The sequence below is a fragment of the Dama dama genome, chromosome 21 (genome assembly GCF_033118175.1).
Source record: "Dama dama isolate Ldn47 chromosome 21, ASM3311817v1, whole genome shotgun sequence".
NCBI lineage: Eukaryota > Metazoa > Chordata > Mammalia > Artiodactyla > Cervidae > Dama > Dama dama.
In genome coordinates, this window is record NC_083701.1 from 72,414,233 (window position 1) to 72,486,321 (window position 72,089).

The 72,089-nt window shown below is 37.1% G+C and overlaps 1 pseudogene; it reads left to right on the forward strand.

Annotated features, from left to right (window-relative positions):
- The first annotated feature begins 37,658 nt into the window (after positions 1-37,658).
- On the forward strand, positions 37,659-41,633 carry LOC133042376 (nucleolar RNA helicase 2-like; annotated as a pseudogene).
- Positions 41,634-72,089: the final 30,456 nt, after the last annotated feature.

The following is a 72,089-nucleotide window of genomic DNA, read 5'->3' on the forward strand; positions in this document are numbered from 1 at the left end:
GCAGATGGTGACTGCAACCATGAAATTAAAAGACACTTGTTCCTTGGAAGAAAAGCTATGACCAACCTAAACAACATATTAAAAAGCAGAGACATTACTTTGCCAACAAAGCTCCATCTAATCAAGGCTATGGTTTTTCCACTGGGCATGTATGGATGTGAGAGTTGGGCTATAAAGAAAGCTGAGCGCCAAAGAATTGATGCTTTTGAATTGTGGTGTTGGAGAAGACTCTTGAGAGTCCCTTGGACTGCAAAGAGATCCAACCAGTCCATCCTAAAGGAGATTAGTCCTGGGTGTTCTTTGGAAGGACTGATGCTGAAGCTGAAACTCCAATACTTCGACCTCCTGATGTGAAGGGCTGACTCATTTGAAAAGACCTTGATGCTGGGAAAGATTGAGGGCAAGAGGAGAAGGGGACAACAGAGGATGAGATGGTTGGATGGCATCACTGACTCAATGGACATGAGTTTGAGCAAACTCAGGGAGATGGTGAAGGATAGGAAGCCTGGCGTGCTGTAGTCCATGGGGTCGCAAAGAGTCGGACATGACTGAGCGACTGACCAACAACAGCCAAAGCAATCTTGAGCAAACAAAATGGAGCTGGAGGAATCAGGCTCCCTTACTTCGGACAATACTACAAAGCTACAGTAATGAAAATAATTACTACTGGCACAAAAATTGACACTTGATCAATGAAACAGGAGAGCAAGTCCAGAGATAACGCAAGCACCTATGGTCAACTAATCTATGATGGGGGAGGCAAGAATATATAATGGAGATGAGCAGTCTCTCAATTAATGGTGTTAGGAAAAATGGACAATTACAGGTTAAAGAATGAAGTTACAACATTCCCTAATACCTTGCAAAAAAATAAACTTGAAATGGACTAAAGACCTAAATGTTAAGACTGGGTAGTATGAACATCTTAGAGGAAAGCACAGATGGATTTATGCCTTGCTGACATGAATTGCAGCAGTATCTTTTTGGATCCACCACCTAGAGTAATGAAAATAAAAACAAAAATAAACAAACAGGATCTAATTAAGCTTAAAAGCTTTTGCACAGCAAAGAGAACTAGAAACAAAATGAAAAGACATCACACAGAATTGAAAATTATATTTGCAAACAAAGCAACTAACAATGAATTAATCTCCAAAATATACAACAGCTAATGCAGCTCAATATTAAAAAAGCAAACAAATCAATAAAAAAAATAAGCAGATGATATAACTAGACATTTGTCCAAAGAAGACATACAGATGGCTAAAAAGCACCTGAAAATGTACTCAACAGCACTAATTAGCGAAATGCAAATCAAAACTAAGATGAGGTGTCAGCTCACACCACTCAGAATGGCATTCATCAACAATCTACAAGCAATGAATGATGGAAAAGTTGTGGACAAAAGGAAACCATCCTACACTGTTGCTGGGAATGTAAATGGGTACAACCACTGTGAGGACAATAAAGAGGTTCCTTAAAAAACTCAATATAGAATTACCATTTCACCTAGCAATCAGACTCCTGGGCATATACCTGGAGAAAGCTCTAATTTGAAAAAAATGCATGCACCATAATGTTCATTGCAGTGCTATTTACAATAACCAAGACATTTAGAAGCAACCTAAATGTCCAACCTAAATGTCCATTGACATAGGAATGGATGAATAAATGTGGTACATATATAGAATGGAATATTACTCAGCCATGAAGGAGAACAAAACAATGCCATTTGTAGCAACATGTTATGTTAAAAGGATGTAATCATTATTTAAGAGGACATAACATGTCCAAGGAACTCTCAAGAGTCTTCTCCAACACCACAGTTCAAAAGCATCAATTCTTCGGCACTCAGCTTTCTTCACCGTCCAACTCTCACATCCATACACGACCACTGGAAAAATCATAGCCTTGACTAGACGGACCTTTGTTGGCAAAGTAATATCTCTGCTTTTTAATATGCTGTCTAGGTTGGTCATAACTTTCCTTCCAAGGAGTAAGTGTCTTTTCATTTCATAGCTTTAATCACCATCTGCAGTGATTTTGGAGCCCCCAAAAATAAAGTCTGACACTGTTTCCACTGTTTCCCCATCTATTTGCCATGAAGTGATGGGACCAGATGCCATGATCTTAGTTTGCTGAATGTTGAGCTTTAAGTTAACTTTTTCACTCACCTCCTTCACTTTCATCAAGAGACTTTTTAGTTCCTCTTCACTTTCTGCCATAAGGGTGGTGGTGTCTGCATATCTGAGGTTATTGATATTTCTCCTGGCAATCTTGATTCCAGCTTGTGCTTCTTCCAGCCCAGCATTTCTAATGATGTACTCTGCATATAAGTTAAATAAGCAGGGTGACAATATACAGCCTTGATGTACTCCTTTTCCTATTTGGAATACTTTGGCCACCTCATGCGAAGAGCTGACTCATTGGAGAAAACCCTAATGCTGGGAAGGATTGGGGGCAGGAGGAGAAGGGAATGACAAAGGATAAGATGGCTGGATGGCATCACCGACTCGATAGACACGGGTTTTGATAGGCTCCAGAAGTTGGTGATGGACAGGGAGAACGGGTCTGTTGTGATTTATGGGGTTGCAAAGAGCGGACACGACTGAGCAACTGAACTGAACTGAACTGAACCATTTTGTTAGAGGATGTTTAGCTTTATAAGTAAATTCCCAATTTGGGAATTGCAACATGGATGGATCTACAAACGGTCATACTGAGTTCACTAAGTCAGACAGAGAAAGACAAAGAAATGATATTGCTTATGCATGGAATCTTAAAAAAAAATGGCACAAATGAATTTATAAAAAAAAAAAAATAGAGTCATAGAGGGAGAAAACAAATCCTGGTTGCCAGAGGCAGAAGAGGGGATAAACTGGGAGACTGGGATTGACATCATCACACTTCTATATGTAAAATAGACAACTAATAAGTACCTTCTGTATGGTACAGGGAACAATCTACTCAATACTCTGTAATGACCTATATGGAAAAATAACCTAAAAGAGAGTGGATATATGTATATGCATAGCTGATTCACTTTGCTGTACCCTTGAAACTAATACAACATTATAAACTATACTCCAATAAAATTTTTAAAAATAAACGTTGAACAGATATGTCATTTTATCATTACATTTTATATTAAATTAGAAAATTTAAGTCACTTAAGCCTTAAAAAAGTAATTCTTAAAAAAATCCCCCTGTGAGATTTTAAGCTATGAAAAATAAAAGTACAAAACGACCTATTAAAAATTTCTGAGTGAAGAATTGGATTTCCCCAATCTATGGCCTTGTTAACCCACATGTGAACAGGGATGAATGAGAAATAAACTAGTTCTTAATAAAACTATAATCCTGTCATAGAAAAACTCAACATCTGATTGGATAGAGATAGTCATTTAGAGAAGAACTAACACCTATTCTGCTCAAACTTTTCCAGAAAATTGCAGAGGAAGCAAAGCTCCTGAACTCATCCTATGAGGCTACTATCACCCTGATACCATACCAGACAAAGATACCACCAAAAAAAGATAATTATAGGCCAATATACTTGATGAACATAGATACAAAAATCTTCAACAAATTTCTAGCAAACAGAATCCAAAAACACAGTCACAGGCTCATATACCACAGTCAAGTGGGATTTATCCCCAGAATGCAAAGATTCTTCAATACACGTGCATCAATCAATGTGATACTCCATATCAACAAATTGAAACATAAAAACCATATGATCATATAGATGCTGAGAAAGCACTTGACAAGTATGACACCTATTTATGGTAAAAAAACAAAACAAAACCAAAAACCCTCCAGAAAGTAGGCAAAGGAGGAACCTAATTCATCATAATAAAGGCCATATATAACAAACCTACAGCAAACGTTATTTTCAACAGCGAAAAATTGTAAGTATTTCCTAAGATCAGGAACAAGACATGGGTGCCCACTGTCACCACTGTTATTCAATATAACTTTGGAAGTCCTAGTCAAGGCAGTCAGAGAAGAAAAAGAAATAAAAGGAATCCAGATCAGTAAAGAAGTAAAACTCTCACTGTTTGAAGATGACATGATACTATACATGCATGCATGGTCACTTCAGTCATGTCTGACTCTGTGCAACCCTATGGACTGCAGCCTGCAAGGTTCCTCTGTCCATGGGATTCCAGGAAAGAATACTGGAGTGAGTTGCCATGCCCTTGTCCAGGAGATCTTCTTGACCCAGGGATCAAACCTGTGTCTTTTACATCCATCTGCATTGGCCAGTGGGTTCTTTACCTCTAGCACCACCCGGGAAGCCCATATACATAGAAAATCCTAAAGATTCCACCAGAAAATTGCTAGAACTGATCACTGAATATAGTCAAGTTGCAGGATATACATTTAATACACATAAATCCCTTGTATTCCTAATCACTAACAGTGAAAAATCAGAAAGAGAAGTTAAGGAAACAATCCTACTCACCACTGCAGAAAAAAGAAGAAAATACCTATGAATAAACCTAAATAAATTTACCTAAATAAATAAAAGACCTGGATGCAGCTATAAAATGCTGATGAAAGAAGTCAAAGATGACACAGATGGAGAGATATACTATATTGTTGGATTAGAAAAATCAATCTTGTGGAAATGACTATACTACCCAAAGTAATCTACAGATTCAGAGCAACCTCTATCAAACTACCAATGGCAATTTTCACAGAACAAAAAAATTCCACAATTTGTATGGAAACACAAGAGACCCTGAAAGCAGAGCTGAAGGAATCAACTTTCCTGACTTCAGGCTATACTGCAAAGCTATAGTCCTCAAGACAGTATGGTACAGGCACAAAACCAGAAATATAGACCAATGGAATAACACAGAAAGCCCAGAGATAAACCCACACACCAATACGCACCTAATCTCTGACAAAGGAGGTGAGAATACTCAACGGAGAAAAGACAGCCTCTTCAATAAACTGTGCTGGGAAAACTGAACAACTACATGCAAAAGAAGGAAATTAGAACACTTTCTATCCCTGCACACAAAAATGAACTCAAAATGAATTGAAGACTTAAATGTAAGGCAAGAAACTATAAAACTCTTGGAGGAAAACATAAGCAGTACCCTCTTTGACATACAGCACAGCTAGATCCTCTTTGACCCACCTATTAGAGTAATAGAAATAAAAACAAAAATAAACAAAATGTACTTAATTAAACTTGAAAACTTTTTACAGACCAAAGGAAATAATTAACAAAATTAAAAGACAAACCTCAGAATGGGAGAAAATAACAGCAAATGAAGCAATTGACAAAGGATTAATCTCCAGAATATGCAAGCAGCTCCTACAGCTGAACATCAGGAAAACAAACAGTCCAATTAAAAAAATAGAAACCCTAAACAGATACTTTCCCCAAGAAGACATACAGATGATTAATAAACACTTGAAAAGATGCTCAACAGTGCTCATTATCAGAGAAATGAATGCAAATCAAAACTACAATGAAGTTATCACCTTACGCCAGTCAGAATGGCCATCCTCAAAAAGTCTACAAACAATAATTGCCGGAGAGACTGTGGAGAAAAGGGAACTCCCTTCCACTGTTGGAGGGAATGTAAACTGATACAGCCACTATGGAGAACCCTATGGATATTCCTTTTTAAGGAAAACTATGATATGACCCCACAATCCCACTACATGATTCCATTCTAAATTTAAGAGCAGTGAAAACTCATCTATGGTGATTGAAGTTATAGGATAATGGGCACATCTGTGGGAAGAGTGATATTGTCTGGGAAGAGAAATGAAGGAAACTTAGAAATGTTAAGTTTTCTTTATCTTGACCTGTAATATGTACACAATTCACATAGCTATACACTTCACATTTTACATATATATTACATCTCAAAAATTGAAAATATGAAAACAATTAGGACAAGATGGCCATGGCCAGGCAAAAGATGTTTGGATCCACATGTGAGAAGTATTAATAAAAATAATAAAAAAAAAATCAGAAATTACTATATTGGAAAATATTTTGAAACTAGTATCAATAATAGTTGTTAATGGATGTAATTTAAAGAGTGAAAGACATCAGTAAAAGATGGTAATGGTGCTTTTTTTAACTTTAGAATTGATAGATGATAGTCAAATTATTCAAATTGGAGCGGTTTGGAGTAGAAAGTTTCAGGAAAGGAATAACTTAAATTTTACATGTCTATTAAACCCTCAACTGGAAATATGAAACATTCTGTAGATTAGAGGTGATGTCAGGGATGGTGATGTAAATTTGATGACTTCAACTCATAGACTGAAAAGCCATGGGATAGATGAACAGCATATATTAGAGAGATGAAGTTAATAATATAATAAATCTATATTTATAGATGAGCTGATCAATAAAAAAGATATGGAAGAGTAGTTACAGATAAAAATTTTGAAATTAGAGTCTGAGTTCAAGCTATCTCCCATACACACTATCTGTGTGATATGAGAAAATTCCCTATTTTCATTGTTTTCATTCCTCACCTGCAAAACTTCTTAGGTAATAGAATCTAGGAAGTAAATACAGGGTTAAAGTAGATATAGGGTTAAAGGAGATATATATTGTCCATTTTACATTGTAAATTTTCAATACTGGCTAGTTATAATCTTTTTAAATCACCAAAAGTAATTACAGTCAGTTGACAGAAGAAAAAATATTGCTAAGTAAAATGAAAAGCTGTTAGCTCTCACTTGCAAATAAAATAAAAGGGAAGGGAACAAATAAAGCAAAAATGATATATTATTTTTTTACCCATCACATTAGTAAAAAAATTTGTTGACAGCAATTTTATTAATATTTACCAAAGACTGTTTGCAACCAAGATAGCCCTTCAAAAGATAAATGGAAAAACAAACCATGCTACATACATCCATGCTGCATAATGGGATGTTATTCAGTGATAAAATGAATGAGTTATCAAGCCACAAAAGACATAGAGTAACCTTAACTGCATATTGCTTAGTTAAGAAGTCAGGCCTAAAAGACCGTTTAAGTGTATAATTCCAACTATATGACATTCTAGAAAATAAAAACTACAGAAATACTAAAAAGACAAGAGGTTTCCAGAAGTTCGAAGGGAGGGTAAAGAGATGACCAACCTAGACAGCATATTAAAAAGCAGAGACATCACTTTGCCAACAAAGGTTCATCTAGTCAAAGCTATGATTTTTTCCAGTGGTCAGGCATGGATGTGACAGCTGGACCATAAAGAAATCTGAGACCTGAAAAGTTGATGCTTTTGAACTGTGGTGTTGGAGAAGACTCTTGAGAGTCCTTTGGACTGCAAGGAGATCAAACCAGTCCATCCTAAAGGAAATCAGTCCAGAATATTCATTGGAAGGACTGATGCTGTAGCTGAAACTCCAATATTTTGGCCACCTGATGTGAAGAACTGACTCACTGGAAAAGACCCTGATGCTCAGCAAGATTGAAGGCAGGAGGAGAAGGGGACGACAGAAGATGAGATGGTTGGATGGCATCACCAACTCAATGGGCATGAGTGTGAGTAAACTCTGGGAGTTGGTGATGGACAAGGAGGCCTGGTGTGCTGCAATCCATGGGGTCTCAAAGAGTCAGACACGACTGAGTGATTGAACTGAACTGAAAGAGATTAATAGGTGGAGCCCAGGGTATTTTTATGATAGTAAAACTATTCTGTCTACTTCAGTGGTGAACATATGAATGTATTAAAACTCATAGAACTGTACAACATAAAGGATCCTAATGTAAATTATAGATTTTAGGTAATGATAATAATTCAATATTAGTTCATCAGATTTAACAAATATTCTACACTAATGCCAGATGTTATGGAGAAACTGTGAGCAGAGGAGAGAAGTGGTACATGGGAACTCTCTGTACTTTCTGCTCAATTCCATGTATACATAAAACTGCTCTAAAAATAAAGTCTACTGATTTTTTAAAGTAAGCCTTTTAAGGTCATAGAAGCCAGAACAATGTGAAGCAGATTATTCTCCAGTTGAGTGATGTTTAAATCAGACAAATCCATAGTGTCCATGAAGAAGGTAAACCTTCTCTGCAAGTTACAAGCAGAATCAAGTTCAGGACCTTTTGACTAAGATGGTGCAGTGTAAGACCTAAAATCAAGGCCCAATATTATGTGTTGCCTTGATATCTGATGAAACCAGGAGGGCCTTAAATGGTCTACTGACAGATTCCCCTCCCCACTCTGCCACCACGAACAAAGTCCCCATCCAAAGGACGCTTGTTACCAAGGAGACTATGCAGAGTGCCTGACTATCCCTGTGTGACAAGTTCTAGTTCCCTGCTGATCTGCAGAATTATTCCAACAGCTTAATTCCATCCTTCCATGGAAACCACGAGTCACCTCATCCTCTTGATATTACAAAGCCTGTCTCTTACGCTCCCTGGCTGTTCACTCGGTTACTAAATGCAGTCCCAGTGCGGTCGGCGTGGCATGCAGGGTCCTCTCCCTTGCACTGTGAGTGTATGTGATTACTTTAATTCTATCAGTCACATCTGCCCAGTGCTGAGTGTCGTGTGTCCAACCATCCTCCTAACCCTGGAGTAGGAGTCCCTCTCTCACCAATGGGATGGATAGAAGAGGTTAAAACAGATCTTGTCTATGAGGAAAACAGTAGGGAGGAGGGACTAGAAATCCCAATGGCCTCCAAGTACTCAAGATTCCCCCCCCAGGAATTGAAGAGGCAGGGGGCATTCATCTGAGTTCTCTAAGCATTTTAAGATTACTAAGGCATACTCTGAAGACCCACCAGCTGGTCTAGCTAGACAGGGGTGGCTGCAATTGAAACACAAGTTAAAGAAATTCCTGCAACTGCTGCATTCATTGGTGTTTCTCTAGTGTGCACTCTCCAGTGTATGATTTATGGCATATGGATTCATGGTTAAATTATTTTCTACATTCACCATATTTATAAGCATTTTACCTAGTGTGTATTCTCTGGTGCTGAGCAAGTATCTATTGTAATTGAAGGCTCTCGGTTACTCATTGCACTTGTAAAGCTTTTGTCCAGTGTGAAAGGCCTCCTTCCCCCTTGCTACTCGTGTGTGGCTCCCCTTGCCACAAGTGAGGCATAGGTCTATGTTTGAGAAGACCTAAGCTGGTTGGGAAAGCCTTATCACCCTCCTCAAGTGTGAACAAGATCTATGGAATGTAGACTCTAAAGTTCTTCAAGATTGAGACCCTCTCCTTCTTAAAGTTTTCTCTCCACTATGTAGCTTCTGTGTTGAAGACTGCATTGAACTGGAAGCCTCTCCCACGTACCCAATACACTGGGTCTAGATGCACAGTTAATTGGAAAATATCTTTCAAGACAAGGCTACCCATTGCACTGAAGTTGGCTGTCATCTGGGCACAGGTAACTGCCTTGGGAGTTCCACCCATAACATTCCACATACAAAACTCTGCTCAGAATGTGCCTCTTCCGCCTTCATTCAATACCCAAAACTAAAGGTCAGGACCCCTCAAGACTTCCTTGCTGTAATTGGAATCATGCACTCTTTGTAGGAACTGTCACAGACTGGGTGACTTAAGCTACAGAAATTTATTTGCTCCCCATTCTTGGGGTTGGAAGTCCAAGATCAAGGTGCTGGCAGCTCAGCTTTCTCCTGAGGCCTCTCTCCTTGGGTTGCAGGTGGCCGCCTACTTGCTGTGTATGCAGATGGGGCTTCTCTGTGTACGTGTAATCCATGTGTCTCTTCTTCTTTTAAGAACAACAGGTTGAACTAGAGCCTCACCTTTATGACCTTGTTTAAACTTATGCCTCTTTATGAGCTTTATCTCCAAATACAGAGCAGAGTAGAGCTTCAACATATGATTTTTGTGTTCAGTCCATGTGGACAATTCAGTCCCTAACAGGCACCAAGAGCTCTCCCCGCTGCCCTGGTCCAATCTCTTCTGGAACCTGGAAGGGACAAGTCTTCTGCACGCCCCCCTGAAGTCATGTATAAGGTCATAGGAATCAAAAAGCAGGAAAAATAATCACTGGTATACAGTTGCTTTTTAATGATAGAATTTGGTTAGAAGTGGGAAGGGGAAAAAGTGATCTCATACACAGTTGTGAAGAATATGAAATTTTAATTCTCTTATAAAGGTCCACTTCATAAGATGTAGCAAAATTTTAGAATTCTGCATACTTTTGGAATCAAAATAATATTATTTTTAGGTATTTATTTAAAAAAAAACACTGGACATTCATAGATATTAGTTGAATTTCTTTTACTGCTTTTCTGTACATAATGTGTAATTTTATAGACAAGCTGTGTATGGGAATCCATTTGATAAGCAAATTGATATCAGTTTCATATATCCCATTCTGGCATATCATCACTTGCAATTTGTCAATATGATAACTTCAGGGGGAAATGTGTATAACACTAGGAAGTGTTGTAATATGCTCCAAGATGTCTTCACATAAAGTAAAGCATTTTAGAGAAGAAAAATGTGTGTGCAGTGGAACGTCCATAAAGAAGAACATTTTTTTATGCAGATGCATTGGTGAGTATTAGCTGCTCAGTTGTGTCTGACTGTTTGCAACCCCATGGACTGTAGCCCACCAGGCTACTCTGTCCTTAGAATTCTCCAGGCAAGAATACTGGAGTGGGTTGCTGTCTCCTTCTCCAAGTGCATTGGTAATTATGGCCTTTTTGAGTCTGAAGATCAACAAGTCAATTACTTTTAAAACAGACCTCCATTGTTTTAGAAAAATTATCAAGTTACTTGCCAAAAAGTAATATAATTGCTCACCTAATTTAGGAAAAACAGCTTCAAGTGGAGTGAGTCACAAACTGTAATACAAGTGGGTTTACCTTCTATGTCTTAAAGATTTAGAGGATCTAAACTCCTAAATATTTAGATGTTGCATTGCTTTTTCTCCTCAAGTTTTTATTTGATACAGAATGACACAAAATTTCAGAAAATATATTGAAAACTATTAGAATAGCTTTGTCTATGCCAAAAAAGAGGGGCGGGGGTGTAGAAAGAAGGCATCCTGACAGTGAGGGTGGGGGTTTCCCCTGAAGGAACTGACCGTTCCCACAGCTCCTTCCTGCTGTGGAGAAAATGAGTGGTGGTTTTTTTTTTCTTTTTCTTTTTCTTCTTTTTTTAATAGGAAGAGAAAAAACTCTATTTTCTAGGGCCAAAAGGTTGAGAGTCTTTGTGGTGAATGTGTCCAAAGGCTTTTCTTAGCAACGCGTGGGAGGAAGAACTGGTTCTCTGACACATGAAAGTGATTAGGAAACTTGTAGTGGCCCTCTGTTAAGGTCAAGGTACTTTGAGTTCAAAGAGTTACCACTGCTTTGGCCAATGGAGTGTCTGCCTCTTCCTGATAATTAAGGCCAATTACTCCCACGAGGATGAAGTCTCCTTTCCTTCCCTGCTGTCCAGTGGTGTGCTGGGAAATGTTGAAGAGACAACTTTGAGGGCAGGACTGTGAAGCTTAGATTTGTAATGCATGCAACTTCCACCTTGCCTAATTTCAAGCTACTAATGCAAAATTACACGTTGAGAAGGAAGGCACACAATTGACCCCGGAAGCCAGGATGAGCCTACGGGTCTCCTCACAGGAGAAGCCGGAAATGACAGAGCAGCAACTGTAGCTTAACACTCAATGGGGACAACTCTGTGCTCCATCGTAGCTGTGTTTCCTGAGAACTATGATTTCTGCACCCACAGGATTGAATTTACAGGGACAAATTCTGGGAGGATGGTAGGCTGGGCTTCTCCTACTTCTAATCCCTGGTTCCTGAGCCTATACACTCTAATTTGGGACACAGCACTGGATGAAGTTTATTGATTTAAGATATATATGTCATACTGGAAGATGCTCCCCTATTCCTGCAGGATCTTATCTTTAAGTCTGTACTTTAAAGGTTTTGTCAAAAGGTTATTCCATTGATTTATCCTGCTGTCAGTTTATTTGATAGAATCAGTATATACCTTGTTCAAATGCCCACTGCTTCATCTCCTTTGCCATAAATTGGTGTTGAAGAGAGCCTTAATATTCCTCTCAGCTGGACTAAGTTTTAGATAGACTTCAAACCCTAGTGGCTCAGATGGTAAGGAATCCACCTGCAATGTGGGAGACGTGGGTTTGATCCCTGGGTTGGGAAGATTTCCTGGAGAAGGGAAAGGCTACCCATTCCAGTATTCTGGCCTGGAGAATTCCATGGACAGAGGAGCCTGGTGGGCTACATGGGGTCGCCAAGAGTTGGACATGACTGAGCGACTTTTACTTTACTTCACTTCCAGACCCTAGTCTCCCTTTTTTTAGAGAATTTACTTTAGAACACTTATAACCTGTCCCTTTGACATTTATATTTTCTGACAGCCTCTTACCAATTTTACAACCCCAGAAAGTCATTTTCAAATACTCGGAGCCATTCCTTTGAAGTGTATAGGACCCCTATCTCCCAGATTCTGTGGGAAGGAAGAATCCTAACTTCTATGCATGCCAGTTAGCAAACACGGATGACTAATCAGAGAAAATCTTTTGTGAATTCAGGAATAACTCAATGTGTTCAACATATCCCATTGATCAATCTAAATGCTCTGCCCCATTAATGCCCTCCAATACTTTCCCACTAACTCATCCCAACACTTAAAATCCCTTCTGTCTTCTGTTTTGACAGAGGATTAAGGCCAAGTTCTCCTCATTGCAATATCCTTGATTATTTCTTTCTTGACTTTGACTGAAAGAAAAGTCAAAGACTTTGAAAGACTTTGACTAAAGTCTTTCTTGACTCTTTAACTTTGTTCAGTTCAATTGCTGCTATTGCAGGGAGTCTCTTTGTTCTAGGTGATAGTTTCTGAAATGTGGAGGTGGCCCTAATACTTTAAACTTTTATATATTGGGACTAGCTGAGGCCCTAGACACAGGAAAGAGAGACAATACATGCACTAAGGTAAACCCTTTCTCCTTCCAGGATAGAGTGAATTGGATGTAAGTCAGTTTACCACCAGTAGTCTGGCACTGACCTTAAGTGTTGATACTGTAGTTGGGTTCCGGCTTTTGTCTCTGTGATGAGCACATTAGCTGTTGAGCAGTTGTGGGACTTATCTCGGCTTTACGGCTATTGACTCCATACTTTGCCTTTGTCACAGCCGTCATAGTTACATAAATGCATTTGGATAGTACTGGGGAAGCTGATAGCAAAGCATGTTGAGTTCAGCTGGTTGAGTCATTTTGTCTATGTAGTGGTTTAATGTCCCTTAGTGATCGGTGCACTCTAGTGGGCATTAACATATGATACTAAGACCCTTGTACTTGGTTCTCCTTCAGATAGATACATTTACAGATATTCCTTCCACCAATTTTTCCTCTAGGTATCTGACTCACCAACAAAGCCCTTTTCCAGGGCTAATGACTCTGTATTACTTCTTACTCCAGGATACTCCTCTTTCCATACAAAACAGATAACTAGGGGCAGTGACACACTCTCTCTCTCTCTCTCTCTCTCTATATATATATATATAAACTACATATACATATTTCATAAATTCTCTGAAGATTTTGAGATCATTTAATTCCTTGTTTCTCAACCACAATACAACACTTTGCATATATATATAGAAAGAGATAGATAGGTAGATATAGAGAAAAAGAGAGAAAGATTTATTCTGAGGTATTGATTCCTGTAATTGTGATGACTGGTAGGTCCAAAATCCACAGAACAGGCAAAAAGTCAAGTCACAGTCTTGAGTCTGAAATCCAGAGGTGAAGCCTGCAGTCTGGGAAATTAGATAGGATTTCTACATTACAATTTTGAGGCAGAAACTTTTTTCTCTGAAACACCTGTTTTTTCTCTTAAGGGCTTCAACTCTTTGGATGAGTCACATACACATTATGGAAAATGCCCTTTTCTTAAAGGCAATTATTTTAAATGTAAAATAGTTTCATAGCAACATCTAGAATAGTGTTTAACCAAACAACTTGGCACCAGAGCATAGCCAAGTTGATACATAAGATTAACCATCATAGTATTTATCTCTTTATAGTGAAAGAAAGGATTCTATTCATTTTTAAAGCTTTTATACTTTTAATTTTTGTGTTTTCCAGAGTTTCTAAAATGTACATGCAATAACTTCTAATTTTAAAAGCTCAATAAGCATTGTTTTTAAAATATGGATGTATGCATCATCTTAAATATCTTAAAGCAGAAGGAAATATGTAGAAATGAATGAAATATCAAAATTTGTAGAAAACAAGGAAACTGAGAATCAACCAATTTTAAATAGAAACAGTATTTTAATGAATACCAGAAACCAAGCTTATTCCCACGATTTTCAGTAGTAAATCATGTGTGATGTGATGTTCTTCGAGTTGTTGTCTGGCATTATGAGCAGTATTTCTGTTGAAAGACTGATAAAAATTATATTGTGTACTCAACAGAAAGCAGTGTAATGAAGCAGATTATTATTAGACCTTTTCTATAATAATGGAGCTATAATCTGCTCCATTTTTCATCCATTCTAAAATGATGTGCTAGTTTTCTCCAAAAATGAGTTGTTAAAAAATCAGAAACAGATTAAAGTCTGGGAAGCTCTCATCCCCACCAACTCATTTCCCATTGGTTTTATTTTGGAGAAATTTAGCCCATGAAGGGTGTGTCAAAGTGTTTCATGGAAGAACTCTGAGATTCTATGAGGTCATTATTTTATTGCCATTTTCAGAGTCATAAAAATATGGCTTATAATAAAAGGAAATCTTGTAAGAATGACAGCTTTTAAATATCTCATAACTATCAGCTTCAGTACAAGCTTTACTATCATCTTCAGAGCATATGCAACATTTAGTTCGACGTGTTAGAGTGTTCTTTTAGCCACTTGCCCAACTAATAAATTTTTTTTTTTTTATTATTAGTTGGAGGCCAATCACTTCACAACATTTCAGTGGGTTTTGTCATACATTGATATGAATCAGCCAAGGATTTACACATATTCCCCATCCCGATCCCCGCTCCCACCTCCCTCTCCACCCGATTCCTCAAATTTTTATGCTCTTCTTCCACTCTGTTATAATCCTTTCAGGTAGATTTGTTTGTTCTTTGGAGTATAGTCTTCATGTCTTTGGATAACACTCAGTTTTAACAGCTGGATCCTCTTTTTAACAATGAATGACAAATTCCTTACATGTAACAGCAGTTGTCCTGAAAAGGAATGTTCCAGAGATCTTTCCATATTCTCTTCTTTGTCTTTTTTTCCCCCAGTTTTCTTAGGCAATATGGTTTCTGGGATAGATCAAGTGAAAAAATTAATTTTAAAGAGCCAGATCTTACTTCCTCAAAGAAGAATGGAGGCACTGATGAATTAAATGAAAAAACTTTCTTTGAAATGTTTTTTAAGACAATTTAGCTGAAAACAAGCTGATCTCTTGAACTTGATGAACTTATACTCAAAGTTCCCTGTATTGCCTTACCATTAAATTGAAAATGTTGGCTATTTATACCTTCTTAAAATCACAATTTTGGGATATCTATTTTTGATGTGAAAAATCACTTTGCTGATCTTATTTAGTGAAAAAAAAAAAAAAAAAAAAGTGAAGTCTCTCAGTTGTGTCCAACCCTTTGCGACCCCATGGACTGTAGCCTACCAGGCTCCTCTGTCCATGGGATTTTCCAAGCAAGAATGCTGGAGTAGGTTGCCATTTCCTGGAGATGAAGATCATCTCCAGAAGATCTTCCTGACCCAGGGATTGAACCCCGGTCTCCCGCATTGTAGTCAGATGCTTTACTCTCTGAGCCACCAGGAAAGTCTCTTATTTATGCATATATATAATGTATATATACGTACTCTTCCTTCATTTGTCTGTTCTGGGGCAGGCTAGTTAAAACTGTAGGCTCTTAAAATGCAGAAACCATGATGTAAAAAAATCTTTCCAGTGTCACAGTGGTCCTGCAGAATTGTTAATAATTCTAGAAGTCTAGGATCTAATGATGAAAATCAAATATAAATTAGCTGGAACTACAATAAGGCCTCTGGAATTAGAAAACTTATCACTTTAAACCAGTACACACAGTTTTTATCTTCAGTATATACAAAGGCAATTGGGTATTACAAGAAGGTTTACAGTGTTTATATATTGCAACCACCATTTTATGTTATATTAGACTTCATAAAGTCTGACTATTTTGAGATCATTTAATTCCTTGGTTCTCAACAACAGTACAAAACTTTGTGTGTGTGTCACAATAAATTTGTAGTTCTCAAAAAATTTACTTTCCTATGCACTAGATTAGATTCAAAATTATCATTGTAACAGTGATATTATCACATATTATGCCAAATGCAAGCAGAAAAGAACAAAATACAATGACAGGTAGCATTTCAGGAATTTCATTTAACCTTCTACAAAGTGTATTTTAAAAAAAATGTTGAGGCAGGGAGAATTACCTGTTGAATGTGTTATAGTTAGGCAAGAGGTGGGGTCAAGATAGCAGAGTAGAAGCTCAAACTGTAAAGAGTCTGCCTGCAATGCAGGAGTTCTGTGATCAATCCCCGGATTGGGAAGATCCCCAAAAGAAGGCAATGGCAACCCACTTCAGTATTCTTGCCTGGAGGAGTCCTTGGTGGGCTACAGTTCATGGGATTTCAAAGGGTCAGACACGACTGAGTGACTTATACAACTAATACCCTGAACTCACCTCCATCCATGCACACAACAAAACTACAACTACATATAGAACAGCTCGCTCCAAGAATGACATGAAGACCAGAAGAATTAATCTACAATAAAACATAAAGAAAGAACCAGAAGGAGTCTGGGAGGACCGGAGGACAAGCAATTTAGTTGGCACCCACGCATTTAGTGGGAGACTCAGAAGAGAAACAGGATACCACAGGCTCAGGAATCATCTCTGGAGAATAAAGTTTAAAACCTACATTGGGAACCCCAGCCCTGGGATTCAGGATTGGGAAGATGAGCCCCGTTGTCTGGTTTGGAAGTCAGTGGGACTTACTGAAGAGCCGTAGGAAATGGAGACTTTCCTCTTAAAGAGCACTTGCATAGACTTGCTTGTTCGGAGGCCCAGCACAGAAAGGAAGACTGAAAACTGCCTGGGGCTCTTGCTGTCCTACCAATACTGCCCTCACATGGCCCGCAGCCTGCCCCAGCTTCTGACTCCAGCTTCTCCAGCTCCAGACCTCCACCTTGCCAGGGTAGCAACTGCCATTGCAATAGAAAGAACCCAAGGCTTACACAAGGCTCCTTTTTCAGACCCTCTAGCTCTGGTCCTGTCTCTGGTTGAGTCAGTGACTCAACCACACCAGGGAAAAGCTGGACTGTGACTCTAGGCCCTCGGGCTCCGGACTCACACCCACAACCAAAGTGGCAACCCCCACTGAGCCAGGGAGAGGCCACACTTCATTTTGACTACAAAGGAGCACTCTGGATCAGAGCTCCATCCCCTCCAGCATTAATCCCAGTCTCGACCAAGGCAGTGACCTCCATGGCACCCGGGGAGAAGCCTCAGGTCACACCAGCTTTGGATCTAGTCCTTCCAGCTCCAGCCCTGCCGCCTGCCAAGGCACTGGTCCCCACTGCCCCTAAGGAGAAGATATGGTCCATGCTTGCTTCAGGAACAGCTCTCCAGTCAAAGTCACCGGGCACACACAAACTGCATGGGGATGCTCTCAGAGAAAGACAAATCTTCTAGACTGAAATAGGTTACTGTTTCACCTAATTTCATAGAGACAGAGAAAGTCAGACAAAAAGAGGAGACTGAGGAATGTGTTCCAAATGACAGAAAAAAAAAAAAAAAAAGAGATAAAACTCCAAAAAAAGAAACAGAAATAAGAAATTTACCTGATAAATAAATTTTTAAAAATGCTCATAAAATGCTAACTGAACTAAGGGAAAACAATAAAGGAACACAATAAGAGATTCAACAAAGAACTAGAAAATATAAAAAAGAATCAATCGGAGCTGAATAATACAATAACTAAAATGACTCAATGAATTTAACAGCAGATTAGATGATACAGAAGAATGTATAAGAGACTTAGAATAGTGGAAATTATCTAATCAGAATAATAAAATTTTAAGAAGTTAGAATAGTTTAAAGGACCTCTGAGACAATGTCAAGTGTGCTAACTTCTGGCTCATAGGGATCTCATGAAGAAAAGAGAGACAGTAAGGGGCAAAAGATATATCTGAAGAAATAATGGTTGAAATTTTTCCTAACCTGAGGGAAATATATGGAAATATATGGAAACACAAAGTGTTCAAAGCAAGATAAACCCAAAGAGACTGACACCAAGACATATCATTATTAAAAAGACAAAAGTTAAAAGATAAAAAGACAGTTTTAAATGTCCCAAAATAAAAACAAAGAATCACATCCAAGGGAAACTCCAAAAGTTTATCAGCTGATTTTTCAGCAGAAACTTTGCAAGCCAGATGGAGTGGCATGATATATTTAAAGTGCTGAGAGGAAAGGAAAAAAACCCAAACAAACAAATAAAAAAAAAACCTAGAACCAAGTATATTCTACTTAACCAGATTAGTATTCAGAATAGGAGTCATAGGGTTTCCCACACAAGAAAAAACTAAAAGAGCTTATCACCATTAAACTGACATTACAAGAAATGTTAAAGTGTCATCTTTAAGAAAAAAAAAATAAGACTATAAAAAGAAATAATAAAATATGTAAAAGTAAAAATGTTCACTGTTTAAAGTAAATACGCAATAAAGACGGTGGATCAACCAGTTAAACTAGTACAAAGATTAAAAGATAAAAGAGACAAAAAAAATCAACTTTAACTACAGTAAAGAGTTAAGGGATAAACATAAAGCTATAAAATGTGAGGATATATAAAATGTGTTGGAGGGAGAGTAAAAACTGTAGAACTTCAAGAACGTGCTTGAACTTAAATGACTATCAGTTTAAAACAAGTAGATATAATAGGTTGATATCAATAAACTTTATGGAAACCAAAAACCAAAACTCTAGTAGATGCATAGAAAGAAAGACAGAAAAGAATAAAACATAATGTTAAGGAAAATCACCAACCACAGGGGAAACGATAAAAGAAGTAGACAGAAATAGAAAAGAACTTTAAAAACAATTAGAAAACAAGCAACAAAATGGGAACAGTACATACCTTTCAATTATTTTAAAATTTAATACCTTTTGAATATACTTTAGGTATAAATGGGCTAAATTCTCCAATCAAAAGATGGTCCAATGAAAATATGGTTAAAGGAATTTAAAAAATATAAATATAATATATATAAATATATAAATAGTATATATCATATTATTATAACATAATATAATATATTAAAATAATATAATAATATATAATATGTGATATATTATATGATATATAATATATAAGATATATATTATATATTATATATTTTATATAGTTTTATATATTTTAATATATCTTTAATATATATGATGGTATATATTATTAATGTATTTAATAATATATACAAAATATACATATATAATATATATTCTACATGATTATAATATATGTTTTAATATATATTATATAATATGCATCATAATATATATTATGATATATATTATATAAATCATACATATAATATATAATAACATATGTAATATTTACATAATATATAATACTAAATAAATTAGATAATTTGTATAACACATGTATTATATAATATAATATATAATATAATATATAATATAATATATATATCATATATATAATATAATCATATATATATATATATATCCTCTAGAGGATATATATATATATATATACTCTAACCCTAACCCTAACCCTATCATATATATCATATATATATAGATTGTATATATGTATCATATATAATATACATCTAGAATATATATAATAAATATATATTAAATTTACATATTATATATTATAATTCAGTATAATCATAATATACAACTATAATCACAATATAATTCATATTAATAATTCATAATTATTATTCATAATTATAATGTATAATCTAATACAATTATCATTACATTATAAAAAAAAGAAGATAAAGACCACTCATTTTCTCCACAGCAGGAAGGAGCTGTGGTAATGGTCAGTTCCTTCAGGGGGAACCCCCACCCTCACAATCAGGATGTCTTTCTCCCCAATCCCTCATTTTTGGCATAGACAAAGCTATTTAACAGTTGTATATTTCCAGAAACCTTGTGTCATTCTGTAGCAAATAAAAGCTTGTGGAGATAAACAGTGCAACATCTAAATATTTAGGAGTGTAGATCCTCTAATTCTTTTTTCATAATTATGTTAAATTTTTATGTATATATATATAACATAATATAACATAATATAAAGTTTTTAATTTTAATGAATTCCATCATACCAATTCTTTCATGTAATACATCTTTGGTGTTGTATCTATAGAAAACTCACCATGCCTTCAGAAATCTATAGTTTTGCATTTTATTTTTAGTTCTGTACTCTATTTTGAGTTATCTTTTGTGAAAGGATATGAGGTCTGTGTTTAGATTCCTATTTTTTATATGTGTATGTCCAGTTATTCTACACCATTTGTTGAGAGACTGTCTATACTCCATTGAATGGTCTTTGCTCCCTTGCAAAGCATCAGTTAACCATATACATGGGTCAGTTTCTGGGATCCCTACCTTTCATTGATCTTTTTGTCTGTTCTTCCACCAAACTACAGTCTTTATTACTGTAGCTTTACAGTAACTCTTAAGTGTTATCATTCTTCTGACTGTGCTCTTAATCTTAAATATTACATTGATTATTCCAGGTCTTCCAACTCAATGCTATTTCTTTGAAACACAATGTAGCAAAAAATCCCCTTCACTACCTAAAATGCAGCTCTTAGATGTCATTAAAAATATAATGGATGCTCTCCTATTTTAAGTGGAGATCCAAATTGTATCTGTATTTGGTGGGGTCCTGTATGCTAATTAGAAAATTTCTTTTCTTTAAACACACCATTCATTATTAACATTTCTAGCTTCATTACTGAGAAAGGCAGATTTTTGCAGTAGTGAATGAAATGGCAATAGGATTAACATGTTAGCTTTTATTTTGTAAGTCAAATCCTGAAATTCCTAGGTCTGATGAGAAGTAGGACCTTGCATATATATTTGAGGACAGAAATCGATTTCATATGCCTAGGATATAAATGATCAACTTTGAATGAAAAGAACTTCAAGTGAAGTCTTCAAAAGTTGTAATTTAAAGAGCATTTTTAGCTTCCTAATTACCTTACTGAACCTTTAACTTCCTTCTTAAGTAAAGATACTTTCACGTTACAAATGGCTTTCATTAGGAGGCATGTCTTTTTTTTTTTTTTTTTGGTCTGTAGTTGGGAAAAAACAGTATTCTGAGTAAACTGGCAGGAAAGAGAATATAGAAAATTATTCTACTGATGGATGAGTCAAGACATTGGTTTTATGTAGCTGATTTACCTACATACTTGAAAACTGTACAGAAACCTTTAATAATCTGTTTAACTTGTCATTAATTACTGAAATTCCACTTTTGCTCATCTGTGTTTTTTCTAGTTCATAATCTCTACATTCCAGTGTCTTCTTTCTTCTGGCTTACTGCTAATTTTAACTTTTCATATGTTCTTATATTCTTAAAGAAAAAAAAAAATTTCAATTTGACGTATGTTTCCATGACAAGTCCCTTACACTAAAGAATAAACAAGAGTGTTAAGAAACACGATTGCTAGTGTAAAATTGATGTGATACTAGGTATCTCTTTAGATCAAACAAAAATTGCCCAAATAGACTTACTAGAATATGGTAGGACAAAGAAGATTTAAAAAGATATTTGGGGATTGTGAGGCACTTGAGAGAAGGGTTCAATTCAGTTCAGTCACTCAGTCATGTCCGACTCTTTGCTACCCCATGAACCACAGCACGCCAGGCCTCCCTGTCCATCACCAACTCCCAGAGCTTACTCAAACTCATGTCCATTGAGTTGGTGATGCCATTCAACCATCTCATCCTCTGTTGTCCCCTTCTCCTCCCGCCTTCAATCTTTCCCATCATCAGGGTATTTTTTAATGAATCAGTTCTTCACATCACGTGGCCAAAATATTGGAGTTTCAGCTTCAGCATCAGTCCTAATATTCAAGACTGATTTCCTTTAGGATGAACTGGTTGGATCTCTTTGCAGTCCAAGAGACTCTCAAGAGTCTCTTCCAACACCACAGTTCAAAAGCATCAATTCTTTGGCTTTATAGTCCAACTCTCACATCCATACATGACTACTGGAAAAAACATAGCCTTGACTAGATGGACCTTTGTTGGCAAAGTAATGTCTCTGCTTTTTAATATGCTGTGTAGGTTGGTCATAACTTTCCTTCCAAGGAGTCAGCACCTTTTAAATTCATGGCTGCAGCCACCATCTGCAGTGATTTTGGAGCCCCCAAAATAAAGTCTGCCACTATTTCCACTGTTGGCCCATCTATTTGCCATGAAGTGATGGGACCAGATGCCATGATCTTAGTTTTCTGAATGTTGAGCTTTAAGCCAACTTTTTCACTCTCCTCTTTCACTTTCATCAAGAGGCTCTTTAGTTCTTCTTCACTTTCTGCCATGAGGGTGGTGTCATCTGCATATCTGAGGTTATTGATATTTCTCCCGGCAATCTTGACTACAGCTTGTGCTTCTTCCAGCCCAGCATTTCTCATGATGTACTCTGCATATAAGTTAAATAAGCAGGGTGACAATATACAGCCTTGACGTACTCCTTTTCCTCTTTGGAACCAGTCTGTTGTTCCATGTCTGGGTCTAACTATTGCTTCCTAACCTGCATATAGATTTCTTATGAGGCAGGTCAGGTGGCCTGGTATGCCCATCTCTTTCAGAATTTTCCACAGTTTGTTATGATCCACACAATCAAAGGCTTTGGCATAGTCAATAAAGCAGAAATGGATGTTTTTCTGGAGCTCTCTTGCTTTTTTGATGATCCAGCAGATGTTGGCAATTTGATCTCTGGTTCCTCTGCCTTTTCTAAAACCAACTTGAACATCTGGAAGTTCTCGGTTCACATATTGCTGAATCCTGACTTGGAGAATTTTGAGCATTACTTTGCTAGTGTGTGAGATGAGTAGAACTGTGCAGTAGTTGGAGCATTCTTTGGCATTGCATTTCTTTGGGATTGGAATGAAAACTGACCTTTCCCCATCCTGTGGCCACTGCTGAGTTTTCCAAATTTGCTGGCATATTGATTGTAGCACTTTCAGAGCATCATCTTTTAGGCTTTGGAATAGCTCAACTGGAGTTCTGTCACCTCCACTAGCTTTGTTCATTGTGATGCTTCCTAAGGCCCATTTGACTTCACATTCCAGGATGTCTGGCTCTAGGTGAGTGATCACACCATCATGAGTATCTGGGTCATGAAGATCTTTTTTGTATAGTTCTTCTGTGTATTCTTACCAACTCTCCTTAATATCTTCTGCTTCTGTTAAGTCCATACCATTTCTGTCCTTTATTGAGCCCATCTTTGCATGAAATGTTCTCTTGGTATCTCTAATTTTCCTGAAGAGATCTCTAGTCTTTCCCCTTCTATTGTTTTCCTCTATTTCTTTGCACTGATCACTGACAGAAGGGCATTATCAGAATTTTGAATGTAGGCAGCTTCTTCCATGAACACTCCAGCCGTGATCATTCTCTACCTGTCTTTAGTTCTCTCTGCCCTCGCGTGCATATACGATTGGTGTAAAATCCCTGTCGTTAGTCAATGCTCTCCTGACATTGGTAATTATCAGCCCGCTTGCTTTAATTAATGTATCTGTTATTGCTCCGTGGGCGCTCCCAACCCTTTGGTGGCTCATGTTTCACAGCAGCAGCTCCTGGTGGATTGTAACGGTCTTCCATCAGTATGATCGCTCTACTTGTCAAGCAAAATGATCTTTCCTGGGTCACATTCTGTGTTCTAATTTCATCAACAAATATATGCTAATTAAAATATGTCCTGCCTTCTTAAAGCATTTCAAAAATTTCCCTCCCTCATTAAAAATTTAAAATTCATACAAACTTTGCTGAGACTGCCTAATTTGGGTCTCAGCCTCCTCTCTAAATTTATCTTGTACTGCTCATTCCTTCATCACTTTATTGAGATGTAACTGACATAAAATAAATGCATGGATTTAAAACTTTAAATTTGATAGGCTTTATGTGTTTATACACGTTTGGGACTATCAATATCATTAAGATAATAAACATCTATCACTTTCTAAAGTTTTTTTTAACGTTCTTTGGCAATTCCTCTCTCTATGGGAAAACAAGATCAGCTATCCCTACAGGTTAGTTTGTACATTCTAAAGTTTTATAAAAGTGCAATAATATAGTGTATAATATTTTTATCTAACTTCTTTAGCATATTTATTTTGATATCCACCCATCCAAGTTGTATATCAATAGCTCATTTTTTTTTATCATTGCTGAGTAGAATTCCATTGCATAAATATACGGTAATTTATCTGTGTACCTATTGAGAAACAATTTTGCTGATCCCAGCTTTTGTCTATTTCAAATAAAATTGCTATTAATATTTGTGCACAAGACTTTATATAGACTTATCTTTCTTCTTGGGAAAATACATAGACGAGAAATAATGGGGGTATGCTTAGCATGTTAACCTGCCAAACTGTTTTCCAGACTGGTTATATAATTTTGGATCTGTACCAGCTGTGTGTGAGAGTTCAATTTTCTTTACAATCTCGCCAACACTTTACATAGTTGGTGTTTCAAATTTAGACACTGTAATAGTTACATAGCAATATCTTATGGTTTTCTTTCCTTTTTATTTTCCTTTCCTTTACATTCATGGTGTTAAGCACTTTTTTATGCGCTTGTTTGAAATCCAATATTCTTTGACACTGTGTCTGCTCAAACTTTGGGTCATTTTTTAGGTTTTGTTTTCATCATTTTTGTTTGATTTTGAATGTTCTCTACTTAATCTGAATACAATTCTTTATTATATCTATGCTTTGCAAAGTTTTTTCCCAGTTGTGTTCATTCTCCTGTGAGTGTCTTTCAAAGATAAGATGTTTCTAACTTTAATGAAGTCTAGGTTATTTTTCTTGTATAGGTTTTGTTTTCAATGTCATATCTAAGAATTCTTCACCTAATCGAAGGTCACAAACTTTTTTTCATGCTTTCTTCTGAAAGTTTCATTATTTTAGCTTTTATGCTTCTGTGCTCAGTCAACATCTGATTTTTTGAGACCCTTTGAACTGTAGCTCATCAGGCTCCTCTGTCCATGGGATTCTCCAGACAAGAAGACTGGAGTGGGTTGTCATTTCCTCCTCCAGGGGATCTTCCCCACCCAGGGATGGAACCCATGTCTCCTGTGTCTCCTGCATTGCAGGAAGACTCTTTACCTGCTAAGCCTTTGGGAAAGCCATCAGGTTTTTATGCTTAGGCATATAATCAGTTTTAAGTTAATTTGTGTATCTGGTGCAAGATATTAGTCAAAATTTACCTTTTCCATATGGAATTCAATTATTTTAGTATAGTATACTGAAAGGCTTTCTTTATCTACAGAATTGCTTTTTATTTTGTCAAAACCCATTTGTCTATATACATGTGAACATATTTTGGACACCATACTTAATTTCATTGATCTATTTCTCTATCTTGATGCAAAATATTGTGCTATAGTGTTACTTTAATTATGTTTTATCTTAAAATCATTTAGTATTAGCTCTCAGACTTTGTTCTTTCTCAAAGTTTTTTTTTTTTTTTCTTTTACTTTAGGTCCTTTGAATTTTACTGTGAATTTTAGAATCAAGCTTGGAAATTGCTAGAGAAAAATTGCTGTCATTTTAAACAGTTTTATTGAGTAAAAATTTGCACACCATAAAGTTCATACTTTTTGTATGTGTGATTGAAATATTTTAAATAAATATATACAGTTGGGGAACCATCAAAATTCAGTTTTAGAATATGTTCATCACTTCCAAAATATTCCTCTTATCCATATGCAGTCCATCACTAATCCATCCCTGAAAAACACTATTTGTCTGTTTTTCTGTTTTTCTAGGTTTGCCTTTTCTGGATGTTTCATATACATGTAATCATGCAATGCATGGCATAGATCAAACTTCATTTACTTAGCATGTTTCTTAAGTTCTTTCATGTTGTAGCATGTATCAGTATTTCCTTCCTTTTTATGGGTTAATTATGTTAATTCAATGGATAATCAGATTCAGTTTATCCAATAACATGTTGATGAACACTAGGATCGTTTCCAATTTTTGGCATCTGTGAATGTTACTGTTATAAGCGTTTGCAAGCAAGTCTTTGTGAACGCGTGCTTTAATATCTTAGGAACATACCTAGGAGTGGACTTGGGTGTTACACTAAGTATGTGTTTAACCTTTGAAAAGTAGGTTTTATTTTTAGAGCAGTTTCCGGTTCACAGAAAAATTGACCAAAAAGTATAGTGAATGATAGAATGAATCCCTTATCCTCACAAGTGTACACTACCAATATTCCTTACTACAATGGTACATTTGTTACAATCAATGAACCTATGTTGACACATCATTGTCACCCAAAGCTCATAGTTTATATTGGGTTCCTCTAAGTGCTGTGCATTCTGGGTTGTGAGGGATGCATAATGACATGCATTTACCATTGTAGAAACATAAAGAACATATAAACATCCCAGTGCCCTAAAAATTTCCCCATCTGACCGTTTTCTCTTCTTCTCTCCAATCTCTGGCAAACACTGATCGGAAGATCAATCTCCATGATTATCATCTTTCAGAATTTATATAGTTGGAATCACACAGTATCCATTTTTGGGTCTTCTTTCATTTCGTTATATGCAGATAAATGTTCTGATATCTTTTCATAACTTGATAAATTATTTTATTTTATCACCAAATATTTGTGTCTGCATGTAACACAGTGTGTTAAATCATTTACCTACTAAAGAACATCTTTATTGCTTCCAAGCTTTGGCACTTATAATTAGAGCTTCTACAAACACCTGCATGCAGAACATTTTGTGGACGTAATAAGTTTTCAGTCTGTTTGGATAAATACCAAGGACTGTGGTTGCTAGATTGTATGCTAAAATGTGTTTAATTTTGTATAAAACTACCAAACTGTCTTGCAAAGTGGCTGTACCATTTTTCATTGCCATCAGCAATGAATGAGTTTCTTTTACTCCACACATTTAGCAGGATTTGGTGTTTCTGTGTTCCAGCTTTATAATGATAACTCACTGTTTTAATTTCCAACTCACTAATAACAGATCATGTGGAATATCCTTTCATATGCTTAAATGCCTTTTGGTAAGTTGTCTGCTTAGGATTGTGACCATTTTTAATCTATTTTTATTCAGTCTGATTTCACAGGGTTGCACTGGAGGAGAGTTTTACCTCAGGAAGAACTGTATCTTAAATCTCAGACTGAATTTACATAATATTTAGATGACACTTTATATGAATTTATACAGGAATGTGTTAAGACTTCGCTTTTGCTGTGGGGATAGAATGAATATGAGAGGACATGTATTTGGTGGGGGAGGGGAGGGATGGAATAGCGTGGATTGCCTTAAGTCTCTCAAAATGCATATCTTAAAGCCCTAAGACCCAAGGTACTATTATTTGCAGGTGAGGCCTTTAGGAGATAATTAAAGTTAAATTGGGTCGTGAAGTGGGCTCCTATGATAAGATTAGTGCCCTTATAAGGGACACCAGACGCTTACTGTCTTTCTTGCCCTCCATGAGCACACCCTCAGGAATCCCGTGTGTGTATATAGCAAGCTGACGCCAGTCTACAAGTCCGGAAAGGAGTGCACGTAAGAACACAAACCCATTGGTTCCTTTGATCTCAAACTTCTAACCTCCAGAATTATGAGAAAGGGAGACAGTGGAAACAGTGTCAGACTTTATTTTTTGGGGCTCCAAAATCACTGCAGATGGTGACTGCAGCCATGAAATTAAAAGACGCTTACTCCTTAGAAGGAAAGTTATAACCAACCTAGACAGCATATTAAAAAGCAGAGACATTACTTTGTCAACAAAGGTCCATCTGGTCAAGGCTGTGGTTTTTCCAGTGGTCATGTATGGATGTGAGAGTTGGACTGTGAAGAAAGCTGAGCACAGAGAAATTGATGCTTTTGAACTGTGGTGTTGGAGAAGACTCTTGAGAGTCCCTTGGACTGCAAGGAGATCCCACCAGTCCATCCTAGAGGAGATCAGTCCTGGGTGTTCATTGGAAGGACTGATGCTGAAGCTGAAACTCCAATACCTTGGCCACCTCATGCGAAGAGTTGACTCATTGGAAAAGACCCTGATGCTCGGGGGGATTGGGGGCAGGAGGAGAAGGGGACAACAGAGGATGAGATGGCTGGATGGCATCACTGACTCTTTGGAGTTGGTGATGGACAGGGAGGCCCGGCGTGCTGCGATTCATGCGGTCGCCAAGAGTCGAACACGACTGAGCGACTGAACTGAACTGAAACTTCTTTTGCTTAAGCCATCTATTGCATGGCACTTTGTTTTGGCTGCCCAAGCTGAGGCACCATCCATTTGTGAGGCATTATCTTCCCGTAATCAAAGAAAAGACAGGTTGATTAAGATCACAGTCCACAATCGTTCTGCTTCTGTTTGCGTTAATGAAGACCCTCTTGGTTTCTACAGGTGAAATTTCAATGCAAAAAAACAAAAACAAACAAAATAAAAACACACACAAACAAACCAAAAACACGTTAATGAAGTAGAAGGATCTTTTAATGCAATATAAGAATTTGTTTAGATAATTGAGAAGTCTAAGGGAAGGCTGAATCTTGAGGTTAAGAATATTCTTAGAATTCCATCTCAGATCTGTATGACTCTCATGACCTCTACTTGGAGATGGTTTTCCTCTATGTAAAAGCCAGATGGCTACAGGACAAGTCTTATTTCCAGATTTCCTGTTGTGACACAGTATCTATCATCCTTGCTGCCTTCCTTACCCTCCCCTAGTTCACAAGCAAGGGGTCTGAGAACTATATTTTCCGGAGCTTCCTGTTAGCAGAATTTCCTGTTAGGTTTTAACAAGTAGCACATTTTCAGGATGTTCGAAAATCCTAAGAGAAGGAGAAGCCATTATTCTCCAGCTTGTAGGCAGGTGTGTGGGCAGAGAGAGTTTACACACGTGGGTTTTGCCATTACCTTCCCCACATCCTGTTATAATGGAATCTCCCACATTGTTTCTGCAGCATCTGAAATGACTGAAACGATTTCCTGTAAATCCTGCACTTCTGATTTTCTCAAAATCTAACAATGGTCTCTCATGTTTACTTTCCAGTCCTTCAAAAGCTGTGTAAAAGCCTCTAATAACCTGTATTGGAATCTTTACTGCTTGAAATGCCTAAGAAAGCTTCTGTTTTCCTATCAGAATACTGATGGATGCAATAAGCATGGTGCATCCCTTACAGCTGTTGTTCTGAAAGAACAGAAAAATGGGATCACTTTGCAATATCCGTTCTCAATATTTCCAGGTAAACATCATTTTTTTTTTCGTTAGAGTATTTACCCACATCTGAAGAAAAAAAAAATGACTGTGTTTAAACTCAGCCTTAGGAAGTACTCCCATAATTACAGCATGGATTGGTCCCCTTGTCTATCACAAGGGTTCCAAACAATGGAAAACTGGAAGTTTTTGGAAGAAAGGAATAAAAATTATGTTAGAAAAGACATCTACAACAGAAGAACTATGCTAGTAAGTATTTTTTTTTCTTTTTTTACTGTTTGTAAAAAGTGGAATAAATTGCATTGTCCAATGGAGGTATATTTACTTGTTGGAGACATATTTCAAAGCTTTATTAGCATTTATCTTTAACAAAGAGCAGTCATGTTCAGTTTAACTCACTGAATTATATCTGTCTATCAATTTGCTGAGAGATTAATGAAGGAGAGAAACAGCTTATGAGTTAGAAATAAGAACTCATCTTTCTAACAGTTAATTGCTTTTTTACCTTAGCAACTAATCAAAAAAAATTTCAATCACTTATGTAATTATATATAAAAATGATGTACATAGTACAAACATAATATTTTCTCATGTGTTCCTTTGATAAATTTTGATTCTTAAGGCCATTTTTAAATATGGTAAATTACAAGAAAATTAGAAATAATAGAATACCATATGTGCCACACTTTTGTCATTTTATATTATAGAATAGTTTAGATATATAAAATATATAGACATTGTGGGTAAACATAAGGAAATGTTGTATAGACACACAAACAACTGATATAAATGATAGAAGATTGGGTGTCCCTCTTCTGTTACTATTACTATTACAAAGGAGCTACCCCAAATTGGCAGATAGTTCTGCTTAGAGACATTTAGCAGGTCCTAAAATTCTTTCCTGTTTTTGTCTCCACCATGTTTGAAGCTGGACCAATGGCATGTGCTGGTTGGAGCCCACTGTAAAAGAAAGGAGATATGGATCATGGGTAAGCATACCTTCTCTGTTAATGGTTTGACCTGGAAATCATTTTATTGACTATTGACTTTAGTCTCACAGCTACAGCTTACTGCTTGGAATTTGGCAGTTGTAGTCTCCATATAATCCTGGCGAAATTTTACTCTGTGAAGGAAAAGATTAGATTTTTGTGGAAACTAGCTGCATCCAACACAGATATTAATTTGATAAACACTTTGGAACCAGTCAGAAAATTAAAGCCCCTCTCTATACTTCTCTTTAACTCTTAACATTTGCTTTCCTCTTCCTCACTCTACTGAACTTGAATTTCTTTATACTTTTACTACATATGATTATATTTATAAATGATACATAGGCCAGCTTTTCCTGTACTTACACCTTATATTGAGTGTCACACATTGTGTTCTCATCTATAATTTGCTTTATTTCTCAAACTTAAGTTTGGAGAACACTTACATAGTCACATATAGCTCTTATTCAAACATATTTATTGCTTTATAAGATGCTGTTGTCTCAAATATCCATTTGTTTAAGTATTTTGTCACTTAAAAATGTTATCATGAGTATTCTTTTATGATTCCTCATCACATATGAAGAGTTTTTCTAGGACCTACGCACAACTGTGTATGTATATGTGTGTTTGTAAGTGTGTGACTATGAGTGTGTGTACATGTAAATTCTAGGCTGTAAGGTCTAAACACATTCAACCTAACTAAGTACATGTCTTATCTGAAATTGTTCGGTGCAGGTGTATTTGAGAATTTAACTTTTTATTTTTGACATTAGAAAGATAATTTGATACATATATTATAGTTTATACCATAGTATTAGGGAGATGTTGGACAATTAATAATACACATGTAGGCACACATGCACACAGAAGCACAGACAAGTATGTCTTAACATACGTATTTTCTAAGAAGATAGACCTTTTCTCTAAAATTCTTTTTCTTTCTAAGCTTTTACAAGAATTACCTCTATTATCAACATTTATACAAGCAGTCTTCAAGACAGTCTAGACTTTTATATTATGTATCTCAAAACTCTTCCAGCCTCTACTCATTACACAGTTTCATAGTCACTTATACATTTTTAGGTATTTGTTTCAGCATCTGAAATGGCCATCATCTTATACAGGTATCAATCATTTTGGTTTAAAGGCCCACTCTATTCCAATATGAAATCATATCAATTATTTAGTTATGTATTCAACAATGCTATTGACCAATAAGATCCTATTCTGAGATGCTAAGGGTTAGGGCTTTAACATCTCTTTAAAGAAGAATGATGTTTAACTACTAATAATATGTAACAGTGAGCTTGTATCCAGATTATATAAAGAATATATGCAATACAATAATAAAAGATAAATATCCCAATTAAAAATGGGTGAAGAACAAATGTTTCTTCAAAGGTGATGAAAATGGACAATAAAAGTGTAAAAATATATGCAGCATCATTAGTTAATATCAAAATGCAAATCAAAACCACAGTAAGCTATGACTACATAACCTATTAGAATGGCCACAATAATAAAAAGTAATACATTTAGGTTGGGCTGTGGAAAGCTCTGACCTTGGTGGTGGAAACAAAAAATTATGTTTCTTTGGCAAATATAGTTGAAGTTCCTCAAAATGTAAGCAGAATTACCACAGGACCAGAAATTTCATCCTTAGGTGTATACAGCCAAGAGAAAAAAGTGATATATCTTTATACAAACACCTGAACAATGTTCATAGCAAAATTATTAATAACACCAAGAGGTAATCCAAATTTCCACCAACTGATGATTGGATAAATAAAATGAACGTCCATACAATGGAGTATTATTTATCATGAGAAGAAATGAAATTTCAAAACATGCTACAACATGGACTGTCCTTAAAAACGTTATGCTAAGTGAAGCGTTATGATAAGCTATTCATAAAACATCACATATTTTATGATTTTGCTTATATAAAATATCCAGAATAGACCATCCTTAAGAGAAAGTAGATAAGTGGGGCTTGGAATTGACATGTGGATGAGAATGAGGAGCAACCACCCATCATTTTAAGGTGATGAAAATGTTCTAAAATTATGAGGTAGTGATGGCTGTGGTACAATTTGCAAACATTCAAAATTACTGAACTATGTGGCTTATATGGGTGACTTTTACGGGACATTAATCATACTGAAATAAAGAGGTGAAGGAATTGAGTACAAAAAAATAAATGTATTATTTAACTCTTAGTAAAGACCCTGATGCTGGGAAAGATTGAAGGTGGGAGAAGAAGGGGACAACAGAGGATGAGATGGTTGGATGGCATCACCAACTCAATGGACATGAGTTTGAGGAAGCTCTGGGAGATGGTGATGGACAGGGAGGCCTGGCGTGCTGCAGTCCATGGGGTCACAAAGAGTCAGATAGAACTGAGGGACTGAACTGAACTGAGAGATTATCAATACACATTTTAAAAGCATTTAAGTTACAAATGTAGGATAAAACGCCACAATTGTTTGGCTCTAATGAAGTATTTTTGTTAATTGCAGTATAGTTGATTAACAATGTTGCATACATTAGTTTCTGGTGTATAGCACAATGAATCAGATATCCATATTTATACAATTATATATATGTATATATAATGTATATATGTGTGTGTATATGTATATATGTATATGTGTATGTATATACACATGTATATATGTGTATATATATGTATATACATATATGTATATATGTATGTGTGTATATATGTATATGTGTGTATATGTATATATGCATATGTATATATGTGTATATATACATATGTATATGTGTGTATATATACATATGTATATGTATATATGTGTATATATGTATATATACATATACATATTTTTCCACTATGGTTAGCAGAATACGGATCATAGTTCTTGGAGCTATACAGTAGGACTTTGTTGTTTATTTTATATATAGTAGTTTGTATTTGCTAATCTTATTCTTTCCCCACCCCATTTCCCTTTCGGTAACCATGTATATTTTTCATGTCTGTGACTCCGTTTCTGTTTTGTAAATAAGTTTGTTTGTGTTGTGTTTTAGATTCCACATATAAATGATGTCATATAGTAGATGTCTTTGTCTGACTTACTTCACTTAGCATGATAATCTCTTGGTTCACTCATGGCATTATCTTATTATTTTTTGTCTGAGTAGTATTCCATTGTGTACAGGTACCACATCTTTATACATCCATCTGCCAGTAGACATTGAGGTTGCTTCCATACCTTTGCTATTGTAAATAGTGCCACTATGATCATTAGAGTGCATGTATCTTTTTGAATTATAGCTTCCTCCGGATATATGTCCAAGAGTGAGATTGCTAGATCACATGGCAACTCTATTAAAAGTTTTATAAGGAAACTTCATACAGTTTTCCACAGTGGCTGCACCAATTTACATCCCCACCATGTTGGACGGTTCCCTTTTCTCCACACCCTCTCCAGTATTTGCTATTTGTGGAATTTTTAAAGATGGCCATCCTAACTAGTGTGAGACAGTACCACATTGTGGTTTTGATTAGCATTTTTCTAATAACTAGCAATGTTGTGCATCTTTTCATATGACATCTCTATGTCTTCTTTGGAAAATATGTCTATTTAGGTCTGCCCATGTTTTGACTGGATTGAGTTTTTCTGATATTAGAGTTGCATTGGCTTTTAGCATATTTTGGAAATTAAGTCCTTTGTCAATTGTATTGCTTATAGATACTTTTTTCTATTCCATAAGCTGTCATTTCATTTTGTTTATGGTTTTCTTTGCTGTGAAAAAGCCTTTAAGTGTAAATAAGTCCCACTTGTCAATTTTTGCTTTTATTTCTATCGCCTTAGGAGACTGACCTAAGGAAACATTGGCATGATTTGGGTCAACAAATGTTTTCTTATGCTCCCTTATGGTGTCATGTCTTTCTTTCTTTTTTTTTAATTTTAAGCCATTTTGAGTTTGTGTTGTGTATGGCATGAGCACGTGTTCTAACTTCACTGATTTTCAGCACCACTTACTGAAGAGACTGGTTTTCTTCTACTGTTTTAAGATATTCTTGCCTCCTTTGTCAAAGATTAATTGACTGTAGGCGTGTGGGTTTATTTCTGGGCTCTGTTTTCTGTTCCATTGATTGAGATGTCTCATTGATCCAGATCTGTCTTTATGCTAAAGCCATGATGTTTTGATTACTGTAGCTTTACAGTATTGTCTGAAGTCTAGGGTGGTTATATATCAGATTTTTTTTCTATTTTTTTCAGGGTTATTTTGGCAATTCAAGGCTTTTATGGTTCCATATAAATTTTAAGATTTACTTTACTAGTTTTGTGAAAAATGTCTTGGGTATTATGATAGATCACATGAAATCTGTATATTGCTTTGGGTAGTATTGCTGCTATAACAATATTAATTTTATAATCCAAGAGTATGGGATATCTTTTAATTTCTCTGAATCATCTTCAGTTTTCTGTACCAGTGTTTTATAGTTCTCAGCATAGAAGTCTTTCTCCTCCTTGGTCAGCTTTATCATTATTTACCTAAATTTTTAAAAAAAGGTTTTTTTCCATTTATTTTTATTAGTTGGAGGCTAATTACTTTACAATATTGTAGTGGTTTTTGCCATACATTGACATGAATCAGCCATGGATTTATGTTATTTTATATTGGACTATAGTTTTTGTGTTAATAAAATGTTGTGTTAGTTTTAGGTGTTCAGCAAAGTGATTCAGTGATACATATACATGTATCAAGTTCTTTCCCCATTTAAGTAATTAGATTTTTTAACTGTGATTTTTAAATGGATATCTTTTTTACTCTCCTTTTCTGATATTTCCTTGTTAGTGTAAATAGATGCAAGTGATTTCTGTATGCTAGCCTTCTATCCTGCTACTTTGCTTCCGTTTTTTTAATCAGTTCTAGTAGTTTTCTGAGGAATTTTTAGGGTCTGAACTTAATATCTACAGGCTTAGCAAATTTTAAATCTGCAATAAAGTGTCAATAACTATAAGTAGTATGCTGCAGAATAGATCTTTGGAATTTATTTATCTGGCATAACTGAAACTCTGTGCCATTTAACCACTGTCTCTTCATTTCCTCCTCTTATCAGACCCTGGTAACCACCATTCTACTCTCTTCTTCCAGAAGTTTGACTTTTTTAAGTTCCATATATAACTGACATGATACAATTTTTATTTTTCTGTCTTATTTCACTTAGCATATGTCCTCCAGCTTCATCCAAGTTGTCACAAATCACAGAATTTTCTATTTTTTAAGGCTGAGTAATATTCCATTGTGTGTATGTCTTTGTGTGTGTGTGTGTGTGTGTAACATTTTCTTTATCCACTTATTCACTGATGAATATTAGATTGTTTCCATATGTTGGCGATTGTGGATAGTCCTGGAATGAATATGACAGTGCAGGTATCCTGATTTCAATTTCTTTGGATAAATGCCCAGAAGTGGGCTTGCTGAATCACATGGTAGTTCTGTTTTTCAGTATTTTGGGAAATCTCCATATGTTTTTCATAAAGCCTGCACCAGTTACATTCCCACCAATAGTGTACCAGGGCTCCTTATTTTTCAACACGTGGTTGCCAAACACTTGGTATCTTTTGTTTGATAATAATCATTCTCATAGTTATAAAGCAATAGGTCCTGTGGATTTGATTTGCATTTTCCTGATGATTAATGATATTAAGCACATTTTAATGTACCTGTTAACCTCTTCTTTTGAGAAATATCTATTCAGGACCTCTTTCCATTTTTTTTTTAAATTGGATTATTTGTTTATTTGCTATTTTGATATTGGAGTCCCTTATATATTTTAGATAAAATCAGTTGTTAGACATGTGGTTTACAGATATATTCTCCCATTCTGTACATTGTCTTATCATTTTGCTGATTGTTGCCTTTATGATGCAAAAGATTTTTAGTTTTTTTCTTTAATCCCATTTGTTAATTTTTACTTTTGTTGCAGGTGCGTTTGTGTGTCACATCCAAAAAGTCATTGCCAAGAACAGTGTCATGGAGCCCTTTCCTCATATTCCCCACCCGCCCCCTCCCAGGAATTTTGTGGTGTCAGATGTTAGATTTAGGTTTTAATCTGATTTTGGTTGGTTTATGTATCCAATTTCATTCTTCTGCATGCAATTTTTTCCAACAATCTATTGAAGAGATTATCCTTTCCTTTCATTGTATTGTATTTTTGAGACCCTATTAGAAGATTAGCTGACCATAGTTATTGGGCTTCTATCTAGGTCTTCTATTTTGTCCCATTGGCTTATGTGCCTTTTTTTATGAAATATACTTTTCAAAAAAAATTAGTTTGTAACATAATTCAAAATCTGCAAGTATGGTGCTTCTAGCTTTGTTCTTGTTCAAGATCCCTTTATATATTCAGAGCTTTTTGTGATTCCATATAAATTTTAGGATTATTTTTTCTATTTAAGTGAAAAGTGCCTTTGGAATTTTATAGGAAATTCATTGAATCTGTAGATTGCTTTGAGTAGTATGGAAATTTTTGCAATACTAATTACTCAGTCTATGAGCAAGAAATATCTTTCCATTTATTTTTGTCTTCTTAAATTTTTTCATCAAGGTTTTATAGTTTTTAACGTACAGATCTTTCACCTCCTTTGCTAAATTTTAGTCTCTTTGAAGCTATTATAGATGTAGTTGGCTAAAAGTGACCTCCAAAAGGACTTATGCCAAACCTGACCTCCCAAGACTGTTTCTGCCAGTGCCCCTGTCCTTGCAGCAGGCCACTGCTGACCCTGCCTCTGCAGGAGACCCTCAAACACTCACAGGCAGGTCTGACTCTGTCTCTTGCGGGGTCACTGCTCCTGTCCCCGGGGTCCTGGTGCAAACATAGTTTTGTTTGTGCCCTCCGAGAGTCTCTGTTTCCCCTAGTCCAGTGCAAGTTCTGTAATCAAATCCCACTGTCCTTCAAAGTCAGATTCCCTGGGCACTCCCAGTCCCTTTGTGGGATCAGATGATCAGGTTGGGAAGTCTGATGTGGGGCCTAGAACTTTTGCAACAGTGCGAGAATTCACTCTCATTCAAATTTTGTGTCTGTCTCATTCACATCCCTTTTCTGTTGTAGGATCAAGTCCAGGATTGTCATGGGCTTGGCTTTCTTCTCTTTTAATAAAAAACGGCCACGTCTCTTCCTCACCATGCAATAGACAAGACCGCTTGGCCTAAACTTGTGCTGAGTGATGCCAGGGAAACTTCTCAGGATGTGGATTTGGAGTCAGACACAGCTGTGGCAAAAGTGGAGATGCTGCGAAAGCTAAATAAGAGGAAAGATAAAAAAGAGAAGCCAAAATCTAGTAAGACTGAAGAGGCAGCAGAAGAAAAGGAAGAAATGATTTCCCCCAAAGTTTAAAAAGGTTAAAAAGAAAGCAAGGCCTTCTGAGGTTGACATGAATTCTCCTAAATTCAAAAAGGCCAAAAAGATAGAGGAGCCATCTCAAGATGATGTTATTTCTCCTAGAAAAAGTTCAAAAAAGTCAAAGGAGCCCTGCAAAAAGACAATGGCTTCTCCTAAAACCAGAAAAGTTATAAAAAATGAAGAGCCTTCTGAGGAAAAGTTAGTGCACCTAAGCCCAAAATGATGAAGAAAGAAAAAGAAATAAATGTAGAAATTGGAGAGAAAAGCCCCAACTTCAAGAATGAATTCCCTGATTCTGGACCTGACTCCAAATCCAAGGAAGCTGCCAGTGAAGAAAACAGTGAGTTAGATCAGGAAATGACTGTGGGGCAAAAAGAAGGAGCTTCCTCTAATTTCCCCATATCTCAAGAAACTGTTAAACTTCTCAAAGCCCATGAGATGACCTTCCCATTCCTATACAAGCAAAGACTTTTCACCATGTCTATAGTGGAAAGGATTTGATTTCACAGACACAGACAGGAACTGGAAAGACATTTTCCCTTGATATCCCTACTGCTAAGAAACTTTGGGGAGAACTGCAAGACCAGAAAAGAGGCGTGCCCCTCAGGTACTGGTTCTTGCACCCACAGGGAGTTGGCAAGTCAAGTCAGCAGAGACTCCAGTGACATCACAAAAAAGCTGGCAGTGGCTTGTTTTTATGGTGGAATATCCTATTGAGGGCAAATTGAACACATGAGGAATGGGATTGATATCCTGGTTGGGACAGCAGGTCGTATCAAAGATCACCTGCATGTGTGTCTTTCAGTTTTGGTTTCCTCAGGGTGTAGACCTAGGAGTGGGATTGCTGGGTCATAAGGTGGTTTTATTCCTAGCTTTTTTTATTTTTTTAAAGGAATGTCCATTCTGTCTTCCATAGTGGTGATATCAATTTATATTCCCACCAACAGTGAAAGAGGGTTCTCTTTCGTCCACACTCTCTCCAGCATTTATGGTTTATAGATTTTTTGATGATGGTCATTCTGGCCAGTGTGAGGTGATATCTCGTTGTAGTTTTGATTTGCATTTCTCTAATAATGAGTGATGTTGAGCATCTTTTCAAGTGTTTGTTAGCCATATGCCTGTCTTTGAAGAAACGTCTGTTTAGGTCTTTTTCCCACTTTTTGATTGGGTTGTTTGTTTTTCTAGTATTGAGTTGTATGAGCTACTTGTATATTTTGGAAATTAATCCTTTGTCAATTGTTTCATTTACTATTATTTTCTCCCAATCTGAGGGTTGTCTTTTCACCTTGTTTATAGTTTCTTTTGCTGTGCAAAAGCATGTAAGCTTAATTAGGTCCCACTTATTTACTTTCATTCTTATTTCCATTACTATAGGAGGTGGGTCGTAGAGGATCATGCTTTGATTTATGTCATCGAGTGTTCTGCCTGTTTTCCTATAAGAGTTTTATGTTTTTGGTCTTATTCAGCACTATTTACAACAGCTAGAACATGGAAGCAACCTAGATGTCCTCTGACAGATGAATGGATACAGAAGTTGTACATACACACAACGAAATATTACTTAGCATTAAAAAGGAACACATTTGAGTCAGTTCTAATGAGGTGGATGAATCTAGAGCTATTATACAGAATGAAGTAAGTCAGAAAGAGAAAGATAAATATCATATACTAATGCATATGTACGGAATCTAGAAAGATGGTGCCAATAAATTTATCTGTAGGGCAACAATGAGCTTCCCTGGTGGCTCAGAGGCTAAAGCATCTGCCTCCAATGCAGGAGACCTGGGTTCAATCCCTGGGTCGGGAAGATCCCCTGGAGAAGGAAATGGCAACCCACTCCAGTATTCTTGCCTGGAGAATCCCATGGATGGAGGAACCTGGTAGTCTACAGTCCATGGGATCGCAAAGAGTCAGACATGACTGAGCGACTTCACTCACTCAATGGAGAAACAGACAGACAGAGAGAACAGACTTATGGACATGGGAGAGGGGAGGAGAGGGTGAGATGTATGGAGAGAGTAACACAGAAACTTACATTACCATGTGTAAAATAGATAGCCCTATGGTTCAGGAAACTCAAACAGGGGCTCTGCATCAGCCTAGAGGGGTGGGATGGGGAGAGGGATGGGAGGGAGGCTCAATAGGGAGGGGATATATGTGCACCTATGGCTGATTCATGTTGAGGTTTGAAAGAAAGCAACAAAATCCTGTAAAGCAATTATCCTTCAATAAAAAGATAAATAAACTTTAAAAAAAGACCACCTGCAGAATGGCAAGCTAGATCTCACCAAACTTAAGCATGTTGTCCTGGATGAGATGACCGAATGTTGGACAAGGGCTTTGCTGATCAAGGGGAAGAGATTTTATCCACGGCATGCAAGAATGATTCAGAAGACAATTCCAAAACATTACTTTTTTCTGCAACTTGCCCCCATTGGGTGTGTAATGTTGCTAAGAAATACATGAAATCTACATTTGAACAAATGGACCTGATTGGTAAAAAGATGCAGAAAATGGCAATAACTGTAGAGCCTCTGGCTGTCAGGTACCACTGACGAGGAGGGCGGCAGTTATTGGAGACAGTGGTTTTGAAGGGTGCACTATCATATTTTGTGAAATGAAGAAAGAAGCCCAGGAGTTGTCACAGAATGTGGCCGTAAGGCACGATGCCCGGTCATTACACAGAGACATTCCACAGAAGCAAAGGGAAATCTCCCGGAAAGGTTTTAGAAATGGTGATGTTGGAGTTTGGGTTCCAACCAATGTTGTTTCACGTGGGTTAGACATCCCTGAGGTCCATCTGGTTGTTCAAAGTTCTCCGCCAAAGGATGTGGAGTCCCTACGTTCATCGTTCTGGGCAAACAGGTAGAGTTGGAATGACCGGGATTTGCATCTGCTTTTCCCAGCACAAAGACTACCAGTTAGTCCAAGTGGAGCAAAAAGTGGGAATTAATTTAAGCAAATAGGTGTTCGTTCTCCAACAGAGATAATAAAGCTTCTAGCAAAGATGCCATCAGGTTCTTGGACTCTGTGCCTCCCACTGCGATTGGTACTTCGAGCAGTCAGCCGAGAAGCTGATTGGGGAGCAGGGGGCCCTGGAAGCCCCTGCGGCGGCCCTGGCCCACTTCTCTGGCTCCATGTCAGTAGACAAGCGCTCCTTGAGCAGCTCAAATAGAGGCTTTGTAACCATGATCTGCGGTGCTCGATTGAAATGCCAAATGTTAGTAATGCTTAGAAAGAACTTAAAGAGCTACTGGGTGAGGATATTGATTCCAAAGTGAAGGGAATGGTCGTTCTCAAAGGAAAGCTGGGTGTTTGTTTTGACATCCCTACTGTACCAGTAACAGAAATACATGGCATGATTCACGGCGCTGGCAGTTTTCTGTGGCTACAGAGCAGTCAGAGCGAGAAGGACCAGGGGGAGGATATTGCAACTTCCAAGGGCAACCGAGGTGTCGGGACAGCAGAAAAGAAGTAGGAGCTTCAGAGAACAGCAATCAGGAGGTGGCAACAAAGTGTGTTAGGTGCTCAGTCGTGTCCGACTCTTTACGACCTCGTGGACTGTAGCCCACCAGGCTCTTCTGTCCCTGGAATTCTCCAGGCAAGAATGCTGCAGTGGGTTGTCATTTCCTCCTCCAGGGGACCATCCTGACCCAGGGATTGAACCCAGGTCTCCCGCATTGTGGGCAGATGCTTTACGATCTGAGCTACTAGGGAAGCCTAGGAGGGAAACAACAAAAGTTACAGATTCCAAAACAAAGGCCAGAGGCAGAGTTTTAATAAAGCATTGGGACAGTAATTTGAAATAGAGGATTTATTTGGCAAAAACAGAACTATGTTCAGCAACATGGAACTGAACATTATTTTTCATGCAAATTTAAAAGCACACTGTATTTCCATCCTGACCACTTGCCCAGTCCCCATCTCTTCGAGAGAGGTAAACTTCATCTAAAATATTTCATCTGATTGACGATTGTCATTTATAACTTTATTGCTACTTCTGTCTTGGATATTCCTTTGGAAAAGGTGTATGGATTCATTACATAGTCTAATGTATTGTCTATAGATTGTAGGATAAGGTCAAGCAAGTATCTGCTGATACTTTTTAAATTGATCTGTCTTTATACTTAGAAACGTCTCTTAATAGTAGCTTCCCTGGTGGCTCAGATGGTAAAGAATCCGCCTGCAATGCCAGAAACCCGTGTTCAATTCCCTGGGTTGGGAAGATCCCCTGGAGAAGGAAATGGCAACCCACTCCAGTATTCTTGCCTGGATAATTCCATGGACAAAGGAAACTGGAGGGCTACAGTCCATGGAGTTGCAAAGAGTCAGACACAACTGAGCGACTGTCACTCACACTCACTCTTAATAGTGTCCTTTCTAAATATCTCGGGGAATGCAGCAGTTTCTAGAGAAGCACTTTGAACACTCAAGGCTTTGTTCTCTAGTTGGTATTCCTTGGTCACTTGCCTATCAGTTACTCCTATGGTCCTGTGATGGGTTTTCTGAAAATTAACAGTGATCAATATTTGAAGCAAGGTTTCACACTTAACTGTGATGGAACACAGCTTATACCAGCATATATTCTAGATTTGGAGGATGGTGATATATTTGATAGGAGATAGTATTTAGATTAGCCATTGTTATGTGTATTTTGATACATTTTTAGCTTCTCAATATAAGGTGATTCATGCTTCAGTTAATTCTTCACAGATTTAAAAAATATATGTATGTGTAAGTATTTTACTAGAAATTATTTTACATGGCCCCATAACTTTCTTCCTAAGTAAAGAGGCTGAATAAATGGTGCTTGATGATAATGTACTCCATCTCCTATTGAAAAATTAACATAATTTACCAAGAAGGAACTAGGGGAGTAGGGGCATAGCATTGCATTGCTGAAGAGTCAGAAAATCACTGAAAATATTTTCTACATGCGAGAAGGAAACAGTCATATGTGTTGAGAGCAAAGAGAAGGGCAAGTGAAGGTGCATGATGAAGCTCTTTTTAAATAGTGAAAACTTAATTGTGCATTAATGTTTCTAGAGTTCAACTTCTAATGGGCAAGCTAGGGATTTTAGGTACAATGATCCAATTTAGTTTCTCAAAGCCTAGCTCCTATACTACATTTTAGGATCTCGTTCTGTTACTCTGCTGCTCCTACTGCTAGCTGAGAGGTTGCAGCTACCTAGAGACTTCTTTTTGAGAACAAACTATATGGTTATTTTTAGGTTGTTGCTTTGAGGGAACTGAAGAACCTAATATAGCCCCAGGATGGGTATTGCTCTGAGGTCTCAAGTGATATTTCTCTGGGAAGCTTTGCACATGATACAGGAACTTGAGAGTAGCATTTTCTTCATGTCTTAATTCCTTTAAGTTCTGTACTGGGAACCTTGAGAAATAAACTGTGATAGGAGGAATTCAAGCACATGGCCATCTTATTTTCACTTAATTATTTTGCACAACTGAAATCTTTCTAGACACTGGTTTCTCTAACTGGGTCTTTATAGCTAACTGCTTCTTACTCAGTCACATTTACAGTAAGGGGCTCAAAAGCCAACTCAACTCCTTGATTCTTGAGGCAGGATTCTTTCTCTGTTTAGACTTCCGTTCTGTCCTTGAGTCCTGACTGCATGTCTCTCTGTTCTCATATTCTCTTTGCTTTCATTCTTTCATCCACTTATCAGTGTTATTGCTTGAACTCCTCATGGTTTCCCATCAAACCAGAGGGAGTTAAGTAATTGATGACCAACAACTCTTGCCTTGAGGATCACATTTTACTAAATTCTGATTTTGCTGAGATACTAAGCTTACTTAATTAGCAACCAAAAGCATTTAAGTTTGCATAGAAATGGGTTGGTTTATCAAGTAGATTGAAAGGGCAGTGCACCTGGCCTTTAGGAAGAAATAAACAGAGAGTAAAGAAGATGAATGGGAATTTCACTTTACACGGCTTAGGACAACCTGACCATCTCAATAAATGAAGCCAAAGTTTCTTCTGGATCCCAGAATTCAAGCCATATTTATAAATGTATGATTCAAATACTGTATGGTTTAAATAAGCATGTTGGGCTACCCTGGGAAATAATATCATTTTTACTATTTTCTACAGAGAAAGTATTTTCCAATTTATGTATCAGACAACTCAATGAACTTTTAAAATATAATCAATTTTTATGTTGCAACTATCTGGGCAGCAGTTTCCTTACTGTTGTACATAAAATGTTTTTACTATAAAATTTAGTTAATATATAAAAATATAGCTTTATGCCATAATAGTTACTAGTACTTACCAAGAAAATGGCTGTGAATTCTTGGCAAAATTAATTTCTGTCTTCTGTCTTACTAGATGTAATTAACAATCAATAAAAATACATGTGAAATGTTTTCTGAAACTTCAAAGTTAATGAAATTGTTCTTATTGCTCAAAGCTGAGCATACTGACTATGGCTATTTGTTCAAACAAAAGCAAAAATAAACCAAATAGAAGAGTATTATATTGTTAAGATGTTTTATTATGCCTCAGGCCAAACAACTAACAGGGAGGGGGCACAGCCCAAGCATTAACAGAAAATTAGGTTAAAGATTTACTGAGGATGGCACTGCCCATCAGAGCAAGACTCAGTTTTCCCCCAAAGCCAGTTTCTCCCTTCAGAAAAATAGAACAATCCTCTTATCCTCATTCATCAGAGAGCAGACAGAAGAAGCAAGAACTACAACCCCACAGACTCCAGGAAAATCACAATCACAGAAAGCTAACCAAACTGATCACATGGATCAGAGCCTGTGTAACTCAAAAATGACATGAGCCATGTCATGCAGGGCCACCCAAGATGGAAAGGTTATGGTGGAGAGTTCTGACAAAATGTGGTCCACAGAGAAGGGAGTGGCAAACCACTTTAGTATTCTTGCCTCAAGAAATCCCACAGTATGAAAAGGCAAAAAAAGAATACACTGGAAGATGAGCCCCCCCGGCTCAGCAGATGTCCAATATGCTACTGGGGAAGAGCCGAGAAATAACTCTAGAAAGAATGAAGAGGCTGGGCCAAGACAAAAATGAAACTCAGTCATGGATATGTCTGTTGGCAAGAGTAAAGTCTGATGCTCTAAATAACAATATTGCATTGGAACCTGGAATGTTAGGTCCATGAAGCAAGGTAAACTGGACACGGTCAAGCAGAAGATGGCAAAGTTGAGCATCAAAATTTTAGGGACCAATGAGCTAAAATGGACAGGAATGGGCAAATTTAATTCAAATGACCGTTATATCTACTACTGTGGGTAAGAATCCCTTAAAAGAAATGGAGTAGCCCTCATAGTCAACAAAAGAGTCTGAAATGCAGTACTCGGATGCAACCTCAAAAATGACAGAGTGAACTCACTTTGTTTCCAAGGTGAACCATTCAATATCATGGTAAACCAAGTCTGTGCCCTGATTAGTAATGCTGAAGAAGTTGAAGTTGAAGAGTTCTATGAAGACCTATGGGACCTTCTAGAACTAACACCCAAAAAAGATGTCCTTTTCATTATAGGGGACTGGAATGCAAAAGTAGGAAGTCAAGAAATACCTGAAGTAACAGGCAAATTTGGCCTTGGAGTACAGAATGAAGGAGGACAAAGGCTAATAGAGTTTGGCCAAGTGAACACTTTCGTCATAGCAAACACCCTCTTCCAAGAATACGACAGACAACTCTACACATGGACATCACCAGATGATCAATTCTGATGTTAGATCAATTACATTATTTGAAGCCAAAGATGGAACAACTCTACAGTCAGCAAAAACAAGACCTGGAGCTGACTGTGGTTCAGATCATGAACTCCTTACTGCAAAATCTGGGCTTAAATTGAAGAGCATAGGGAAAACTACTGGTCTATTCATGTATGACCTAAATCAAACCCTTTCTGATTATACAGTGGAAGTGACAAAGAGATTCAAGGGATTAGACCTGGTTGACTGGTATCTGGAGAATTACAGACAAACTTTCAAAAGGTTTTTTTAGGAGGTGGTGACTAAAATAATCCCAAAGGAAAAAAAAAAATTTTCAAGAAAGTGGTCATCTGAAGAGGCTTTATAAATAGCTGAGAAAAGAAGAGAAGCAAAAGGTAAAGGGGAAAGGGAAAGATATATCCAACAGAGTGGAGAGTTCCTGAGAATAGCAAGTAGAGATAAGAAGACCTTCTTAATTGCACAATGCAAAGAAATAGAGGAAAATAATAGAATGAGAAAAACTAGAGATCTCGTCAAGAAAATTGGAGATATCATGGGAACATTTCATGCAAAAATGGGCACATTAAAGGCCAGAAACGGCAAGGCTCTGACAGAAACAGAGGAGATTAAGAAGAGGTGGCAAGGATAAACAGAAGAACTATATAAAAAAGGCCTTAATGACCCAGATATCCATGATGGGTAGTCACTCACTGAGAACCTTATATCCGGGAGTGTGAAGCCAAGTGGGCCTTAGGAAGCATTACCATGAACAAAGTTAGTAGATGTGGTGGAATTACAACTGAGCTATTTAAAATCTAAAAGATGAGGCTGTCAAAGTGTTGTATTGAATGGTTTAAATAAGCAAGGAAGGCTTTATTCAAAACCCTTGCATAAGAGAAGACAGGCTGAATTTAACTTTGTTGGAACAGAAGGTCAAAGTGTTTTTAAACACTAGAGTTAGCTACTGGACTGGTACTGGATGAAAATTTGGAGAAAAGTTGTCAGTTAGATTAGGCCATATGTGTTTGCTAACTTACTGATCACAATTAGTCTCATGTGCTTTCACAGAGACTGGGAGATAGGGGCAGTACCTTTCTTGATTATAATAATTTAATATAATGACCCTTGTTTCCTTGAAAAAGACATTCTTGGGTTGTCAAACTGGCAAGAGTCTGGGAGATGATTAACATATCAAAGGGTAGAAAAATATAATTGCAAGTTTTCTAAAAATAAGTGCTCTAAGAAAATAGAAGTCAGGGGTTTACAATCAAGAAGAAAAAGAAATTACAGAACCATAATAAAGATTAAAAAGAAATGTCCCAAAGGAAGGGAGAAGATACAACCCCAGGAAAACAACTAAATTAAGTGGAAATAGGCAGACTTTCAGAAAATGAATTCATAAAAGTGATAGTGAAGATGATCCAGTGGAAAATAGTGGAAAAGATGAAAAGTATGTTTGCCAAAGACCTACAAGAACCAAGGAACAAACAAGCAAAGACGAATAATACACTAGAAGGAGTCAATAGCGGAATAACTGAGGCAGAAGAATGGGTAAATGACCCGGAAGACAGGCATGGTGGAAATTCACTACCTCAGAGCAGAATACAGAAAAAAGAATGGAAAGAAGTTAAGACAGCTTAAGAGACCTCTTGGACAACATTAAATGCACCAACATTCACATTATAGGGGTCCCAGAAGGAGAAGAGATGCAGAAAGGGCCTGAGAAAATATTTGAAGAGATGATAGTTGAAAACTTCCCAAACATGGGAAAGCAAATATTCAGCCAAGTCCAGGAAGCACAGAGAGTCCCAGGCAGGATAAACCCAAGGAAGAACACATCGAGACACACAGCAGTCAAACTGACAAAAATTAAAGACAAAGACAAAATATTAAAAGCAACAAGGGGGAAATGACAACACACAGGGGAACTCCGATCAGGTTATCAGCAGATTTCTCAACAGAAACTCTGCAAGCCAGAAGGGAATGGCATGATATATTTAAAGTGATGAAACAGAAGAACCCACAACCAAGAATACTCTACCCAGCAAAACTCTCATTCAGATTTGATGGAGAAATCAAAAGCATTCCAGACAAGCAAAAGTTAAGAGAATTCAGCACCACCAAACCAGCTATACAACAAATGATAAAGAACTTCTCTAGGTAAGAAACATAACACAAGAGAAGGAAAAGACCAGCAGAAGATAAAACCAAAACAATTAAGAAAATGGTGATAGGATCATGTTGTTGCTATTCAGTCGCTGAGTCATGTCTGACTCTTTTTGACCCCAAGGACTGCAGCATACCAGGCTTCTCTGTCCATCACCAACTCCCAGAGCTTGCTGAAACTCATGTCCATTGACTTGGTGATGCTATCCAACCATCTCATCCTCTGTCGTCCTCTTCTCCTTCCACCCTCAATCTTTCCCAGTATCAGGGTCTTTTCCAATGAGTCAGCTTTTCGCATCATGTGGCCAAAGTATTGGAGCTTCAGTCTCAGCATCAGTCCCTCCAAGGAATATTCAGGATTGATTTCCTATATCCATAATTACCTTAAGTGTAAATGGATTAAATACACCAATGAAAAAACATAGACTGTCTAGGCAGATGAAGACGTGTGCACTTGCACTTCAACTTATCACATCATTCTGCTTGATCTCCCAAATTGCATGTGATTATTTTATATTGTTAGGTTAATCATGTTTCCATTATGGCTTGCAATTGTAATTATTTTTTATTTTTTATCTGGCTATTCATTGTAAAAACTGATAAACGTCTTTTACTATTGTGATTATGTAACTATTACTCACTTAAAGCCATGGTATCATGACTGGTCAACAGAAAAATAATAAAACTCTATATTACCAGGGCTACAATTTAATAGAAAAACCTGCAATCACTTTTTAAAATCCAGATGCATATCAGAGTTATATTGAAATTGTTTGAAAATTACAAATGCCCAAGTATTGCCTTTTTTTCCTCCAGAGTTACAGATGTTTTTAAAGAGCAGTCATGTTTTATTGGACCATATGATGATCTTTTACTTATACCTAATTTGTTTCACTTTTTCTATTTCATATTCAGTGCTCCCATTTCATTTAGTTTATGTTTTCCAATATCTCCACCTCCTCTTCTTTTTATGCTCTTTCTGAAGCTTTTATCAAGCATAGTAGAAAAGCTTTTGTATACATATATGCAAATAATATGCATAATATATATTTTAGAAAACTTATGAATTCTTGCCTAAATAAAAAAAATGACATGTTGATTCCACTTGCTTGATGTAATATGAATAAAGTGCTTTATTTCCAATTGAAAAAGTAGAGATTCATCAAGTAACAAGCTTTTACTGTATAGCACAGGGAACTATAGTCAATATCCTGTAATAGCCTATAAAGGAAAATAATTTCAGTAATAATATATGTGTATATGTATAACTGAATCACCTTGCTGTGCCCCTGAAACATTACTAGTCAACTATACTTCAACACTATCTATCTATCTATCTATATATAGATATAAAGAAAAATATAAAGTTTAGTAAAATGACCCTGAAAAAGAATGGACATATGTGTTAATATGTGTAACTGAATCCTTTGCTGGGCACCTGAAATTAATACAGCATTGTAAATCCACTACTCTCAAATATAAAAGAAAAAAATTAAATTAAAAAATACTATTTAACCCCCGCAAAAAATGGTTAGTCAAAGTGAGGGGAACATTAGACCTTATTTCTTATAATGGACTGAATTCTCTAAAGCATTTTTTTTTCTCCAAAGTTAGTCGAACGTCAACCTTTCTTTAGGGAGGGTGCTGGAAGGACATTGAAGGAAGAAGAGCGTCTCCTCATATAGAGCATCCTGTCCTCTAATTTCCCAGCCCAGGATGGTGCTCCTCCCACCACAGCACACTGGGACCCCTGTCATCAGCTGCTGCTCCGCCATCCTGCCTGCCGCTGGAAGGGTTGCAGCCTATTTGCATCAAGACTGCAGACCAGCTCTGGCCTGGCAAAGAGCTCTGCCATCAGTTTGCTGTTGTTGTTCAGTTACCAAGGCATGTCCAACTCTGCGACCCCATGGACTGCAGCACTCCAGCCTCCCCTGTCCTCTGCTATCTCACGAGATTTGCTCAAGGTCATGGCCACTGAGTCAATGATGCCATCCAACCATCTCATCCTCTGTCGCCCCCTTCTCCTTTCACTTTCAATCTTTCCCAGCATCAGGGTCTTTTCCAATGTGTCAACTCTTCACATCAGGTGGCCAAAGTATAGGACCATCAGCTTCAGCCTCCGCCCTTCCAATGAATATTCAGGGTTCATTTCCTTTAGGATGGACTGGTTTGATCTCCTTGCAGTCCAAGGGATTCTCAAGAGTCTTCTCCAGCACCACAGTTCAAAAGTATCAATTCTTCAGTGTTCAGCCTTTTTTATGGTCCAGTTTTCACATCCATACATGACTTCTGGAAAGCCATACCTTTGACTATATAGACTTTTATCAGTAAAGGGATGTCTCTGCTTTTTAATCTGCTATCTAGGTTTTGTCACAGGTTTCCTTCCAAGGAGCAACTGTCTTTTAACTTCATGGCTGCAGTCACAGTCCACAGTGATTTTGGAGTCCAAGAAAATAAAATCTGTAACTGCTTCCATTTTTTTCCCATTCTATTTACCATGAAGTGATGGGACCAGATGCCATGATCTTATTTTTTTTAATGTTGAGCTTCAAACTGGACTTTTCACTCTCGTTTTTCACCCTCATCATTCTTGAGTTCTTTACATTCTCTTAATAACTGCATTATCATTCTTGATTATAATGGGAGACTACTAGACAGAAAGTATAACCCATTCTAGAATATCAAAAGTGTTCCTACAGCAAATTAATATCCTAATTTTAACTAGTTTTCCTCATAATGTCTTCAATATAAACTACTCTTTATTAATAGTCACTCCTTAGTAATGAGCAGATGCAGCTTATGATGAAAATAAATAAATAAAAATACCCATTTATTTTAGGTGGAAATAGTAAAGCCCAATTGCAGGTAAATAACGCCCTCTTGTAGAAAAATTTTCAAGAAAAAGTGACCTTTCAAATGGTAGAAAAGGACCTTTCTGGAGAAAATTTTCCCAGTACTTTCAGAAGGCTCATTTAGAAAATGCCACCTAACCACTGAGTAAAGGCATGTTCTGTACAAAATGGTTTTATATTTAGTTTGAACTTTATACAAGCAATTTGGCTGTTCCTGATATAGCATGCAGTGACAAGAAAAGAGAGATTAACACCATTATTTCTAAGCACTGAAGTAAAGACTGACTAAATATGCCAAATCCAAGAGTCAATTTACTTTTTCAAGTAGTGTCATGATAAGCTTTGTGATATTCTTTATTTCTGTCACAAAATGATCAAAATGTGTTTTTACTGAAAATCGTAAACATAATGCAGCACAAGTTATATCATATATCAATAAATAAAGGGTCAAATAAAATATATTATTTTATATATTCTACATTTTTCTTGGTTTTCAATAAATAGTCTTAACAAAATCTAATTAGTGATTGACTGAGCCTCAGAGTTCCTGTATAATTGCACTGGTAATTGTAATCATGAATATGTCCCCAACCCCCAACATGTATGTTGAAATCTTAATTCCCAAGATGAAATTCTCAAAAGATGGAGCTTTTAGGAGATGCCTACGTGTCACTCATAAAGATGGAGCTCTCATGAATGGGATTAGTGTTGTAAAAAATGGTAAGCACAAACCTCACTTAAGTAGAGCTGGGAGACCAGACAGGGGAGCTCGCATGCCTGCAGGGACAGCAGAACAAGACAGAAAAAAAAGACTCCTTTTCTTTCCTGACAAGGACTCAGCCAATGATAAGTCACGGACTGTTTTCCACAGCTCTTCCAACTTCCTATTCCTCTCTCTTTGGTCAAACTTTTACTAGAAAAATATAAGATACATATTTAATAAAATCATAAAAGCTATAGATGTGTACAAGTCACAAATTTAATGAATTTTCACAAAGTGAATGTATCTCTATAGCCTACATTCAGATTAAGAGTAGGTATATTTATATGCACAACTGAGGCACTTTGCTATACACCTGAAACTAACAGCATTGTTAATCAACTATACTCCAATATAAAAATAAACTTAAAAAAAGAGTCAAAAAATAAACATATTTGCATTTCAAAAAAAAGAAACAGACCTTTAACAGAATCTTGGGATTGATATCATGTTCCTTTCAAGTCACTAATCTCTTTCCCAAGGTTACTGTGATAATGACTTCTAATAACATTACAGTAATTTTGCATGTAAATGAACTTGATATAAAAGGAATTGTAAATACGTTATTGTACATACCTTCTTTTGCTCAACAGTATGTTTATGAGATTCATTCATGATTTTTATTCATGTTATCACTTAGCAACTAAAATGTCCATCAACAGATGAAATGATAAAGAAGATGTGGTATATATATATACCTGTATTTATATATGTGTATATATATATATATATATATATATATATATATATAGAGAGAGAGAGAGAGAGAGAGAGAGAGAGAGAGAATGGAATACTACTGAGCCATAACAAAGGATGAAACTTTGCCATTTGCAAAAACAGGGCACTGTGCTAAGTGAATAAGTCAGACAGATTAAAAACAAATACTGTATGATGCAGCTAACATGTGAAATCTAAAAAATAGACTGGTGAATAAATCGAAAGCAGGCTCACAGATATAGAGAACAAATTAGTGGCTACCAGTGGGGAGAGGAGAGAGGGAGCAGAAACACAGGGGCAAGAGGAAAAATGCTATAATGGGAATATATGGAAATATGTGTATGAAATGTTTTAAAATGATAGAGTTGTAAAAATCTTTAGTTCAATAAAAATAAGTAAAATAATTAGATTTTAAAAATTCATATTGTCTTTTAATATCATTAACTTCATGGTAATTATATCTTATCTCTTTTAGAACCCAATAAAAATAAGAGCATCTTTCTGTGAATTGTGTAAAGCATAACCTTAAAAATAGTAAGTAAAACCTTACAATGTCAGATTATATTGAAAATAAAATTGCACAACTAGTACTAACCAGTTAATTAATATATATTACAAACTCGGTTTCCTTTTCATTTCTGCATTCTGGACAAATTAAACTATTTTGTATACATATTGATTTCCTCTAAGTTTTGTAGGAATTCTTGTATGACAGTGTGGTTCAGTCATTCAGTCGTCTCCGACTCTTTGCGACGCCATGGACTGCAGCACACCGGGCTTCCCTGTCCGTCACCAGCTCCCAGAGTTTGCTCAAACTCATGTCCATCGAGTCGGTGATGCCATCCAACCATCTCATCCTCTCTCGCTCCCTTCTCCTGCCTCAATCTTTCCCAGCATCAGGGTCTTTTCTAAAGGGTCCGCTATTTGCATCAGGTGGCCAAAAGACTGGAGCTTCAGCTTCAGCATCAGTCCTTCCAATGAATATTCAGGACTGATTTCTTTAAGATTGACTAGTTTGGTCTTCTTGCAGTCTAAGGGACTCTCAAGAGTCTTCTCCAACACCACAGTTCAAAACCATCAATTCTTCAGTGCTCAGTTTTCTATATAGTCCAACTCTCACATCCATATGTGACTTCTGAAAAAACCATAGCTTTGACTATATGGACCTTTGTCAGCAAAGTGATGTCTCTGGTTTTTAATGCTCTGTCTGTGTTTATCATAGCTTTTTTCCCAAGGAGCAAGACTCTTTTGATTTCATAGCTGCAGTCACATGTCTTACACTGATTTTGGAGCCCAAGAGAATAAAGTCTGTCAGTTTCCATTTTTTCCCCATCTGTTTGTCATGAAGTGATGGGACCAGATGCCATGATCTTCATTTTTTGAATGTTGAGTTTTAAGCCAGTTTTTTCACTCTCCTCTTTCACCCTCATCAAGAGGTGCTTTAGTTCCTCTTTACTTTCTGCCATTAGTGTGGCATTATCTGCATATCTGAAGTTATTGATATTCACCCAGCAATCTTGATTCCAGCTTGAGCTTTATCCAGCCCAGCAGTTCACATGATGAACTCTGCATGTAAGTTAAATAGAGTGACAATATACAGCCTTGAAGTATTTCTTTCTCAGTTTTGAAGAAGTCCATTGTTTCATGTCCAGCTCTAACTGTTGCTTCATGACCTGCATACAGGTTTCTCAGGAGGCAGGTAAGGTGGTCTGGTACTCCCATCTCTTGAAGAAGTTGATCTGCACAAAGATTTAGCATAGTCAACAAAGCAGAAGTAAATGTTTTTCTGGAATTCTCTTGCTTTTTCTATGATGCAAAGGATCTTGGCAATTTGATCTCTGGTTCCTCTATCTTTTCTAAATCCTGCTTGGACATTTGGAAGTTCTCAGTTCACATACTGCTGAAACCTAGCTTGAAGGATTTTGAGCATGATCTTGCTATTGTGTGAAATGAGTGCAGTTATGTGGTAGTTTGGACATTCTTTGGCCTTGCCCTTCTTTGAGATTGGAATAATAACTGATCTTTCCCAGTCCTGTGGCCACTTCTGAGTTTTCCAAATTTGCTGGCATATTGAATGCAACATTAACAGCATCATCATTTAGGATTTGAAATAGCTCAGTTGGAATCCCATCACCTCCACTAACTTTGTTTGTAGGAAAGCTTCCTAAAGCCCACTTGACTTTGAACTCCAGGATGTCTGGCTCTAGGTGAGTGAGCACACCATCTTGGTTATCCAGGTCATTAAGACCTTTTTTTGTAAAGTTCTTCTGTGTATTCTTGCCACCTCTTGTTAATATCTTCTGTTTCTGTTAGGTCCATGGTGTTTCTATTCTTTGTCATGCCCATCTTAGCATGAAATATTCTCTTGTATCTTTAATTTCCTTGAAGAGATCTCTGTTTTTTCCCATCTTATTGTTTTCTGTATTTCTTTCCATTCTTGACTTAAGAAGGCTTTCTCACCTCTCCTTGCTATTGTTTGGAACTCTGCATTCAGATGCACATATCTTTCCTTTTCTCCTTTGTCTCTCTCTTCTTTTCTCAGCTATTTGTAAGGCCTCTTCAGTCAACCATTTTGACTTTTGGCATTTCTTTTTCTTGGGGATGGTTTTGATCAAAAGAAAGGTGATATTTGTTTTTCTCTTTCAAATCCAAGTCTTTTATGTCTCCTGTATTGGCAGGCAGGTTCTTTACCCCTAGCACCACCTGGGAAACCCACTCTGAATAACAGGCTTTACAAATATTGTCTACTAATACATATGTCTGGAATCTAGGAAATGGTACTGATAAACCGATTTGCAGGCAGGATCAGAGACCCAGACACAGAGAGTGGACGTGTATACAGAACGGGGAAGGTGAGGGTGGGACAAATCGAGTGGGTGGCATTGAAATAGATACATCATTGTTATTGTTCTTGTTTAGTCACCAAGCTGTGTTTGATTCTTTTGCGACCCCATGGACTGTAGCCCACCAGGTTCCACTATCCATGGGATTTCCCAGGCAAGAATTCTGGACTGGGTTGCCATTTTCTTCTCCAAGGGATATTCCTGACCCAGGGATCAAAGTCACATTTCCTGCATTGGCAGGTGGATTCTTTATCACTGAACCACCAGGGAAGTCCATTACTATGTGTTAAGTAGATAGCTAGTGGGAAGTTGAGATATAACACAGGCAGCCTAGCCCAGTGCTCTGAGATGACCTAGAGGGTGAGATGGGGTGAGTGGGAGGAAAGTGAAGGGATATATATATACACATATATATATACGTATGGCTGATTCATATTGTTTCAAGGCAGAAGCTAACACACTGTAAGGCAACATCTTCCAATTAGAAATAAACTAAAAATAAAAAAGAAGATAAAGCTACTTCCTGAAACAAATCCCAAGCCCAATAAAGAGTGTGTAACCAGAGGAAGTGATTATCAAAAGTGCTGAAACCAGTCCTGATATTTTAAATGGTTAATTGTATATGATATTCATAATATCATCAAATACAGTAAATTTTTTTCCAGGTAGAAATTCATAAGACACTAAGAAAAATACAACTGTCTCTTTATTTTAGTTTTAGAATGTATCTAGATTGCCTGATTGCTAAATACAGGGCGTTCTTTTCCTTTCAGGATAATGTTAAAATAAAAAAAAAATACTTAATTTATAATAAAATGAGTAAATCCTAAGGGTGTGAGAAAATTAATCTATATGTATACATATACTGTTCTTGCTATGTGAAAATTGTATTGATAATGTTCAGGTAAGGGATAGGGAAGTAATTTTAGTTTCTTTAGGTAATAAACACAGATTTTGAGCATAGTAACACTTTGAAATAAAATCTAGTTATTAGAATTCATATTAATCATAATTGAATTTTGGCAAATATGGGGAGAGAAAGTTGGAGTGGAATAAAGTTGAGGTGGGCAATTGTTCAGTAAGAAGACATTTTACCAATTCTAGAATATCATTTTCAATGATGATATTAATTTATGAATCATCTTTTCTAAACAGTTAACCTTCTTGGTCATAAATTTAAGAAAACTTCTTAAAAAATGACATTATTGAAAAGAAGAAATTATTTTCTAGGCTCTAAATATTCAAGGTAAACAATTCTAAAAGTAAGTAGAGATTTGAGAGCAGGTGTTTAAATGTAGGAGATGGTCAGGAAATTCATTGTGAGCTTTATAAGATCAAACAAACGTATCTTTCCAGGAGAATACTTTAATTTCTGAATCTGTGGTCAATTAAAGCAAAGAAAAACAAGCTGAAAATACAGAGTAAAGGTTTACCCAAGTGGTGACCAACTGTCAAGATTTATTCGACGAGTCTGTAGAATAAAGTGAATTTATTTAAATTTAACCTAAACTATTTCTATATTATCTAATCTACCCATTCATTTATCACTCTTTCTTTCAAGAAATTGTATCCTCATTATGTGCTAGACACTGTTATGGTGGTGGTGAATTAGTAGCTAAGTCATGTTTGACTCTTGAGACCCAAAGGGCTGTAGCCTGCCAGGATCCTCTGTCCATTGTATTTCCCAGGCAAGGATACTGCAGTGGGTTGCCATTTCCTTCTCCAGGGAATCTTCCTAACTCAGGGATTGAACCCAGGTTTCTCACATTGCAGGCAGATTCTTTACCAGCAGAGACATAAGGGAAGCTCCAGAATACTGGAGTGGGTAGCCCATCTCTTCTCCAGAGGATCTTCCTGATCCAGGAATCACACCATGGTCTTCTGCATTGTAGGTAAAGATAGCTCTTTACCACTGAGCTATCAGGGAAGCCCAGCCACTGATACACATATTCACTTCAGTTCAATTCAGTTGCTCAGTCATGTCTGACTCTTTGTGACCCCATGGACTACAGTATGCCAGGCTTCCCTGTCCATCACCAACTTCCAGAGCTTACTCAAACTCATGTCCATCGAGTCAGTGATGACATTCAACCATCTCATCCTCTGTTGTCCCCTTCCCCTCCCACCTTAAATCTTTCCCACCATCAAGGTCTTTTCAAATGAGTCAGTTCTTCGTATCAGGTGGCCAAAGTATTGGAGTTTCAGCTTCAGCACCAGTCCTTCCAATGAGTATTCAGGACTGATTTCCTTTAAGATGGGCTGGTTGGATCTCCTTGCAGTCCAAGGAGTCTTCTCCAGTCCAAACTCCAGTCCAAGTCTCCAGTCCAAGTCTCCAGTCCAAAACTCTCAAGAGTCTTCTCCAACACCACAGTTCAAAAGCATAAATTCTTCGGTGCTCAGCTTTCTTTGCAAAATGAAAATAAACAGGACCACTAAAGGCTTGCTCCTAAAGGAGCTTTTATTTTAGTGTTAAACTAAACAAGGAAATAAATCTATATTATTATTTCATGTAGTTATTGTAATATTTATAATTTTTAAAAGTTGAAATAGACAGTGCCATAATATATATGTGATAACTTGTTCAAAACTCAACACTATACCAGTTAGCTGCTGAAACTAAAATATTATACTCCATGAATTGTCAGTGAACCATAGAGGCAAATACAGGAGTTTGGTTACAGAAGTCTTTATAAACTGTTGTTATTTTTCAGTCTCTCAGTTGTGTCCAACTCTTTGCAATCCCATGAACTGCAGTATGGCAAGCTTCCCTTCCTTGTCCTTCACCATCTCCTGGAGTTTGCTCAAACTCATGTCCATTGAGTCAATGATGCTGTCCAACTGTCTCATCATTATATGATTATATGATTACATAATCATCATAGTACTTCATTATAAAGACATATAAAGAAGCCTTTATAAAGACTTCAGTTCAGTTCAGTTCAATCGCTCATTCGTGTCCGACTCTTTGCAACCCCATGAATCGCAGCACACTGGGCCTCCCTGTCCATCACCAACTCCCAGAGTTTACTGAAACTCATGCCCATCGAGTTGGTGATGCCATCCAGCCATCTCATCCTCTGTCGTCCCCTTCTGCTCCTGCCCCCAATCCCTCCCAGCATCAGGGTCTTTTCCAATGAGTCAACTCTTCGCATGAGGTGGCCAAAGTATTGGAGTTTCAGCTTCAGCATCAGTCCTTCCAATGAACACCCAGGACTTATCTCCTTCAGGATGGATTGGTTGGATCTCCTTGCAGTCCAAGGGACTCTCAAGAGTCTTCTCCAGCACCACAGTTTAAAAGCTTTCAGCTCAGCTTTCTTCACAGTCCAACTCTCACATCCATACATGACCATTGGAAAAACCATAGCCTTGACCAGACGGACCTTTGTTGACAAAGCAATGTCTCTGCTTTTTAATATGCTGTCTAGGTTGGTCATAACTTCCCTTCCAAGGAGTAAGCATCTTTTAATTTAATGGCTGCAGTCACCATCTGCAGTGATTTTGGAGCCCCAAAAAATAAAGTCTCTCACTGTTTCCACTGTCTCCCCATCTATTTCCCATGAGGTGATGGGACCAGATGCCATGATCTTAGTTTTCTGAATGTTGAGCTTTAAGCCAACTTTTTTACTCTCCTCTTTCACTTTCATCAAGAGGCTTTTTAGTTCTTCTTCATTTTCTGCCATGAGGGTGGTGTCATCTGCATATCTGTGGTTATTGATATTTCTCTCAGCAATCTTGATTCCAGCTTTTGCTTCTTCCAGCCCAGCATTTCTCATGATGTACTCTGCATATAAGTTAAATGAGCAGGGTGACAACATACAGCCTTGATGTACTCCTTTTCCTGTTTGGAACCAGTCTGTTGTTCCATGTCCAGTTCTAACTGGTGTTTCCTGACCTGCATACAGGTTTCTCAAGAGGCAGATCAAGAGGTCTGGTATTCCCATCGCCTTCTCCTAAAGAATTAGTGCTTTAATAATGACCATGGTGGATTTTTATTGATGAAGTTAAAGGTATTCACAATGTTTTGATAGGTTAAATATTTTAGAGAGTCACCCACATTTATATACTCAGTATAAGAATCCAGCAAACCCAATATCCTTTGCTTTTAGAGATAAGGGAGAAGAGTTAGTCCATAAATGGTCCTCTGCCCTACAGATTGGATAGATTTCTACTTGTCTGATTCCAACAAAAGAGGAACTAGTTTACTAGTCTTGCCTGGGACTTCCCTGGTTGTCTAGAGGTTAAGAATCCTCCTCCAGGGAAGGGAATGCAGGCTTAATCCCTGTTCAGGGGACTAAGATCACACATGCCCTGGAGGAGCTATGCCAAGAGGCGCAACTACTGAGCCCACACATTCTGGAGTCCACACGCCAAAACTAGAGAGAAGCCCGGTGCCACAACTAAGACTCAACACAACAAGATAAATAAATAAACAAAGAATCACTATCTTTGCCTAAAAGCATCCTGTCTACTTCAGATGAGCCTTTAATAAAAGGTAGCTATCAAATCATTTAAGAAGACAGAGCACCAGGACTCTAATTTACAGAAAAATTTATAATTATTTTGATACTTGCTTTCTAGTAAATTATTTATTTAACAAAACTTTGGATGAGTTGCAGAATTTAGTCTGGAAATTTTCATGACACTTTAAGATTGTGAGGAAGAAGTTCACCTTTATTTTCTCCTAACTATTTTAGTGTCTGCCATTTTGTACCACAGAGAATGCAAGAACTGGGCAAAAATTGTTTAAGTAAGTTTATAAAAGTAGTAAAGAATTATAAAGAAAGATAAAACAAAATAAATGAAGTGTGTCTAGGATGCATATTCCTGGAGAAGGGAATGCAACCCACTGCAGTATGCCTGCCCAGAGAGTTCTGTGGCCAGAGGTGCCTGGTGGGCTACGGTCCTTGGGGTGGCAGAGAATGGGACAGGACTGAGTGACTAACAGTTCTACTTCCACTTTCAGATCATAGAGAGTATTGTTGACCATTAGGTTTGTCTTCATTCTGAATAATTGCCAAGGCGTTGGAGAGATTGGAGCAGGAAGGTAACCTTATTTTAAAAATATGTACTCTCTGGTAGTAGTGTGCAGAACAGGTTTTGAAGTGTTAAGAGTGAAAGTCGTGAGACCAGAGAGAAACCTGCTGTAGCACTGCAGACAAGAGGTCTTGAAAGGCCTCACATATTTTAATAATGGAGAAAAGGGGCAAAGGCTGGCGGAGTTTGGCCAGGAGAACACACTGGTCATAGCAAACAATCTCTTCCAACAATACAAGAGATGACTATACATGGACATCACCAGGTGGAAACACTGAAATCAGATTGATAATATTTTTTGTGGCCAAAGATGGAAAGCTCTAATACAGTCTGTAAAAACAAGACCTGCAGCTGACTGTGGCTCAGATCATGATCTCTTTATTACAAAGTATAGGTTTAAATTGAAGAAAGTAGGGAAAACCACTAAGTCATTCAGGTATGACCTCAGTCAAACCCCTTATGATTATGTACTGGAGGTGATAAAAAGATTGAAGAGGTTAGATCTGGTAGACAGAGTGCCTGAGGAACTATGGATGAAGGTTTGAGACATTGTACAGGAGGCAGTGACCAAAACCACGCAAAAGAAAAGAAGAAGAAACGCAAGAAGGCAAAGTAGTTATCTGAGGAGGCTTTACAAATAGCTGAGGAAAGAGAAGCAAATGGCAAGGGAGAAAGAAAAAGATATACCCAACTGAATGCAGAGTTCCAGAGAAGAACAAGCTTAGATAAGATGGCCGTCTTAAGCGAACAATGCAAAAAAAAAAAAAAAAAAAAACAAAGTAAAACAATAGAATGGGAAACACTAGCATTCTCTTCAAGAAAATTGGCGATAGCAAGGGAAAATTTCATGCAAGGATGGGCACGATAAAGGATAAGTGGTAAGGACATAACTGAAACAGAAGAGATTAAGGTGGCAAGAATACATAGAAGAACTATATATACATATATATATATATATATATATATATATATATATATAGAAAGATCTTAATGAATTGTATAACCACAATGGTGTGATCATTCACCTAGAGCCACACATCCTGGAGTGTGAAATCAAGTGGTCCTTAGGAAGCTTTCCTACAAACAAAGCTAGTGGAAGTGATGAAATTCCAGCTGAACTATTTCCAGTCCTAAAAGATGAGGCTGTCAAAGTGGTGCACTCAATATGTCAGCAAATCTGTAAAACTCAGCAGTGACCACAAAACTAGAAAAGGTCAGTTTCATTCCAATCCCAAATAAAGGCAATGCCAAAGAATATGCAAGCTACCACACTCATTTCACATGATGGTACGGCTATGCTCAAAATCCTTTAAGTTAGGCTTCAGCAGTATGCCAACTGAGAACTTCCAGATGTACAAGCTGGATTTAGAAAAGGCAGAGGAACCAGAAATCAAATTGCCAACATCCACTGGATCATAGTGAAAGGAAGCGAATTCCAGAAAAGCATCTCTCTCTGCTTCTTTGACAACGCTAGAGACTTTGACTGTGTGAATCACAACAAACTTTGGAAAATTCTTCAAGAGATGGGAATACCAGACCACCTAACCTGTCTCCTGAGAATCCTATATGCAGGTCAAGAAGCAACAATTAGAACTGGCCGTGGAACAATAGACTGGTTCAAAATTGGGAAAGGAGTATGACAAGGCTGTATAGCATCACCCAGGTTATGTAAGAAAAAGACACAGGATCAGTGATGTGAAGTAAATCTATTAGAGATGTTAAAAGAGTTAAAACCATGAAAAAATTTTGGAGTGGAGATATTGGAACTGGAAGACCAGTGTGCATTAGTCTGTTGAGGTTACCATAACCAAATATAAGAAATGGGTGGATTCAACAAAAGAAATTTATTTCTCACAACTCCAGAGGCTGGGAATTCTGAAATCAAGGTGCTGGCCAGTTCACTTCCTGATAAGACCTGTAGTCCTGGCTTCCAGATGCCAGCCTTCTTGCTGTGCCTTTACTTGGCTGAGACAGAAAGCTCTAGTATTCCTTCCTTTTTTTTTTTTTTTTTTTTTAAAGGACACACACCCTGGAAGACTAAAGTCCTATACTTACAACCACACTTAACCTAAATTAGTTCCATAAAAGGCTCCATCTCCAAGCACACTCACATGGACGGTTAGTTCTTTACAATGTAACTTTTGAGAAGATATAAACATGTAGTTCATAGTAGAGAGAAAACAAGGTCTAGAAAACTCAGCTTTTGGAGAATGCTTAACTTTGATGATGAGAATGTATAATGCAGTGCCTGGAAGAGAGACATAGAACATTTCAAGTTCTCCTTGTGATTTGCCTATTTCATTTCTAATCCACACTTGATATATTCACCCTCTTCCTCTTTCTATCTCTTTTTTCCTCTTTCTCTTCAAAAAATAGTATCAAGTGAGTGCTAAACACAAGATTAGAAAGCTCATATCTGTGACTGAGCTAGTGGCCTTATATTATCATCTTTTAATTCAAGAAGTCTCAATTAAATATCCTTTGGAAAAGACCTACATCTTAAAAGGAAATGTTTCAAGTAAGTTTATTTGGTTTGCAGTAAACATTAGCAATGCTTTCTTGATAAGATTAATTTAAATCCTTTAAGCCAGGCTTCAACAGTATATGAACCAAGAACTTCCAGATGTGCAAGCTGGATTTATAAAGACAGAGGAATCAGAGATCAAATTGCCAACATCCATTGGATCACAGAAAAAACAAGAGAATTAAAAAAAAAAGATCTACTTCTGATTCATTGACAAAAATGAAGCCTTTGACTGTCTGGACCACAATAAACTGTGGGAAATTCTTAGCTATGGGAATAACAGACCACCTTACCTGTCTCCTGGGAAACCTATATGCAGGGCAAGAAGAAACAGTTAGAATTGGACATGGAACAACTGACTAGTTCAAAACTGGGAAAGGAGTGCATCGAGGCTGTATTTTGATTTAATTTATATGCAGAGTACATCATGCAAAATGTAGGGCTAGATGACTCACAAGCTGGAATCAAGATTGCTAGAAGAAATAGCAACAACCTCAGATATGCAGATGATACCATCTAAAGGCAGAAAGTGAAGAGGAACTAAAGAGCCTCTTGATGAGTATAAAAGAGGAGAGTGAAAAAGCTGGCTTAAAACTCAGCATTCAAAAAACAAAGATCATGGCATTTGGTCCCATCATTTCATAGCAAATTGATGGGGGGGAATGTGGAAACACTGGCAGATTTTCTTTTCTTGGGCTCCAAAATCACTGTGGACAGTGACTGCAGCCATGAAATTAAAAGACACTTGTTCCTTGGAAGCAAAGCCTTGACAAATCTAGACAGGGTATTAAAATGCCAAGACATCACATTGCAGACAAATATGTGTGTAACCAAAGCTATAATTTTTCCAACAGTATGTATGGATGTAAGAGTTGGACCATCAAGAATGCTGAACACCAAAGAATTAATGTTTGTGATTGTGGTGCTGGAGAAGACTCTTGAGAATTCCTTGGACAGCAAAGAGATCAAACCAGTCAATTCTAAAGGAGATCAACTCTGAATATTCACTAGAAGAACTTATGCTGAAGCTAAAGTTCTTCGATCTTAAATCAGAATAGCTAGAAATTAAAGAGAGCATTAAATTACAGTTTTGGGTGGGTATTTAAATGTATTTGCTCTTATATAAAAAAGATTTGGCTCTCATTTTTAACTTTATAAAAGCAGTATCATATAATTTATTTATCCTGTCTAGAGAGTATGAGAAATTCTGAATAATCTTCCAAATCTTTCCAAGGAAATGAACTGGCAAGCTGTGCCAGAAAAAAAGTGAATACACAAGGAAATGTTAAATTATTGTAGCACATCCAAGCAATAAATCTTGAAAGATAAAAGAATTAGACTTGATATACATGTTTCTAAGACTCATGGATCTATAAAGACTCTTCAAGAAAGTGCAGAATTAAATTTACTTATCATGTTTAGGTAATCTCTTCTCCATATTAGTATGGATTTTATAGTTGCTAGGTCTTCAGAGAGGAGAACTTCTAAGCTCCTCTTTATCTCTTGGTATTTCCCAAGCAACTTCTAATGGGGACTTGAGAGCACTCCCTCTTAAGGAAGAGTATACAGCTATGGATCTGTACTGGGCTTCCCTCTTGGCTCAGAGGGTGGAGAATCTGCCTCCAATGTAGGAGACTTGGGTTCAATCCTGGGGTCGGGAAGATCCCCTGGAGAGGGGAATGACAACTTTCTTGTATTGGTATTCTTGCCTGGAGAATTCCATAGACAGAGGAAGTTAGCATAGAGTCTGACATGACTGAGCGACTAACAAATTTGCTACTGTGCTTATAAGTTCAATTGCTTATGTAATTTACAGATAATAATGGTCCTCCTAGAATTTTCACTTTTCCTAGGTAAATTCTTCTGAAAAACTGTCATTTTCTTTCTGTTCATCTTATCTGCCTTTGGAAAATCTAGATCAGGCAGCCTAGAGGAACTCCTCTCTTGAAATTAGGGGGAATATTTGTCTTATATCTAATACTCCCACTCCCTTGCTTTGGTTTCTTCTCTGGGTGGCAGCTCTTAGATCTGCCTGGAGATCTAAGACCTTGGGTTCTGATGTGAAAACAGAGAGAAAAGCACATGCCCTACTTTGAGCCTTGAACTTTCAGGCCTACTTAGTTTAGGGAAAGATGTTCTTCATGGGTCCAGCATAGCTCTATGTGGGGTCTATCATGGTTTGACACCAAAACCCTTACAAATAATAAAAAGTGTTTTGCCCTATTAACCTGTGAATGTATTTTCATCAGGTACATCGAGAAGAGAAAAAATGGGTAAAGGATTCAGGCATTTCTGTTTCCTTGGTGTAATTCTGTCTTAAGCAATTATCATCCTTTAAATATAGTGCCACATGTTTAAGAGTAATGACCAATAATAAAAATATATGTATAACCTCCCCTACAGAAATGTATAGCCTAGTTTGTTACTGAAAACATAGACATAGGTAGGTGCTGAGCTACTTATGAACAAATTTAAAATAATAAGTTCGGTGTGTTTGCATTGAACTTAGTTATGTAGTAATTACAACAGCACATGGTAAGATTTTAATAAATATGTAATGAAATCAAGAATTCATAATCCATGTGCTGCTAGGTATTCTCTTTGAAAACCAAAATAGAACTGAAGACAAAGAAAACCTCCAAAGGATAAAGTGGTTCAATAAAAAAGATTTGTTATAGTTTTCAGAATCAATGAACAAGGGGAAGATGCAAAAGGAAATAATGTATTAACTAATTTCTAATCGTTTTTAGACTTTGGGAATCTGTCATCAATATTGAGTGTGTGTGTGTGTGTGTGTGTGTGTGTGTGTGTGTAATCAATAATCTTACTCTGTGGATGAGTGAAGCAACAATAGAAATCAAGTGTTTTTCTATTTTAATGTTAAATATTTCCCTTATTTGGATTATCTGTTAATTTGTAGCTGTATCTCCAGATGGTAGAATTAATCAAAGAATGAGCAACAGGAAAAGTTTTCAATAAACTGCTGTAATACATGAACAGCAAAATGGCTTTTAAATCATTTTTTAGTAAATATCTTGATATTATTATCACTTAAATTTGAACTGTGGAATATTGGTTTTTTCTTGGAAATTTTTTTCAGTCTACTAGTTATGTCATTTATTACTTGATTTATAACTGAAGCACTCTAATACAATGTTAATATGAGTGTACTACTTGCTTCATATTTTTCTATTATTGGGAAATGGTAAAAAAAATCAGTAATTATTTAATTTCATATACTATGCATATCAGATCATTTGCACTAGAATGGAAATCTTATAGAATAGCCTTAAATTTTATCATTTTTAACACTGAAGAAAATTTTAAAAAAAGAATACTCTCTACATTGCAGCTACCCCTGTAAAGTCTAGAAATTCAGTCTCTAAGGACATCTAAACAAGTACATTAAATATAATATAATTTTCAAAACAACTCAAAGTAGAAACATTATCCTGATTTTATTAGTAAGAAAGCTAAAAATTAGGTCAGTTACAGGTCAGGCTATAACTAACATTACCTTAGAGAGAGCCCTGAAATCTAGAAATCCTTTTTACCAAAGTTCTTTCCATTCTACTGTGCAACCATTCTTACCCTGAGTCAAATGTCAACTGGAAAATGCACTGAATATGTAGACTTTATGCTAGCTTATTAGAGCAATCTTTCATAGTAAAACAAACTTGAGGCTACATATCAAAATAGATTTTTATATGACTTACAGAGTCTATTGCAATCACTGAGAATTGACTGGTGATGCTGCTTTAAAATAACCCTGCCTATTAATATTTCAGAGAGGGTTTGTCCAGTCCTGAAAACTAGATTTGGGGATGAATTGTGGTAGATTTTCAAACTAAACTATGGATTTTATTTGAAAGAATAGTTAAGACCAGTAAGACTCGACACCGTATGTAGACCAGTAAGACTCGATACCGTATGTTACGGGCTAAATTGTTACATACCATACACAATTTGATATGTGCTGAAATAGCAACCATCAGTAGCTCACAATGTAAACGTGTTGGGAGGTAGGGTCTCTAAAGAGGCAACTGGGGGAAAATAAGGTGATTAAGTTCCTTGGATTAAGTCCCTCCTAAAGGAGATCAGTCCTGGGTGTTCATTGGAAGGACTGATGCTGAAGCTGAAACTCCAATACTTTAGCCACCTGATGCCAAGAGCTGACTCGTTGGAAAAGACCCTGATGCTGGGAAAGATTGAGGATAGGAGGAGAAGGGGACGCCAGAGGATGAGATGGTTGGATGGCATCAGTGACTCGATGGACATGAATTTGAGTAAACTCCAGGAGTTGGTGATGGACAGGGAGGCCTGGCGTGCTGCGATTCATGGGGTTGCAAAAAGTCAGACACAACTGAGCGACTGAACTGAACTGAACTGAAGGTGATTAAGGTGAGCTTTTATCCAGTCTGACTGATGGCCTATTAGCAAAGGTGTGAGAGACACTGACACACACAGAGGGAAGATCAGGTAAAAATAGGGGGAAACAAAAGCCATCTACAGACCAAGGAGAGAGGCCTAGAGATACCAGTTCTGCTGACACCTTGCATCAGATTTCTAGCCCCTAGAATTAAGAGAAAAAATTATGCTCTTTCAGCCACCCAGTCTGTGGCACCTTGGTTATGGCAGCCCTAGTAAACTAATATATCATCTGATTTATTACTTTAGGAACTAAGTTTTTCTGGCTTGCATCTTCATATAGGTCCATTTGGGAATTATTTTTAAGATACAGAAATCATCCATGATAGTCTATGGTAAGAGAAATAGAATTTGTTGTCCAACGTATTAAATGATGATGAACAGTTATTTTTGTAATGGTATTAAAGGGACACTCTGAATGTGATATGCATGCTGAGTCTCTATTTAGGACAGATGAACTACGACACACCTACGTGCTACATTGAAAAGAACGTGAAAGAACAAGGCTGACATCATATATTTGTAGTCAATTGTCTATAAGATTTGATATGAAGATAGTGAAACGTGCTTTTATCTGCAGATATTTTAGCAGTTAGCATATGAAATTGTTCAACATTATTGGGCTTTGGGCTATTAAAGTGTCTGTTAACATGCAAATGTGTCATCTAGGTAGATCAACAAATTAGGTTTGAATTATTCATTGGCATTTTAGTATAAATTAATAGTTTGTATAGCCAATCACTTCCCTGGTGGCTCAGATGGTAAATAATCTGCCTGCAATGTGGGACACCTGGGTTTTGATCCCTGGGTTGGGAAGAGTCCCTGGAGGAATGCATGGCAACCCACTCCAGTATTCTTGCCTAGAGAATCCCCGTTGACAGAGAAGGCTTGTGGGCTACAGTCTATGAGTTTAAGAGTCGGAAACGATTGGGTGATTAAGCAAAGCATAGCCAATCACTTAGCCAGTCCCTGTGGCAAGAAGACATGAACATTTTAATGGAGAATGGCTGAAGGCTGAACTAGATACAGTATATATTGCGGGAGAGTCTGAGCGAAAGGAAGGAGACCATTAAAAGTAGTACATAGGCAAAGAGAGAGGCAACCGGCAAAGAAACAAAGATTATTTGTTTTAACCTGCAACTGTTACTGCATAAAAGTATGATAAGAAATATAGGCAAACTTGCCATTTTTAAACTGACAGTAATTGCAGAGAGGAGCCCAGTGGTAACAGGTATCTCTCAGACACACAGTGAGAGATTAGTTCACCACACCAAGCCTCATATGATTCTGTGCCTGATACAAGCTATGTCATGCTTTGTGAATCAAAACATGTCTAGAGAGAAATATATAGTATATAAACATTCCAGCTTACTTAGGGCTTTTTTGTTTTCTTCTTTTGTCTTTCAATAAGCATGGTGAAGGAAAGGGAAAGTTGCTCAGTCATGTTTGACTCTTTGTGACCGCATGAACTGTATAGTCCATGAAATTCTCCAGGCCAGAATAGTGGAGTGGATAGCCTTTCCCTTCTCCAAGGGATCTTCCCAACTCAGTGTTGAACCCAGGTCTCCTGCATTACAGGAATATTCTTTACCAGCTGAGCCACCAGGGAAGCCCAAAAAATCACCCTAATAAGCATAAGGTAAACCAAGTGAAATTGTCAATATTTAACCATTTTGACAAATAAATATAGCAATTTTCATGGACAGAGGAGCCTGGCAGGCTACAGTCCATGGGGTCACAAAGAGGCAGACATGACTGAGCAACTAACACTTTAGCATAGTATCTCCTTTTATTCTCAAGACTGCCTGCATTTAATGAGAAATTATACGGTCATCTTAAGTAAATATTTGTGGTATTATAATTTTCCCAGGGTTGTCTGGTAGGACTTTCCTTATTTCTTTTAATTGGCAACCATAATTGCTTACACTTAGAAACTTATTTCTCTTGTTGACACACACACACAAGCAAACACACTCACAATTGTATTGAGAGTAGGTACCAAGAATAAGAGCCAAGTTCTTCCACCACAAAATATGAGACCAATAAGAAAATATTTTTGCAAATTAGTGTGTTAAAAGACCAACATTTCAGCTTGCATTTTTTAAAGATTTCTTAGATGTTACCTATCTTTTTGGAGGGAGAAATGGAACCATTTTAAATGGAAAGCTGAATTCTACTATGTTCATATTAGAAATTGATCATATTTCTTGTATAAAAGAAGCAAAAAGATTTCACTCTCCCTCTGCTACCTGATAGAGCTGCTTCAAACTGAATTTTGTAGATATTGGAGCCTCTCCTAGGACCTCCACACAGACATGTAATAATTAACTTTGTCAGATGGCTAGCAGCCGAAACCAATTATGTAGCAATGCAGACATGCACTGCCTCTCATAAAGAGAATGGAAAATTGCCTAATAAAATAAATAAAATCATTTTTACTATTATGATAAATAGCCATTATTGCTTCGTGGTGTTTTTACCCTATCTACTCTTTCCAATGTAAAATAACCAATAATCTAAATGCCAGTACTGAAATTGAATTACCAAATCCTAATAAACATTGAATCTAATCTTTAGTTCTATATTGCTATTTCTGCCATTACCTGTTTATTTATTTATTTTTTTTACATTTGTTTCTTTGTCCTTTATTTATCATCACACTTATCAACAAGGCCTGGGAACTGCTTTTCAGGTAAGGTTAATGCCAGCATTCTCTTCTTGACTAGCGTTAAAGTATTAATTGGTTTTCCAAGGGTAGTTGTGCCTAACTTATTCCACTAATCACTGTGCTGCTGAAAGGCAAATAATAGTGAGAGGGTTTGCTGCCAATTATCTAGTTCTTGGAAAACTCATATTGTAGGAAAATGCAAAAATATAGGCATCTGCACGGAAACTGCTCAAATTCAGCAATATACTGTTGTATGAGTATGTGGTTGGGCTTTATTTGCATATTTTAAAGCCCAAAGTAAGCTTACCTTTTATTAGAGCTAAGTTTTGAGCCTACCTATCCTTTTATTTTCAAATTTGAGAGTCACTGGACTGATTAAATTGATTTGCTTAGACTCTTTTCTACCTGTTTTCTGATATGAAATTATTCTCTATAAACATATCCATAAATCCTAAATGCAGAAACGAATGTACTCATGATTTCTCAGCCACCCAAGAAGAATTAAATCACACACACTCATATTTATATAATAAGCTTTAAATGAGACTATGTTGTGAATGATCAGAATTAAACCTTGAGTGGCACAGTTGAGTACTAAAAAGTTATTTGTGTTTCCCCGGGCAGACAACATTATTTCTTTCTAAAATAAAGCTATCATTATGAGCCACCCTTAAGTAATAAAGTCACTTGTTCATATAAAGTCTACAACAACTATTAAGTGCAGAATACAACATGAGGAGAAGCAAAATTCTTAATGTGTGTAATTTTAAAAAATCCATAGTGTAGGAAGTTCCCTGGTGGCCTGGTGGTCAGGATTCAGTGCTTTCACTGCAGAGGCCTGGCCTCACTCGCTGATCAGGGAAATGAGATCGGGGAAGCAACACCATGAAGTCAAGGGAAAATGTATAATGTATAGTTTCAGTTGTGAAAGAAAGCCTGAAACACAGTAGTGCAAGCTATCACGGCTGTGGAATAGAGCAAAGGTAGAGCTGAAATGAGCACACTTCCATCTCCACGCTCTCATCTGATATTCCACACTGCCTGCACACCTTTTAGTGAGTGTGTGCCTCAGTTTCCAAATAAGATCACCCACACCGCACTCTGGTTGCTCCTTTCCCACTTCAAGCCACTCCTGCCTTCTTTTTGTCGTCGATTTGCTAAGCCCGTCATTCAAAGTACATTCCTTCCTGGGTGTCCCTTTTGTGCCAGGCAGCTGCTGAGAGACACTGAGAAGAAAGGGGCATAGTCCCTCTAGGAGAAGAGCCCACGGCTCATGGCCGATGCCAACATGTAACCAAATAATTGGAAACATGTGAAGTATAAGAATATGGTCTACAGACAGTCCACTGCGGGGATACAATTGTGTGGGAGGTAGCATGTGCCGACTTTACAGGGGAGCAGAACCAGATGTGAGTTCAGACACCCCTACCTTGTGGTTGTTGAATTTTGGCCAGTACTAAAACCTGTCTGATCCTCTATTTCCTATTGGTATAAATTGGGAATAATAATGCCTGTCTTGCCATATTGTTGTAAGGATTAGAGGAAATGCATGCAAAGCACCTGGAACTTAACAGATACTAAGAAACAAATGCCAGCTAGTTTATATTAGGTTGAGGCCTGGTCTGCCATGTCAGTGAGCAGTTTTCAATGTTCCTCATGTCTGTTAGAAGTTCTTTAAATATTTTAAAGCAGCAGAATGACAGAGTCAGAATGACGCTTTAGAGAGATTAGTTTGGCAAAAGTGAACAAGAGAAATGGGAGGGGAAGAACCTGGAGATCAGAGCGAGGTAAGAGACTATTGAAATAATTCAGGCATGAAATTAAAGGACCTGAAAATAGAGGATTGAAGGCATCCCAGGTGACTAGACTGATAAAATGGAAACAATTTTGCAAGGGAGAGAATAGAGGTCTTCACAAGAACAGGCACTGGTATCCTTTAGGGAGAAAGGAACTAGCATTATCTTATACCTGACAACTGCTCACACTAAGTTAGATATTTTAGACATTTTAACTCACTTAAATATTCCAACAGGGCTTCCCAGGTGGCGCTAGTAGTAAAGAATCTGGCTGCCAATGTAAGAAATTAAAATTGAAACTGATGCTAGGTCCTTGGGAGAAAAACTATGGCAAACCTAGACAATACATTAAAAAGCAGAGATTACTTTGCTGACAAAGGTTCATATAGTCAAAACTATGGTTTTTCCAGTAGTCATGTATGGATGTGATATTTGGACCATATAGAAGGCTGAGCACCAAAGAATGGGTGCTTTGAACTGTGGTGTTGGAGAAGACTCTTGAGAGTCCCTTGGACTGCAAGGAGATCCAGCCAGTCCATCCTAAAGGAAATTAGACCTGAATGTTCATTGGAAGGACTGATGTTGAAGCTGAAACTCCAATATTTTGGCCACCTGATGCAAAGAGCTGACTCACTGGAAAAGACCCTGATGCTGGGAAAGATTGAGGGCAGGAGGAGAAGGGGATGACAGAGGATGAGATGGTTGGATGGCATTACTGACTCGATGGACGAGTTTGAGTAAACTCCAGGAGATGAT